This window comes from Mytilus californianus, unplaced genomic scaffold (genome assembly GCF_021869535.1).
Source record: "Mytilus californianus isolate M0D057914Y unplaced genomic scaffold, xbMytCali1.0.p SCAF_3, whole genome shotgun sequence".
Lineage (NCBI taxonomy): Eukaryota > Metazoa > Mollusca > Bivalvia > Mytilida > Mytilidae > Mytilus > Mytilus californianus.
The window spans coordinates 16,730,254-16,802,342 of record NW_026262679.1 but is presented as its reverse complement, the minus strand read 5'-3'; the positions used below and the strand labels follow the sequence as shown (position 1 = coordinate 16,802,342).

The 72,089-nt window shown below is 32.2% G+C and overlaps 1 protein-coding gene and 1 long non-coding RNA gene across 5 annotated transcripts; one reads left to right on the top strand and one right to left on the bottom strand.

Annotated features, from left to right (window-relative positions):
* Window positions 1–41,861: 41,861 nt before the first annotated feature.
* Window positions 41,862–68,996, bottom strand: LOC127734016 (uncharacterized). 3 transcript variants are annotated; one of them, XM_052243556.1, is made up of 7 exons: window positions 68,793–68,994; window positions 50,854–50,959; window positions 48,817–48,876; window positions 48,032–48,301; window positions 46,362–46,454; window positions 45,576–45,602; window positions 41,862–42,484 (listed from the first exon to the last, which is right to left on the bottom strand). In XM_052243556.1, exons 3-7 carry the CDS (start codon window positions 48,847–48,849, stop codon window positions 42,125–42,127), a joined length of 783 nt encoding a protein of 260 aa, XP_052099516.1. In that variant the 5' UTR covers window positions 48,850–48,876; window positions 50,854–50,959; window positions 68,793–68,994; the 3' UTR covers window positions 41,862–42,124. The 3 variants fall into 3 exon arrangements, with proteins under 3 accessions (XP_052099516.1, XP_052099514.1, XP_052099515.1); XM_052243554.1 differs by lacking the exon at window positions 50,854–50,959 and having other exon boundaries at window positions 68,793–68,995; XM_052243555.1 differs by lacking the exons at window positions 48,817–48,876; window positions 50,854–50,959 and having other exon boundaries at window positions 68,793–68,996.
* On the top strand, window positions 58,554–64,827 carry LOC127734017 (uncharacterized). Of its 2 annotated transcripts, XR_007997355.1 has the most exons (3): window positions 58,554–59,280; window positions 59,611–59,893; window positions 62,884–64,827. It is a non-coding gene; the product is annotated as an uncharacterized LOC127734017 (long non-coding RNA). The 2 variants fall into 2 exon arrangements; XR_007997354.1 differs by having other exon boundaries at window positions 59,611–63,941.
* Window positions 68,997–72,089: the final 3,093 nt, after the last annotated feature.

Sequence of the window (72,089 nt, the reverse complement as noted above, 5' to 3'; positions counted from 1 at the left end):
GGATCTGTCCTCACAATAAAAATAGACACACTCGCCTAAATTATATGATTTTGCTCAAAACGTTCTATCGAATTGATTTGCATTTAAGAAGCTTTTTTTATCAAATTAAAAAAAAATCTCTACAGTTCAATACAATTAATGGGCAATTAAAAAGCAGATGCCAAAAGAATGGCTTATATATCAAAACAATGACCAGAAAAAAAAGAAGGAAAATAAACAAATTAAATAACAGTCCACGAAATTTTCCAAAAAACTTTTCTTACACAGATTCAAAAACTATAATAGTAAGTCGCACCTAAAAGAACAGAAAGGGAACATGTTTCGACTTCTGGCTAACTCAAAATTCCTTAAAAACTTTAAAATATTAAACAATGAAAACTGTAGAGTAAAACCCCAAATGCATTAAATGTTTTAACATTGCAAACTGTATATAGTTTGCATTATGATCAAGGTAAATAATGACCTAACAAAGGTAATTATTTTATGCCTTCAAGCACATTTAAATTAAACTTGATAGCTGTATCATATGGACAGTTGCTTCAGAAGAAAGACCTATCGTTTTAGAGGAAATAAGTACTCTATTTTAAATTTGAGAGACAATGTGCTACGTTCCGGTCCATTTTGGTGTTAATTTATACGTTGCTGTATGCATTTTTCAAAACAAAATACATGTTCTGTTTGTGCATCAATGACTACGTCAGGTGTACACAATGCGCCCTTCTATAAAATATAAAAAAAAATCCTATTAAATCAGATGCACATAATCTAAGATAACATATGACGGAAGTAATACGACATTGTAGATCAAACAATAGTTTGTCAGATGTATGACATTAACAATTCAATCGGTTTTTTGTCAATGTTACGTCGTGTAATAACATCCGAATAGTGTTCACAAGTTGGTTCTAGCAGGCAGCAAGTCCCACAGCTCCACAAACATGTTAAACAATTCTTCAGTTGGGAGGCATCAACTCATACTTTTCGATATACCTTTAACAATCCTTCCTCTGGTGAGCAGCAAGTTCTACTACAGACTTCACAGTTATTCAGGGTATTCAACAGTTCCAACGCTTTCACTATCGCTTCTTCCGATGTTACATTTGTAAGCCTTATGTCTAACTGCTCTACAGACATATAGCAGTTCCTTCTTCTGTATCATCACTACTCAAGTAAACAGAAACAGTTTTCATCTGACTAAGAACTGTTTAGCTGAAAGTCTAACTATTTTATTAACCTGTAACAGTATTGCTGATATGACAGCATTCATCTGTTGTAGTTTCTATGCACGAACAAGTTAAATATGTGGTCAACATTTTTAAATAAATGTCTCCAAATCAAATTTTTTCATGAGAAAAGATTTGAATCAAGAACTACTTACCCTTCGAGTCACCCGAGTCCGCCCATAATTTTTCTTGAGTCAATGTAGAACCATCTTTTGTTGTTTAAGATTGTTGGTTGTTATTTTGTTGATGAGGTCTTTTCACCTCTCTTGTGGAAAATGTTTTGTAATTTGTTCTTACTATCATTATTTCTTTACTCTTCTGTTATTGTGTTTGCAAGATATTTGGTAAATGACTTCTTACAGTAAGTAAGCTGTTACCATGGACTATAACCTAACATTTTTCTTTGTAAAATTGATCTTTGCTAACAATGTTTTTCCTGGCGAGTGCATGTGCTCGGAAACTAAAATAAATCGACATAAAATGTTTCTTCAAATTTTTTGTTGCATCCAAAGTCAACTTTGGTCAATTAAATCAGAAGCGATCCGATGAAATGGTGCATACTAAAATCAGTTGGGTCCAGAACCAATCAAAATATCTTGTTTTAAAACTTCGTAATTAATTCCATGGTCAATGTGCATGTATATTACATTGGTTTACCCAATGTACACTAATATTTATTCAGGTTATGGAATACATTTTTCCAGCATTTATTTCTGTACTTTAACCGATTTTCATTCAAATAGTTCTTGCCATTTGAATTACAAGCCTTCGAAAAAAACGAAATGAAAGGTAAATGCAAAAAGCGTTGTAAATAAAAACTGACAAAACCAAATTATCGACTATATCCCAACCTAGCTGCAAAGTTTAAAGTTATTTTGAGTGAATTCTTTGATTTAAATATGTCCGGAATAGTCATTTCAATAAGATGTTACCATTGCATTTCCACCTTACATTTCCAGTTCTGGCACGTCTCAACTTACTTTTTGATAAATCTTTAGTCGATATCTACTATGGTTTATGAGGAGTACAAAAAATAAAACGCAAAAGTTATCTTTTAAAACCATACTTTGACTTTTCACCTTGACCTTAATTACCCAGGTTTGGTCCATAGATCACAATCATCTACAGAGCCTTGATCTGTATTGCCAATGGTTTAAGAGTTACTGCGAGGAAAAATAACTTCAAAAAGATGTCACTTGTTCGCTTCAATCAAAATCAACTTAAGCATTAGAAAAATTTAACGAACAATTAAGAAAAGAATTTTGTCGATTTATTTTTATTACACATGTGATGCAGTAACAAGAAAAGCAATGGTATGTCAGATAACTCTTACAAGGAAAAGTGTTCGTTTTAACAGGACAAGTTTCAAAAGCGCATTACCTGTGTGCGATATCATAATCCAAAAAAGATACCGATATCTTGCGAAACAGAAAGTGAGGAAAGACCAATCAAAATCCAAAGATCTTTGCACATAAAATTAAAAAGACCTAATCATCAGAACTAAATCCAAAGGTCTTTAAACTGAATAAATATAACAGCTTTAAAATATTGATGTGTGGTATGTTTAAGTCAGATACATATAACTTACCTTTTTCTTACTGGAATCTGTACTGATTTGTTTTATAACCAACCAGAGTACCAAACAAATGATGAGAATTATGATACATGTAACTATCATAGTGAACATAGTGAATGTCATATATGTACTACGTTTGTCGTTTTTGCTTTAAAACTTCCAATACAATTTGTGATGCAATCAAATTACATGACTTAGATAAAATATCAAAAAATCCTAATAAAGCAAATGCACATAATCTAAGATAACATATGACGGAAGTTATACAAAAATGTAGATAACACAATAGTTTGTCAGATGTATGACATTAACAATCCAATCGTTTTTTTTTTTTTTTGTTAACGTTACGTTGTGTAATAAAATCCGAATAGTGTTCACAAGTTGGTTCTAGCAGGCAGCAAGTCCCACAGCTCCACAAACATATTAAACAATTCTTCAGTTGGGAGGTATAAAATCATACTTTTCGATATACCTTTAACAATCCTTCCTCTGGTGAGCAGCAAGTTCTACTACAGACTTTACAGTTATTCAGGGTATTCAACAGTTCCAACGCTTTCAATGTCGCTTCTTCTGCTATTATATTTGTGAGCCGTAAGTCTAACTACTCTACAAACATATAGCAGTTCTTTCATCTGTAGAATCACTACTCAAGTAAACAGAAACAGTTTTCATCTGACTAAGAACTGTTTAGCTGAAAGTCTAACTATTTTATTAACCTGTAACAGTTTTGCTTGTCTGACAGTATTAATCTGTTACAGTTTCTATGCACGAACAAGTTTAATATGTTGTCAACATTTTTAGGTAAATGGTTTTTTATGAGAAAAGATTTGAATCGAGAACTACTTACCATTCGAGTCACCTGAGTCCGCCCATAATTTTGGTTGAGTCTATGTAGACCCATCTTTTGTTGTTTAAGATTGTTGGTTGTTAATTCGTTTATGAGGTCTTTTTACCTCTCTTGTGGAAAAATCTTTGTAATTTGTTCTTACTATTATTATTTTTTTATTCTTCTGTTATTGTTTTTGCAAGATATTTGGTAAATGACATCTTACAGTTAGTAAAAAATTGAAAACAACACGTTTAATAAGTTCATGCGTCCGAAGCGCTTTTCTGGATTTACCTTCATCAGGAACGCTCAATGCCAAACACTTGAAATCCGATGGATGTATAAGTACCGAAACAGTTGAAGAGCTATATGACAATAATACCTAAAACAAATAGACAAATTCATCTAAGGTCAACTTTGCCTGAGGGATTTGAAACCTTAGTTTCTTTATAATTTCAAAATTTATAAACGGACAATTTTAGAAAAGTTTGTTAGTAAGCTGTTACCATTGACTATAACCTTACACTTTTCAATGTAAAATTAATCTTTTTTAACAATGTTTTTCCTGGCGAGAGAAGGTGCTCGGAAAATAAAATAATATCGACATAATATGTTTTTTTCTTCAAATTCTTTGTTGCATCCAAAGTCAATTAAATCAGAAGCGATCCGATGAAATTTTACATACTAAGATCAGTTGGGTCCAGAATCAATCAAAATATTTTGTTTCAAAGCTTCGTGATTAATTTCATGGTCTATTTGCATGTATCTTACATTGGTTTACCCAATGTACACTAATATCTATTCAGGTTATGGAATACATTTTTTTTTCAGCATTTAGTTCTGTACTTTAACCGATTGTCATTCAAATAGTTCTTGCTATTTGAATTACAAGTCTTCAAAAATATAAAAAGGGTGGTACAAAAAAACTGACCAAACCAAATTCACGACTATATCAACCAATGTAACAGCTGGAAAACAACTGTCATATATCTGACTTGTCCATGCCTTTACCGCATAAAATGATGGTTAAACTTGGTTTACTAGGTATTAAAAGCTCCAACTTGTATGACAGTTGCATACCATTCCATTTTATTGACATAATTGGCTAACATGGCAATGATTTGGTGAAGAAGTCACAATTGTGTAAAAATACATTTAAATATATAACATAACTAAATTAAATAATCTAAACAAACATACATTTAACCAAATAACGACGACAACAAAACTTGTTTTGCAGTTTATAGTAAATAAAATTAATTACAGAATATTAAAATATGATGACTTGTACACACTCCCACGTAAATTAACGTGAATACTAGGGTACACAAGATGACAATAATACTTCGAAACCTCCGAAGCACATCTTGACCTACCTGCATCAAGGAAATGCAAAACCAGAACTTTAAAAGCAAAACGTTTTAATATCAAGCCACGTCAAAGATTATTCGAACAAAAGGGACATATTAGTAACAAGACAAATAAAGAGGACTTTGCAACAGTAAATAAACTTATACACAACTATAGAATCTATAACTCAAATCCATCATGTTTTATTTGTGTATCTATTAGCTCTCCACTAGTAGCACAATCATGTTAATCTTACGTCCAATTTAGTTGGAACCAAGTTGAACCTTTCCTGTCAACACTCCACTCGCAAGTAACGATCTGACGTAGAATTAATTGTTGATCTGATACCCTTTCTTTCAAATTTACCAGGAAAAAATGTAAACCAAGTTTTTAAGCATTCAATAGAATGCATATTATAATCAAAGCAGTTCATGCAGTTAAATAATAATACGTACATTCTTTTTATTCTTCTAGGAAAGTCCTTCAATGATGTAAGCCTTTGCGAAGGAACAACCCGTGACCTTCAAACTAGTCAGACTATCACATCATTGAAGTGTAAAACGATAGCTGCCGCAGATTTATTTGTCGTTTTTATTTTTTTTTTTTATTTTTTTATCTTTTTATTAAACCGTAGATATTAGCACTTCAAATTCATCTTTTAACTATCAAGTTGTTCTTATTATATACAACAAAACGTTTTTGAATACTACATGATTTTCTGTTGAAACTCGAAAGTTCGTTCATATTTACAATGAATTCATTTTTAACCTTAAACGTTGTAATAATTGCATTTCTCTCATTCAGAGGTACGTTAAATTAAATGTGCTGGTCTATTTACAGTTAAAAATATAACAATGCACTTTTATATGCGATATTAATACAATGATTAACCTTTTTGTTTCTCTCCCTTTTTTTCTTTAAAGAATTTGAAATTTGTTTGCCTTAATATGTGTAATTATATAAACTGTCGATCAAAAAGTAGAGTTTTAAATAAACACTTCCTTTTGGTTGCCTACTGTCCTGGTGCTGTACACACTCAATATATTATAGATTTATCTAATTAGTCATTCCTTAAAATGGTGTCAATGAAAAAAAAGAGAGGCAAAAGATACCAAAGGGATATTCAAACTCATAAATCAAAACAAACTGACAATACTATTGCCACATTTTATATGTTATAGTCCTAAGTCACGAGTCTGTTAGTTTAAATTAATTAACAATACCCGTATATCATTGTCGTTTATCATTATGATTAACCATTGCGATGAATGAAGAGTGGTCTGTTTTCTCAAACATTTTGCAAAAAAAGTCTTAATGTGATATAGTCGGTTACTATCTGTCATATTTTGTTTTTCGTTTTTTCAATTCTGTAAAATACAGGCCGTAGTTTTTTTCTTTTTAATTGTTTCACCATAATTGCATATCACAACATTGGATACATTTGCGCCTCAGTGACAATTACAAAGATAAATATTGTACAGTATGAATAGAGATTGAATTTCAGTCTAAAATATTTTTGATATGTTTGCACCTTTCTAAAAAAATATTCCATCCATATTATAAACAAGGATCTATGTCTCCAACTCAATATTCCACTTAGTTACTAATCAAAGTAATACTTTATATCTCAGACGTTTTTACGAAATGTTCGAGAAAACAGACCACTCCTCATTCATCGCAATGGTTAATCATAATGATAAATGACAATGATATACGGTTATTGTTAATTAATTTAAAAACACAATCAGTGATTTAATTATACACGTATTCACAAGTATACATATATTTATTTTCATGATGGATTATATGTCACTAAATCACTAGATGTAACTAGTTCTTATATAAATAATGACACGTTCATGTCGATGCAGCGTTTGCTATCCCTTAATGCTTTGAGCTGCTTAGATTACACAAGGGTGAATGATGCTGGCCTGAAATTAATTGTGATTCATGTGATAGAATATATTCTGCTTCACAACCGACATCTAGTTAGTAGGGACCGCCTTAATGGATTTAATTTTGTAAGGTTGAAAATCGGTAAACGATGTGATGCACTTTGAGAATGATATTAACTGTCATCATTTGGCTTCCGATCGCTAAATAACAACCAACCAACCAAACAATATTTTGACAAGCAGATACAGGAAAGCACTTAAACATGTGATGTAACGCAGCATATGCATGCTCATTCTTTACAAACAGTATATTAAACTACAAACACCCAATAAAATAAACATAATAATAGAAAAATGCACCATCTTTCAACAGTTTTACCTCCTTTTGCTTTTTTGGTTACAATATTGTATCCTTCTTTTTGATATTGTATTACTTATTAATATATGTAGTTGTAAAATTATCAAATGGATCATTTGCACGTGGAACAGAACCTATGCTCATGTGTGAAATATCGGTAATGTTTAGTTCAAACCCGTTGGTGAATCTGCATACATATATTAATACACATCTTCGCTAGCCAAGGGTTACTATCTAGTCCCATCCTCTTCATTCTTGGCGGATTATGATAAAATTTCGTATCTACGAGGTACTGATTTCCATTGGTCGCAACTGTAATTGGCTATATCTTATCAAAAAGCGTCTTTAAGATGATCATATTTCAATTTAGAAAATGTAAACAAACAATTGCCACGTGCTGATTGTGCAACAAGTCTTTACCCCCAAAACATAAGACGATATTTAGTGACAATTTTAAAGTTCTTATTCAACCAATTGGAGTTCCTGTGTATGTTTCACGCGCAAATGTTGGAATGTTGTTTTTACACCTCCACAATATAGAAAGTTAAAGTGCTGCCATTTGTCAAGAATGATTTAGTCGAAATGGGCGTGAATTTTCTCATCCGGTAAATGGGGCGTTATTGTAATCACAAGTGTTGGCTTAATCTGCAAAAGGAAGGGACAGGATCGTAACCAGTGGCTAGCAAAAATGATCGATACAGTAAGGTCGACTTCAAATGTTGAACTACATACAAATTGACAGTCAGGGTAGCAGAGGTTTAAAAGTAAACTTTACGACAAAATAAATTACTTCAATTTCTCATAGTGAAAACTTATATTTCTGTGTAAAACATTTCAGTAGCACCTACATATAGATAAAATTGAGAATGGAAATGAGGAATATGTCAAAGAGACAACCACCCGACCAAAGACCAGACAACAGCCGAAGGCCACCAATGGGTCTTCAACGCAGCGAGAATATGCATGTTTATATCCGGATCATTCATGTTCTGTTATAATTTCTTGGATAGAGACATGCTTCTTACAAAATAGTCTTGTAACCAAGGGTTTTATAGCTAAGTTGAATTAATCACATTATAAATTGGTTGACTGTACAACTCATGTCACAGATGACATTTTGTTCGACTTGCCATAACCATCATCCCGTATTTACTTCATTATTGATGACATCACCAAATTCGGCTTATATATTATGTTATAATCGGATTTTACTGGTCATTAGCATTACGAATAGTGAACGAAGCAACTCAGTCAACGCAGTTTTTAGGTTTGACCTATTTTGTTGAAATTTACATTTTCTGTCTATATTATTTTTTACTATTGGTGAGTTATTCGTCGCTTTACTTTTGGTCGTGGTCTTTCTTTCTCTTTTTTACTTATATGGTTTTGGGTTGCCTTTTGGTATCTTTCTTCCTTTTTCAAACATTTTAAAACATGTGTATAGTAGACAGAAGTGCTGTAGGGAAGTGTGTTGCAACTTATGTCATTGGGTATCATTGATATAAAATCCATTCAGATCATATAAAAGCAAAGACAAATAATTTAAATTACTATATAATCCATTTTGTGTAAATAATAAATAAGTGACTACGCACTTATATTTGTTCAAACTTAAAACTAGATGAGGAACAAAAGTAAAGATATTTCGTCTTCCTTCTTCCTTAATTTTAACGATAATAAAAACAAACAATAGAAACTAAAAGATATTTATAGTACTGAAAGAATACAATCACCAACAGGAAAAATGTTCCGAACTGTTAACGATTCTATATAAACATTTACATACAAGAGTGTTCATATCACCTTAAAAAAAAAGTTAATGATTCATAGTTATCAGATGTAGTGTGCAATGTATTCATACATTTTTTCGATTTTGTAAAGACTGTAGTAAGTTTGCCGTGTTTAAAGTGTCGAGGGCATCCCTGTGAATAGGTTTTGTATGGTATGGTATACATACTACCATTAATCTGCTATCCACTGTAAATGGTTTTTGACTTGGTTGTAGGTTGATAGACAAATACATAAACATCATAGTTTAAACATAAAATCCTAATCATTTGAATTATGCAATATCTAAAATTTACATTTATATTGTACCACTTTTGATAACACAAGGACGCACGTGTTTCATTCAGAATCGCACATCAAAGAATGAAGTTTGATCGTCTATGAACATTTATGAAATATAAAAAGTCATGCTACTTACATATAACCTACAATAAGCTTATTGGCACTTGGATCAAGTTTAAAGTACCTATAATCAGACGGCTCCGATGATTCAAGAAATGCTGTAATACAAGAATAAAGAATTCTCCGTTTTACCGAACTTAACTTGTCTATTATAAAATGCATATGATAATTAAAAAAATACTGCTAGCTAACACTTTTGACAACGAACAATGGTAGTAATTATAAAAATACTGCTATCTTGCACTTTTGACAACGAACACTGGTTTGGTCAGAAATCCAAACCTGTGAACGTAACCCGGGGTCTTTAAAACTTTCAAGTATCAGAATGACCAAGATTTTTCAATTATTTTCCTGAAGCTCTAAAATATTGTTTTCCAAACTTAAATAACAAAAAATAATTTAAAGCAATGTGTAACTGTATATCTAGAGTAGGTACACTAAAAAAATAGAAATTAACATATATTGTATCTTTATGCCCAGGTATACAACCACTCTTTTATAGAAAGTTGACCATAAATGGTTTTAGCTATCTTATTTAGGTCCCTTTTGGTTATGTAACTCCTTACATATTCAAATACTTATGAATCCATGGATTTCACATTTTTTGGCTTTTGAGCGTTGCCGATAAAGGTGAAGCCAGAAAAACGCCTCAGACGCATACAATTTATAAAATGTTATTTTCATTTTCAAATCAATGATTTAATCTAAGTCGATGAAATCCCCTGCAGATGAATTGGACTATTATACATGTATATATTGAAAAAATGTATACATTTATATGGTAATAAGTTATGTTAAAAGAAACAGGTGAACTCTTTTCGATAATTTCAATTACTTTATACTGTGAAGCAGTTAGCATGGACTCACTTTGATAAATGACTGACGTCGCTTGTTGGTTATCGTTTCGAAATTTTACTATAAATATTATGTAATACTCAAAATTGATGTTTGTAAGAGAAGTGACTTCAATTGTTGTGAAGTACAACATATTTTCCACGAAAGAAGTGGTGGATTGCTGCTTTGACTCACACCTTTAAAGTACTTTGATAAATAAATAAGTATAATTACCAGGTAATAATAAGGTAAATATTTGTGTTTTTGTCGTTTGATGGCTCGTAATTGAACAGCTGTATTCTCCTTCATCACTGTATTGCAAATGAACAATTTTCAAATTAAACTTGCCAATACTACTGTTTCTTATGATGAATAAACGAATATACAAGTCACTAGAAAAATAAGTATTCCGATGATTTGAATGCGAATAAACAGTCTGTCCTTATATGGTCCTTGCCACTCAACTGCAATCTTCTGGAACATGCGGACATTTAAAAGTAACTGTAGAACCAATGAACTCGTATACTGTTGTTTGGACGTTATCTGAAAAGAGAGAACTCGCTGTTATCTATGACAAGTTTATTTACTGAAAAATATTTATTCAATTTCCAGAATTAACTTATAAATAAACCCTGCTTTTCCCAATTTTTACATTTTTATTCAAAAGATTGAGAAAAAGTTTTACAAATGTGCAGAAGTTATTGCCATAAAACTTATTATCTTAACAAATTAACGTTTTACCCTTATATCTTGAAAACAATAATGAATATGCGTATACAATAACTGTGAACAGCTAACATGATCAGTAACACACAATGTTCAATTAAATCAATAAGAATGGAATGGTCAAACGACTCATCGCAGAAGTTCGGATGAATCTTTATTGCAAAAGCATAGACATGATATGGCAAAAATAACAACATATATTACACGTGAAACATGGATAGACAACAGAGTACCATAATATAATGATATGACAAATGTAAAGTTATGAGACTAAATGAGATCTTATATCCCATGCAGATTTTAAATAATTACATAATTACATAATTTGATAGTAAGAGACTTACTAGACGCTTGTACTATATACAAAAGTTTGCGATTATTAGGACTAGAACAATACTACTTTGGTAAAAATTGTGTTCGTATAGATCTATAAGCTGGACAAACAAGAACAAAATGGTATTCATCTTCAATAAAACACATTTTACAGCATTCACATAAACGATTTTGAACTTTAATGCTCCACTACGTAACTTTAAAAAAGAAGATGTGGTATGATTGCCAATGGACAACTCTCCACAAGAGACAAAATGACACAGAAATTAACAACTACAGGTCACCGTTCGGCCTTCAACAATGAGCAAAGCCCATAACGCACAGTCAGCTATAAAAGGCCCCGAAATGACAATGTAAAACAATTCAAACGAGAAAACTAACGGCCTAATTTATGTACAAAAAATGAACGAAAAACAAATATGTAACACATAAACAAACGACAACCACTGAATTACAGGCTCCTGACTTGGGACAGGCACATTTGTTAACAGACAAACATTATTGTTATAAGTATGATATTGTGCAATACAAAAAGTTAATTTCAATTTATTATAAAAAAGAAAGTTTTATTGCATTCTTCAACAGTTGTTGACCAATTTTACAGATATTGATCTTTAATGCGAGTTTTAATATCATCTATACAGATTGTGCTAGCATTTTGATATAACCATAATAATTTAACCCAAGATCATATAAGATATCACGTATATTCGAAGCCTAGTTAACATAACCATTGTTAGCAACGTCATACAAGAGTTTATACACATCGTATACGACTTTTGGTTTATTTGTAATAACATGTAACCAATATTTCAATATTTTCTGTTTTCTTACAAATAAAAAGGGGTAAATGGCCAAGTTCGCCATTTGAAATACATGTTGGTACATTTCTACCCAATTTTAACACAAATCTACAAAACGGTTATGGATAAATTCGATATCTTAAGCATGAAGGAAACCCCATATTGCTGATGTAAAGCCTAAGACGGATCCAACCATACTGTCGAGTTCTTCTGGAGTAACGATCAATTGTTTGAGAGGGTTCATTAGAGATGACATGGCTCTATATCCTAGTTGTGATAAACATTTTTGAGTATGTATAAACTTTCCGTTGTAGTGTAATAATATACCAAGGAACACATATGCACTTGCAGTTCATTGTTATCACAGAAAAACGATTGTTTACTGGTCTAAATCCAATCCTAAATACCACTTCTATGGTTTTATCAGTATTTACTTCGATATTTCATTATTGCAGTAAAGTAAAAGTTTGATTTTATCAAATAAGTGTTGCAGAATAGTCGGTTTTAAATAAAACGGTATCGTCAGCAAAAAGATGTAAATAAATAGGAATTCCATTCACATTCAAAGATACGATATCCTCGTCTACATCAGTGGAGATATCTTGAATAATGTCATTTGTAAAAAATAAGAAAAGTAAGGGAAATAAGGGTTCGCCTTGTTTTACACCAAGATGGTTATCAAAAGCCTCTGATAGTACTCCACAAGACCGCACACGTAATCGCACAGATGATTAAATTTACCAGTGACACAAATTTACTGTTATCTCCAGATTCGAGAAATATGTATATCAAAATTCTGCTGTCAACGTTATCAAACGCCCTTCGGAAGTCTACGAAACCAAAGTATAATTTTAATTGATGACGAAGAGTATGTGAAATACTTCCATGCAAAGTAAATATAGCGTCAATCGTCGAAAGCCCTGGCTGGAATTCAAATTTGTTGTCTATTATATGATTTTCGTTCTGAGACCACGATAACAAACGGTCAGTTAGGATACTAGTGAACAACTTCGGAAGGATGCTTACTAATATTATAGGTCTAACATCTCACCTACAATTTCATCGTTATCTGCACTTTTCCCGGATTTTAGTCTCTGAAGTGCTTTAATAATTTCGTCTTCCGAAATGTCTGCACCTAGTAAGTCTATATCTACACCATCAAAATAAGTGTTATTTGAAAGATCTAACACTGCATCAGATAGCTCGGCTGGGTTCATACTAAGAACATTTTTAAAAAAATTAAACGTTTCGTCGTTGTCAACTACACACTTTGTTTAATGTTTCGGCTTTAAGGTTGACAAAAAATTTTTTGGATTTGTTTTTGCAATACTCCAAAGCTCCAGACATTTTTTCCTCTTAAAATTATACTAGACTTTTCGATTTACTTTATTGTAAGAATTTCTAGCAGTCACGTATTCACTTCTGTTTGCATCCGTTTGCTGACGTATAAAATAGTTTCCGTGGCATGAAATCTTGTTCGGGCGTTTTCCAATTGTCATCGAACCATTCATTATTCGGACGATTTTGGCGATTTATGTTTTTATGAATAGAGACTGATTGTCCAAACACGTTGAAAGCGCTATCGTAAATAGCACGAGTTATCTCCCTTACAGCATTATGTATATCGACATCTGAAGTAATTTCATTCACAACTGTCAATAGTCTTTCTCTATGAGCTTGTAACATTTGTGCATACATCATTTTTATGAGTTTCCAATTTGATGATACTGTGTGTTGTAGTATTTGTTCTCTTTGTATGAAGGGCCGTTCAGGTCATAATTCATTTTGCTACACGTACGCTTAGGTACGCGTACATGTAACAGTTCGTTCACGTACCATAGAGGCACACGTAATACTTTGTTCACGTACACTAGAGGTACACGTAACACTTTGTCCAAGTACCCTAGAGGTACACGTAACAGTTTGTTCACGTTCCTAGAGGTACACGTAACAGTTTGTTCACGTTCCTAGAGGTACGTGTAACTGTTTGTTCACGTACATTGGAGGTACGCGTAACTGTTTGTTCATGTACATTGGAGGTACGCGTAACTGTTTGTTTGTTTGTGCAGCTAACCGCAACAGAAAACCTGTCATCCCTTTCCTTGAATAATGGATTATCAATGTCAACATCAATTGTTTAGACACTTTATCACAACATCCAAAACACAATACTTGACCTCGATAGTAAACAGTAAACAGTAAGCTGACATTTGATCTACACTACATAAAATTATTCTTTAAATAATGTGTCACAAGATAAATGAATAATGATCAAATTTGATAAGATTTACTTGTTACAAAGTACAAAGAAAAGAATTAAATAAATTGTGTACAGGAAATTGCAAGCAGGGTCTATTTTTCTTGTAAAATCAGTGTCTTAACATAGACATATATACATGTCTCTGGTCTTAATCATCTGGGGCCTTGTTTTCGAAAGTATCATGAGATATGTCATAAGATTTATCTTAGAATAAAATTACCATCTTATGACTATCGTATGATATATGTCATAGAATGTAAATCAAAGCTATCCTATGATAGTCATACCTATGATGCTCTTATGATTGTCATAAGTGAACATATTTTTTTTATTTTAAATAATGATTAAAAAATGATAGAAATAACTATAAAAATAATAAGTATGAAAAAAAATGATTATAATCACTCTTATTATTTAGAAATATTTATTTCTTTTCATTATAATGAACCTGAAATTAGATGATAGTTTGTATATATATAATAAAATTCTAGAAATTCGTGTTCATGTACTATCATATATGAAGTGTTATTTAATTGTGAATACTTTTAAGATTTGGTACATCGATTACCCGCTTAATAAAATACACGTGCAAATACGTTGATAAACTACTATATAAGGACAGAAATAATATATACTGTATGTATTTATTATTCATAATCCACAGTAAGGAAAGGAGTCCAAATTCACGGGTGTCATTCGGTATATCGAGAGAAATTATCGTGAAAGAATAACTAACAGTGGTCAAGTATTGCGATCGGATCGTGAAAGATCTGGTATCGGATCGTGAGTGTAATTAAATGTAATTCTACTTCTAAATCTGTGAAAAATCCGCTGAATTTTCAAAACGCGGAACAAATCCGAAAAAAAAATATGTCTGTCAAAATGATTCAACTTTCTCAACAATACAATATGATATAGAAAATATGCAGTACTTTATGAGAACATCCAAAAGGTGCAACACAAGTCTATGGAATTCATTAAAAAAAAACACACACGTTTTGTACTTATAATGGTCACATTCCAATATATCATGATATATTTGAAACTTAATCTTTGGTGTGTCAGATAGTACAGTAAAATAAAAGTTTATTTTTCCTTGAAACCGTTTATTTTGTTAATGAAAACATTTAATTTTGTTGATTTTTCATCAAACTTGATAGTGAAAGATCAGGCAACGCATTATCTTGATCGTGACTGACAAGGCGTGACCAGACTTAATAATCAGAAAACAATATTTTTTTAACCAATTGATATACTTGCAACTTGTTGAAGCATGTAATTATTTTGATAAGAACGAACATTAATGCTTTCATTTTTTTTTTTCATTTTTTTTAATTCAACAATTTTCCTCGAAAGTTTAAATTTTTTTTGTAAGGGTTGTTACTTTCAGTTGTACATGTTATATGGAGTGTCGTTCGTGCGTACATAGTATGAAAATATTGGCTAATGTATTGTTTATTTTGTGGCTGTGCTGAAATCAACTAAAACGGTACAAAGATAATGTTATTTCTAATTGATTGTTTGATCAGTCTTTTTCACAATAGCTATACGTCATTGTACCCAACTTAGTGGAGAAATTTTCATTCAACATACTTCGACTGTGATGCCCAGCTTGAAAAATGATTTAGCAGATTAAGTCCTATTCTAAATCGTTACAACTTTTACTGAATGTGGATTGGCATGCCTGGCGATGCATGCATATCGCATGCCACTTACCTTGATGATATATTCGGCCCAGATAAATTTATAGATAATTAGTTTACATGGGATTTTTTTTTTTCTCTTAGTTTGTATCATCAACATGTTTTTTAGTTAAAACCTAAACGGATAGTCAATTTCTTTACGCAAAGCACGAATCCCTAAATATAACAGCAACTCCTGTCTTACTCAGAGTAAACATCGCACGGATACAGTGATATGTCTGCTTCATACCTTTTTCAGTTTGCGTGTGAAAAATTCAGCTCTGAGAATCGGTCTAGTACAATTCAGGCAGGCCGATCTTCTTATGGTATCATTCAATGTTTTCACTGCCACTATTTAGTCAATAATAGGGATATGCAACGTTTAAACACAGAGAATTAACCACCTACTTTATCTTATAGCGAAAACAACATCTTTCGTTTACAATTTAAGGTTGAACGATAACCAACCTTTTGTGTTAGAGTACTTTCTTAGGTTCTAAGTGTCTTTATATACAACTAAGCAGATGTGAAATTATTGCCAATGAGATAACTGTATAGTACAGACATAAGAATACCAGAGCGCAAATGCTGGAATGTCTGGTCTGCTTTGCGTATGATTGCATTTGTGTTGAACGTCTGTAATATTAAGGGTTTTACTAGAAGTCTCACATACACTTAAGATTATCAATTATCCATAAAAAAAGGTAAAGATTGGATAAACCATGCCAGACAGACATATACAAACATCCCGTACACCAAACATAGTGGTCCTGATGCTTAAAGTACCTTAGAAATAGACAAAACTAAAAGTTATGTTTGGCCGATTATTCCTTAACATTAGACCAAAAGTATATGAACCCTGACCGACACACAGACATGTACATCTTGCTATCATTTCATACACTAATACAATGACTAATGCTTATAGTATCTGATAAACTGACAAAACCATGAAAACTTAACAAAGACCAATGAACCATGAAAATGAGGTCAATGTCAAATATGAAACATGCAGACATACATGTACACCTTACAATCAAACCATACACAAAAAATAGTCACTGTGGCCCTATTGCGTATAGTTTATGAGCAAAAGACCAAACAACATAAAATAAACATTATCCAGTGATGCATGACAATGAGGTCAATGTTAGTTGAAACCTTTCCAGGCGGACATGTACACCTTACATTCATTACAAACATCAAATACAGTTACCCTTTAGCTTAAAGTATCCATGATACGGACTTGACCACGAAAACTAAACATTGATTCATGAAATGAGGTACAGTCGAGGTCAGGTGAATCCTTTCTGACGGACATGTAGATTTTGCAAGGATCCCATATACCAATTATAGTTATCCTATTACTCTTGATAAGTGAGTATTACACATGACAATAAAAATCTATACTTTTTCGAGTCACCCGTGTGCATAAACTTCGTAGAATATCCAGCATTTTATTTGGGTATTTTTGTTTTTGTATTATTTCATTTGCACATTAAATTCAGGTGAACCAACTTGTCAATAAACTAATATAATATAATGTAATAGGAATATAGTACCTACTGTGTCTGTGTCTGCAGAACAAAAATGTACGGGTTCTTAATTTTTTTGGCGACTGCACTATGTCCTACAGTGATATCGGAAGCTGCGTGGCACCAAATCATACAAACAGGTAAGGTAGATTTTGATAATGTTTTCAATTAAACATAGACAAGTCAGACAATTGTGCTGCTCTTTAGATTTATAATAAACTATTGTATGGAATCTTGCTAGCCATAAAAAATATTCACCATTTGATTTGTCTTCCGCGCTTCATTCTTAAACAATCGCTGTAAGCAATATGGTAGTAGAAGAAAATGTTAAAAAAAATAAACGATCAAAATTGCAGGTCCAAATAATGAAAAATAGCCATAATTTTTATTTTCAGCATGTTCTTTTTTGACCAATGCGGCAAAACTTTCAGTAATTAAAGTAATTTAACACGACACTTGGAGTAACACCGAAGGGATACGTATGACTGTGAATGCGGCGCTCAATTCAACTCCAAACAAACATTACTGGAACGCAAGAAAAACACAAAGACGATAAGCCATACAGTTGCACTAAAAATGGCTGTACAAAGACATTTTCCTCAGTCAGTGGACTGTTGAGCCATCAATACAAACTCACACTTAATAACCATACAAACAAGGTTATAGATAATTTTGCTCGTGTAGTGTTTTGGAACATAGCCATGACTTTGCCGTCTCTCTTCGATTGATCAGTCTATTGTCTCCCTTTAAATTTCTTTGTTATATTCCACCTCTTCTCTATAATCTTTGTTTTATTCCACCTCTTCTCTATATTCTTTGTTTTATTCCACCTCTTCTCTATAATCTTTGTTTAAAAAAATCCACTCTACAAAACTTGTAAAGCTGGATCTTAAGCATTTGCAGTGTGACGTATGTGACAAAGTATTTGGTCAAAAGGGGCACCTGCAAGACCATATGCTAACTCATGTTGAGGGAAACAAATATTATGATAAAACTATAACAGTTTTCGAAACCTTCATTATTCTTTATCATCAACCTCAGACAAAAAGTGTACTAGAGGATTATTACAAATCGATGATAATACTATAAGGAGATGTATGAAAAGAAAAGAAATCAGGAAGTATCTAAACATTACAATATACTTTAATACATATACAATTGCATAATGCTATATCATTTGAAAAAGAATACACTGACTGAAATATGATTTGTTCATGTACAACAGCTGATACATACAAGTGTTCTGTTTGTCCTAATGCAACATTCAAGCAAACAAGTACTTGGAGGAGCACAAAAAGGCAAAATACTCCAAAGAAACTTCTCTCCAATGCCACAAATTTGGCGCAATATTTAGATGGAGATCGAGCCTGTCAAGACAAGACACCTCTTAAAAGGTCGATGTCCTGAAAATGTCAGCGTTTGAATAAGTTGAGCACAAAACTGAATGTCTTGTTAGTTTGTTTATTGTTACATAGCCTATTATTTTTTTAAAACATCATTTATTATATCAATAATTATGTAATGTTATGTTTGATATCATTGCTGTTCTTATTAAATTGTTTACATATATGCATTAAAATACTTCTCAGTAATATTTATCTGTTTTTAGTTTGAAATGTAATTGAATACAATTTGAATATGATGGCGAATGTCGGACATATCAGATAAATCTTTCCAAAGATGCTTTGAATGCAGAACTTTGGATTCGTCTACTTTGTAAAATTTTCTTACAAGCTACGTCCCTCTGGCAGGTTCATCTGGATTGGATAATCCTCCAATGTTTTTGTTAAATGCTGATTTGTTATTACATTCTTCATTATCAAAGTTGTGATTCTCTAAACAGTACAAAAATTATCGTATTTATAAATAAGATACATCTGAGTATGACAAGAACAATTAAAAGTAAACAAATAAACACTAAAATGTACACTGTCCGTCAAAATTGAACTATATTGATATAAACATGTTTACGCCTGTCCAAAGGCAGGAACCTCTGGCCTTTGATAGTCTTGTATGTTTTTGTTTTTAATTTTTCTTCATTTATATATTTCGGTGTTTAGGATGACGTCCATTTTCTCCGAACTAGTACACATTTTTGCTTAAGGGCCATCTGAAGCCTGCCTCCGGGTGCAGGATTTTCTCGCTGTGTTGAAGACCCATTGGTGGCCTTGGGCTGTTTGGTCGGTTTGTTGTCTCTTTGACACATTCCCCGTTTCCATTCTCAATTTTAAGCTTTTGCGTCATTTGGTCTTTCGTGTAATTTTATCTCATCTGAAATCATACCGCATCTTCTTGTTTTTTTATTTCCATAAAAATTGATTAAAAAGTTCAATAGGCATATGAGAAGTTCTGTATGAGTGATATATATCACTTAATTCCAGATATACAACAACATCACGATATGCCCCCTTTTTTAATTTCTGTTGTTTTGCCATTTCTTTAAATGTTTTAACAGTGCTGATGACATAAACGTTTAGACATATGATATGTTATAATTTTTTTGCATGTTAAGTTATTTACCTGGGTTCAATGTCCATTATATAATTGATGTCCTCAGTTTGAACTTGTTTCTGTAGCTTATCACCTTCCCTGTCCGATGCTTTAATAGAATAAACAGGAGCAGCAGCTGTAATTCTCATATGAAAGTTCCTAAAATATAAGAACATATTTTTAGATGAAGAAAAAACTACATTCATTTCATTATAACTCATATAAATCAATTGCAATAGCCTTTTTCTCTGATTTTTATCAATTGGTATTCTGCTAACAAGACAAGAGTTCCAACACTGCGACGTACCTTATCCCACTTATTGGTATATTTATTCACTTAAGGCATGAAACATATCAATAAAGGATATTTATAAATAATTTATCGTTTGTTCAGCATAATATTTGGGTAAACCATATTGATTAACAACCTTAATCGTGTTCGTGTTGCTCAGTCTCTAGTTTTCTATGTTGTGTTTTTTGTACTGTTGTTTATTTTTAGATGTTTTCTTTTGTGCCATGCCTTTTCATAAACCTTTGCACTATTGAAATTGTTTTGTTGTTGTTTTTTTTTAATTCGAAATGTTTTACTCCTTTTCATATATCTAGAATTGTTTTGTTCGAGTTAAAAAGTATTACCTGTTTGTGTCATGCTGAATGACGTGTAGAGCACACACAGTTTAATATGCATTTATTCTCCATGGGCTGTCATTACTCCATTCCTAGCCCAGTTATCCATGTAATCGATGTCACTCATAAAGGTATCGGCTACAAAACTTGTGACTGCTCTCCAGTTATACGTTTAAGCTTATGCAAGATTGTACAAATATAGATGGACATCTATGTTGCTTACTATTGCCTCAAATGTAACAATTGAAATGCCTTTTATATATTTCGCTGCAGGAGGAAATTTGTCAAATTTAACATCTTTCAAAAGCCCCTCTTTTAATCTTTCAATGCTAAACTGTGTTTTATTCTCTTACAGGTATATGATCCAGGCTCATCTTCAGCTAGAAACATGTTATTGATTAGTTTGCAGAACTCTGGTTCATGTTTTTCAACCAAATTTTCATTTTCATCAATAAACGTTTTTATTATTTTCAGGACAAAACAAGAGCGGAGCACATTCCTCTTTCTGCTGATCTAAGACTTTTCCGTATGATTGCTATTCCAACAAAGATAGTTTAAGCGGCGACTTTTTCACTTTAGCAACTTGAACCCATGCTTCTTTTCTGATACCTTCAATATTATTCTTACAAAGAGCTGAACGAATGTTGTTTCTGACGTGTGTTTCATCTATCACTTTAACCTCAAATTGATTTCTACTCCTACTGTACTCTGGGTGGTAATATGCTGAAACAGACTGAAGACCTTTTACTGATACTACTTCAGCTACCCTGGCTCTTTTGGGTATTCTTTGTTAATGTGTCTTTTACAACATAGCTCTTTCAATGTTAGTGTGGAGCTTAGCTTTCCTTTAGTTTTTCTCTTTGAAACTCTTCCATTCAGAAAACCATCCAACTGTGAAATCTTATATGCTTTTGATGCACTAACTCGTAAATTTTCTGCTTTTGGCAACGCTTTTAAAACGTCACAATAGTTTTCAGCTCATAATCCCTCAGTTGTCCTAGCTCAACAGTATTTTTAAATAAATTTCTTAGGTAGCATGTCTCTTTGTCGCACCAAAACGAGGATCGCTTTGTTTATTTCAAAGCCAAGAGTATATCATTGACATGTGTTTCTGTTATTCCTTGTTTTGCTTCAGATTCTGTTTCAGTTTCATCTGCATTATCAGCTGTTTTCGTATTATTTTCTGATAAACATTCATTTATACAGTCTTGGTCTACCAACTTTGATTCTAAATCACTAACTACTGTTATTTCATTGTTTTCAATCCTGTTTTCTGAAAATTCATCATCAGTAATTTGCTCGAGTACTGAAACCAAAAGTTCACATTTTCAGCCTTTTCCTTAGTTTGATGTAAAAGCAGATTAATGATGATTGACGGTATATATTTATTGGTGCTTGGTTAAACCGATAAGATTTTGAATGCTAATACATTTGTTGCGACGAAGACTATCTGGCTATGCCATTTGGTATTTAATGTCTTGAGATGTTTCACTATTTCCTGTTTACTCAATTTTTTAGCCTCTTTCCAGAAATCTTTTTGGAGTTGTAGCTTTGTAAGCGGGTTTCCATTGAAATCTCTTGTGACAAGATTTATCATCTACCCGTCAAAAATGTGTACAGGAACGTGTATTCCATGCTGATGGCAAACTTGCACGAAGTCATCAGCAATGTGTCTCATTGTTTCGGTATTAAGACGATAACCTCTGAGGAAATAACCAATTTCCCCGTTATAAACATCCATGGTTTCATACACGATCAATGCAATAAGTCTTTGCTTTATGCGAACTCTAAACACAGTGCTGCTTTCTTCAGACCAACACACAAAAAGGCACTCATTACAACCCAATGCTCTCATTTCCAACATAACTTGGCAAATATACCTTTCTGGAATCTTATAATAAACAGGAGTGTTGTATTTGTATACTGACATCGGGCATTTAACTTCTACGCAAATGTGATATTTTCTAAAATTGTTAAATGTTTCTGTGATGCTCGTAAACTTCCGTCGGGGGACACCCAAATGATGCCATGACTTCCATTTTTCACAATTCTTATACCTTCTTCGTAAATGTTTAGATTAAGAAAATATGATGGCAAAACTTTTGAATGAATGGTAGCTAGCGCATTTATTTCATTTTCAGTTCCATGTTTCATTGCCTTTTTCTGAATATCATTTGGTTCTGGTTGTCTTTACTGACCTATTGCTTCCTGAAAAAAAGGTTTTCTGTTTTTTTTAATCCGTCAAGGCCAAGTGCTTGGTGTGCTTTGCTGTCTGTCACTTTGAATAATCCTCTGACCTCTTCCCATCTCTTGGTTCTTTGCTTTATTAGGTGTGTAGGGGTCACTTTGTCTTCACATATAATGTCTTTCAACGAATTTTGATCTTTTAAAGTGACAAAAAATGGCGATAAAGACAAATCAACTTTATTGCATATGCCCATAGTATTCATTAAACTGTGAAATATCATTTAGTATTTCATACAATTGTGTGCTTTAGGTGCATCTGAAATTACAGTCTTTGAACTGTATTTTCAGTTGTATTTCTCCGTATCCAAGTAAATCGACGTCACCAGAATCAGTTGGCAAACCGGGTGCCAATTTCTTGCCATCAAATGTTAGTGCAAAAGAATTGGGTGGATTTGTTGAAACAACTTTTTTTTTTACCGTGAAATCAAATTTACCGGGTCCTTTTATATCGGGAAGATTCAGATCTGTGTTGAAAGTCTCGAAATAAATATGGCTGGGAACGGCAAAATTTATGAGTGCGTTTTCAGGATCATAATATCCTTTGGTTTTATGACATAATTGCCCATTGCTTTTGTATCCTTCATAAATCTTTGGATACATCCAGGGCAAAGAATTTTGACAATATACCAGAACTGTTTGGTTTCTTTGAACGGATATAGCATTACTATTGTTGTGGGAGTATTACAAAACAATACAAAGCAAATATTTGTAAAGTCAAACTTCTTATTTGCTATAAGAACATCACAAGATACTGAATGAATCCAAACCTTGCTATTTCTTTCATTACAATGGGCAATAACTTCAGTATCTAACGCATCATCTTCACAATATTCATTTATTGTTTCTGTAGTGTTATTTGCATCTTCAAACTGCATCATTTGTTCATCTTCATTGAATTGCTTTTTTTCTTCGTTTGGTTGACCATTGTTTTTTCTTATTACCGTAGTTATAATTTCTTATTCTTTTCGTTTTCTGAAAATATTAATACTTTGAAATGCTTACATTTATTGAGGATCTTCGTTTAATAGATATATATGTGCATAAAAATAAAAAATGAAAATTATTAATACAAGATAAAACAATCTTAAATTTGTACAGTAAATAAAACTTGAAGGACGGACAAATAGACTGCATTTTTGCGCCTGTCCCAAGTCAGGAGCCTCTGGCCTTTGTTAGTCTAGTATGTTTTTTTAATTTTATTTCATTTATATATTTTGGTGTTTAGTGTGACGTCCATTTTCACTGAACTAGCACACAATTTTATATAGTGGCCAGCTGAGACACCTCCGGATGCGGAATTTTCTCGCTGCATTGAAGACCCATTGGTGGCCTTCGGCTGTTGTCTGCTCTTTGGTCGAGTTGTTATCTCTTTGACATATTCCCCATTTCCATTCTCAATTTTATTTTATGATATTGCTATAAAACTCCTTGTTGGTGTGGTATTTTAAAATAATCAGATCCAATGACATTGAACGATGATAGCCCTATTCACCAACAAAAGAGAACCGGAGTGAGTCATGCAAATCTAGTATACCAATAACACATATAAATTATCATATATATATATATATATATATAAGTCTAGAGATTTGCACAACGATACTAATATAAGATGGTATTATACGAAGATGTTGTTAATAAATCGTGTTGACAAATATTTCGGCTTAACAAATAGCCTTCTTCGGTGTCAATTATTTAACCGGAAATATGCGTAAAATGTATGTAATATAATTTTTGTAAACAAACAATGAATAATGTAAGTAATTCTTCTTTAAGTTTCTAGCGATGCGATCCTTCGTTTATTGAAGATATATTTTACATCGTGTTCAAATGATCCCAGCACAAGAATGATTCACGACCATAAAATCATTTAAAAGTTATTTTTTTAACGGAAATGGAAAAAAAAAGCAAAAAACACGGACAAACATTATTAAATGTGTATTATAAATTATATAAAATTGAGAATGGAAACGGGGAAAATTATATGTCAGGACAACAATCCGACCAAATAGCAGAAGATGACCCGTGGCCACTATGGGTATAATGGGTCTTCAACACAGCGAGAAAATCCAGCCCCTGGAGGCAGGGTCTTGCTAGCCCCTAAACAATAATGTATTGTCCAGGGAAAATGGACGTCACACTTAAAGCCAAAACATATAAATGAACCAAAAAATAAAATACATACAAGACTAAAAAAGACTAGAATTTCACGACTTGGGACAGGGTGAGGCGCAAACAATATTTCAGCGAGATTAAACATGTTTTGTCAGATGTTAACCCTCCACTGTAACCAATGTGGAATAAGCAAAAACACAGCAATAATACCCACACTAAAATGAGTGATGCTCATTGTACAATGTACTTGTGGTAAATGTTATGACACATTATTTACAGACCACTTAGGGTCCAGGAGTCGTTTTCACATTAACATGGTTAATCTTACAACTAAGATCGATAGTACAATGCAATTCATAAACAATTCATATACGATCAATGTTAGTTGTGAGTTTTTGGAAAACCGACTCCTGGTGTGTTGACTAAATCACCATTTTTTTGCAACTTGGCAGTTGTGTTATATATAAAAAAAAGAAGATGTGGTATGACTGCCAATGAGACAACTCTCCACAAGACCAAATGACACAGAAATTAACAACTATAGGTCACTGTACGACCTTCAACAATGAGCAAAGCCCATACCGCAAATATAAAGTCAGCTATAAAAGGCCCCAAAATGACAAATGTAAAACAATTCAAACAAGAAAACTAACGGCCTAATTTATGTACAAAAAATGAACCAATAACAAAAATGTGACACATCAACAAACGACAACCACTGAATTACAGGCTCCTGACTTGGGACAGGCACATACATACAGAATGTTTGTCTACATAGACACCATAAGTAAATTAATACTAATTACTATTTGATTTTTCGGGGGAAAAGGCAGGAGTTTCTTTTGCAAACAGAATTTTCATTTACTCTGTTGTTAGTTTAGATTATTAGTCCCCTACCAACGAAGTCGAATGGGACTTTTGGTTTGCACTCTGTCAGTCTGTTTGTCTGTCCATCCATCAGTAAACCCACCACCCTCTTTTTCAAAAATTCTGGATCCATCCTGTGGATTATTCATGTAAAACTTGGCACATATCATACTGTGTTGATTATTTAATGATAACATGGATAAGGTGAGGTGCATATTGAACTATATATTTCAAACAATTTACTGTTGTATTAAAATTTTGTTCTCTTTGTTAAATTTTATGTCAAATGTCTTAATTAATAAAGGTATATCAGTATTGGTTTTGCTAGAACATAACACTTTTCATGGACAGAATTAAAAAGTTAGATTAATTCAAATCAGGCTATGCTTATAAATTAGTTGGAATTGAAAAAGGGGGGTACATGTAATAGTTCTTATAATTATTTTCACAGTGGCAAAATGTAAAAGGTTATTCATGTTATTTCATTGATTCGTTACTTTTATAATTTCTTTATTACATACAAATGAATGTACATTTTTTGTATTTTTCAACATATGGGAAGTGAACGTCCATATTTTGAGTTAAAGCTGGTAGATATTCTATGATTTTAATATATATTTTTGTCTAAAAGTAGAACATTACATAAAAAAAAAGATGTGGTATGATATCCAATAAAACAAAAGAACAAATGACACAGAAATTAACAACAATAGGTCACTGTACCGCATTCGACAATGAGCAAAGCCCATACCACATAGTCAGCTTTAAAAGGCCTGTAAAAATTTAATTGAGAAAGTGCAAGTCTAGTGTGTCTATTTTTATATTTTCATTTACCAGGTATTGTCTGAAAGAAATGCAGGTAACAAAATGTTACAAATATGTTTCCAGGATTTCGAAAAAAGGGGCAAAAGGCTTCACTAACTAGGCAACGGTTGAAGTGGGACATGTAAAAAGGCTATGAATTAACCATATATGTACCTCCCCTAAATCCACCTCTTTAAAATAATGAAATAATTTTATTTTCAAACTGAATAGACATTTTTTATAGACTTTGCATGACCTTAGACATGTTAGATTAGGGAATTATAAAAGAGTTGACAAAGTAAATATACAATCTTTATTAAAGACAATACTGATATTATATATCCATTTTAATCATGTAGCTTAGGTATTTTAGTTTTTACATTTATTTATTTAACAATGTTAAATGCCCTAATATATTATGTAGCATGTATGTAAAGCAATTCAATGAAGAATCATTCAGTGTATCAAGGATTCAAAATTTATTACAATTATTCAAAATTTAAATTAATGTGTGCCTGAAAAATACAAGATTTTCAAAAGAAGGTGGCTTTACATGCATGATGCATGACATAAAAATGTTTTTTTTCTACCAATTTAAAATTTTTAAGGTTTTTTAATTCTTCCACATGAGTATAAAACGTGCTTGGCTATGTATAATTGAATAGAAAAAAAACGACAGTGCAAGGGCTGTATAGCCAGTCAAGGTCGTTAAAAACTCCCATCATCATCATGATTGAAAAAGTTGTTTGGTCAATTTAGGCAATAACGTATATTTACACATAAAAATTAATACAGAAGCTATAGGAAATAGATTGTTTTTGCATATGTTAAGAAGTACAATGTATGCTGATGCAATATATTTTTCAATTTTTAGTGGAAAACTTGCGTGTAATTTTAGTCCCAATTGTCATACACATGTTCATTGTATTTGGTGAACTTACTATCCTACCAAAGAAAATAAAGGTAGTATATGAAATGAAACAGGTACACTTATCAAAATAATTTACTGTTGAGAACTTATAAATCTCAAAAACACTGTTTTAGCATAAAAAACATGTGTGCACTTAAATTAATTGTAAGAGGGAGGAAAGGGGGGGACAAGTATTTGCATAACTGATTATACAGAACAGGATTTTTAAAAATTGGCACACTGTGAAAAGAAAATCATAAGGTTATATGAATAGAATAAACCTGTGAATGTGGCCTGCTACAACACTTTTAAATTAGTTAATTTTTTGGGGAATTTATTGAATCTAAATAAGTAATTTATGGGAACTGAAATTTGATCATAAATGAGTACTTTTGTCACAATACTGCATGTTATTATTTATATTTATTTGGAAAAGTTACCAAGATTGGATTTTATTATGCCCTGCCACAAATGTTGATGGATTATATAGATTGATACTAGTATACCTTTGTCAGTCCATAAGTATGTACATCCCTTTCCAATAAAGTTTTGCATTTATCTCTATTTCTCAGAAACTAATGGTAATATATCAGTGATATTTTTTCTCCACAGACATCTTGTATACTAGTAGTACTATACATTACTTGAGTCACTTTGACCTACATTTATTGCTTTTGTGTCTTTGGTTAAGTCTTGTGTTTAGGTTTATTTCACAGAAACCTATTGTGATATATCATCACTACAGTATTCTTTTATGATACCACACAGGTCATCCACAATTTGATTACTGTGAACTATATTTAATGGCAGGACATCCTGTGTCTTATAGACACATTTTCTATTTAATACAAATCTAATAACACACTATTTAACCTGAAATCTTTTATGTATGTAATTTCAAAAGCATAAAACGGATAAATTGACAGATATAAAAAAGGATTAAATGGCGGGTGTATCAGGTTCAACTATCTCATGTATTAATTTTTATACATAAACAAGTACTAGGAAATGAAAGAAGAATTTGTCCATGTCTAACTTAGATATGCTCCTGTAATAATTCCATTATACAACGAACATAGAAGCTGTCCTGTGAGCTATATTTGTCAGCATTGTGTTTAAAATTTCAAATATATATAAAAAGGTGGGATATACGGGGCATGACTGCCACTGAGAAAACTTGCCACCAGAGACCAAAAGAGATAGAAGTTAAGAGCTATATGTCCCCCTATGGCCTTCAACAATGAGCCAACTCCATACCGTTTGTCAAGCTATAAAACTAAATGACAAATGTAAGGCAATTCAAACATGTCAAAACAGCCTGATTTATGTACAAAACACCAATAAAATAAAAATACCTTGCAAAGTTTCATCAAAATTGGAATACTAATGTTAGAGGTCCCTGAGGTGGGATATTTATTGCAGATGAGGGATTGTCTTGTAAACTGAAAAATCAGTTTAAGTCAGGTGTCTGAGTGAGTCTCTAGGTTTCATAAAAAAGGCAAGTTTTATTACAATCAAGCAAGAGATACTAAAATTATCAACTGAAACCAGTGTTATTAAACAAGTGAACGGGCAGACAAACTAAGAACTATTTGCCTCAGGGATTCCACAGTCCATATAAATATGCAGGTTCTAAAATCAAAAACATCCCTATTGTAATAGATACTGCCTGTTCATTTTTCAAATTGTTTGGTATTGAATTTGAACTGAAAATTTTAAAAAATCTCAAAAATTAGTGATTTTCCATTTTGACTGCCGGTTTGCCATGGCAACCAATATGCAAATCAACTGTTTGGAAATGTTATATATATTATATATGGTCTGACATGTATAGAAGGTATAACAACTTTTTATAACCAGGTCTTTCTATATCTGGTCTCAAAATTAGAAAAATGTGTAAAAGACAGAGTTATCTCCCTTTTTTGAAAAAATGCTCATTATTTTCAATGATGTACATTTTTTGTCTGAACTAGACGGTGACTTGTTGATTTTATTTTTTATTATTTAAAAAGACTATTTCAGCAACTGAAAAAACACAAACATTAAAACATCCTATATTAGGTTTTATGAGAAATTCTTCAAAAAAGATGGCTATGCATTCATTTCCCTATCATTTCTATAGTAATCTTGAATGAGAACCAATAAACTTGAACCCTTCAAAAAAATTTAACTAGACGGTGAACCCATTTTTTTATTTTTATTTTCCACTTAATATATGATAAAATTCATTCATAAAAAGTATTAGCCAAATCCTATATTAGATATTTATACCACCCAGCCACCTTAAAGTTATTTTCCATTTATTATCAGATGTAAAGATTAAAAAAATCCCTTTATAAGTTGTATTTTAGAAAGTGTGCTCGATTAAAGATTGTTCTATATTGTTTTTATTTAACAGGAATACTATACGGGCCCAAATAAAAAAGGACATTTCCTCGCAAAACATTTTATACTCCTTGAAAGACATAAAGTGATAGTATTTTATCAAATTTTTTTTACAATTTATAGGGGTCATCATTTTTTTTTACAACATAACTCATTGAAGTGAATGTGTTAGGTAAGAAAGTTTTATTTTTTGAAAAAAAGGGGAACCCAAAACTAGACAATGTTAGGAGTGGAACATGTAAAATTTCTCTGTTCAACAATATATTCAGATCCATAAAGGGCCCCCTAAATTCCCCTTTGGACAGCTCTATGCAGTCAAAACAGCACACTTTTTTTTTCCTTTTCAATGTTTTATTTTCAATGCAGTACAGAAGATCACAATGTTACGCAATGCTGTAATAACAGTACCAACAATTAATATAAGTGTCCATTGCATATGATGTTTGAATATTCATATTCAGGACGACAATATGAATATGAACTTGACTTTGCACTAGATTGACACGCAGATCAAAATTTGTTAACGTGCTATTTCACAAGGTTTGCAGTAAGACATGTCACCCTATCCGGACACATTATTCTGGCTCGGGACCGACTAATCTATGCTCTTACTTTCAAATATGACGTGCCTACTAGAGAGGCAGCTAAAAACCTCGCGCACTCGACCAGGCCAGCATGCTACAACAAGACCAAAGAGGTGGGTATGGATATGGAAGATACACATAAATATGTGGCATTAAGTCACCATACCCCCTCACATCATCAAATGTCCATGTTCTGTGAACTACTGAATTTGGGTTTAATTTGGTGTATATTTTAAAAGTTTTATATTCGGAACTTAACGGACGAACGGATGGACGCACGGAATAGAAAATATTAATATACGTTGATGGTATAACTAAAATGATCATCCTACTTATCAAAACTGCAATCAAATAGTCCATACACGTCCGTTTTTCATACGCATTTGTATAAGTTAACGCTAAACATTTCATAAGAAAAAACATTTGTTAGCAATGAAGTAAAATTGCACAAACATTTGTAGACTCTTCCTAAAAACCATGCATCATTATAATTAAAGTAAAAAGATAACTGATTTAGTAAAGAGTAATCATATTTCTTGAAGATGCATATGCACATAATCTCCAACTGATAAATTCTACGGAAAAATGACAAAGTAATATTAGATACATGCATCAATGATCAGAATTTCTATCTCTGACAAAAGTGTTTCGAAATAAATTAAAGAAGCGTGTTAAAAAAAAAGAAGTAAGTCGTGTACACCTTTTACATTCCGGCCTGTTTGAAACTCCTGTTTTAACCTCATAAATATTTCCTATCATGATTTCCTTGAAAGATGGTTGCTGCTCACAAGGAAGCTATTAAAGCAAGAGTTCCAAGTGGTGAAGTTAAACTCATCCCCTTGTAAACTTTACGGACGCCTTCACTAGTTGGTTGAGCGTATGGAATGTCCGTTTCTCAGATGACAGCGGGTATGTTCCAATTGTCGTAACTACAATCCCGTCCCCCATTTTCCCCCGAATGTGACCTACTAAATTTGACTTAATACCGGGTTTGTTCTAACATGAGAAATACGACATGAGACACATGAGGAGCAGGATCTGCTTACCCTTCCGGAGTGCCTGATATCAACCCCAGTTTTTGTTTTTGGAAGGGTTCGTATTTTCCTCTCTTTAAAAATATAAAATCAGAATATCATCTCGCTTCATATTTCATTATTTTTATTTTATCAAACTTAATTTTGTTATAGCAGTTTAAACCTTTGCGAAATAGATATATAGATCAAGTGAAATGACGAAGTATTGATCGGGGCACTTGATTACCGCTAACTGAGTAAATTATTCCCTTAAAAGGGTATTGTCAATAAAATCCTCCAAATTTAATAACAAAATATGAAAAGAATCAAAATAGAAGCTTTGGTTAAATATTGAAATAGCATCTATTCCAACAAAGTATGTGTATTCTATGCTCACCTCCGTATTGTTTCAATGCAATAAGCCGAGATGCTTTCAGATAGGTTGGTTATGTCGAGTATAGTCATTTTATTTGTTATCTCGATCGTAACTTGGAACACCTTCGGAAAACATTTCTCACGACTATGGCATGTCATAAGACCCTCGTAATATACTTTCGAAAACCAGGCCTCTTATATTTGTCAATAATTTAAGTTAGTTTAAACAATAATTATTAGAATTTGTACATATAGATTATAATACAAATGTATTTATCCTCAACGAGGAATGAACACAAATTTGAACAAAAATTAATTACTTAATATCTTGTTATTATTGTTGAAAAAGTGCATTTTTAAAGCCTCTGTCTGGTAATTGCATGTGTTTGTTCAAACTGCAATAGAAAATATACTTCAATTTCCATTGAAGATTTGAAAGATTTGTATAAGACTCTTGAATTTTTAAAATGTCGAAATAGGATGAACGGATCATATAAACCCGAAGGAAAATATAATACAAGCCCAAACGAAAAAGTATAAACAAGTCTAAATTGAAAACAACGTTCAAACCTATGATTGCGTTGGATAAAAACCGCATTTTTTATACGTGTGCATATAAAACAAATTTCTTGATAGAGGGGTCTAAATACAGTACAAACAACATTTTCCAAAAGACCAAAAAAAGTATATTTAAACAAAACTCATTTGACTAACAGGTCGAACAACAAATGTTCTTAAACCCTGCTGACTGCCATCGGCGATTGCCAAATAAACGGATCACAATGTTTTTATATCAATAAAGACAGCAAACATGATCAGCAAAAAAAAGTTTTACAAAAAAGTCAAACAAATCAGCCATCACGTGATCAGTCTCCTTATGGTTATTATGGCCCTTTAATGGCAATGTGTGACCAATTTTATCGTGTTTGCCTAACGTAACAGAATATAAATCAAAACATCATGTCCGATACTTAAGAGCCAGTCTGCCATAAAACCATGCAAAATCCCAAAGTTCGTCCGAATTGTATATATTTCCAGAAACATTGGGTATTCAGGAGTTAAGATAAAAACTTTTTTTTTGTTAATTTGCACTGTTTTCCATTAAACAGCCTTATTTGCATATTAGTGAATTATTTTTAAAAATGGCAAAAAAATACACCATATTTAGGTACTTTTTAAAGGTCTGGATAATTGATATATCTCCTAAATAAAATATTATTTTTATCATATTTTGCAAAGAACTTTATTTAATAACCAAAAAAATAGCTTTTTGAGAATTTTTGACCTTTTGGCAGGTTGCCAGAAAGGTTCGTGCAACAGATGTAATAAACAACTTGCATATACTACATGTACTCAATAGCAGTTTTCTCTCAAGATCAAATTTTTTATTTTTAACTTTTATAATATTTTGAAAGGTGTATATCAGTTCTAAGACAGATAAAAAAATTTAGCTTGGCAAATAATGGAAAGATGATAAAAAATGCTCCCCGAAAGTAACCATAAAATACAATAATTCTAATTGTTTTTGTCCCTTGGTATTTAACTTAAGTTGCTTAAATTAGGTGGGAATTGGGCTAACATTGATTTATTTTATGTTGAAAAAATATTTCTGGCTGAATATCATGTTTTTCTGGTTAATTTGCTAAATTTAACATTAAGTTACCCAAAGGTAGCCTCAATGTTATTTTTGTGGTTGAATTGTCTCCCTTAGTGGAAATCTTTCACTGGCAATATGGCAGCTTCCAGTGATGAAAAGCAGACGTCTCTGTTCGGTGCGGACAATCCAAGCACTATACATCTAATCTTTTAGACAAGGTTTATCTTTGCACAAAGGACGCAACCACCACCTTAAATTATTCCACAGCACTGATGCCTCTTTATCAAACTTTCCAGAAGCCTGAGAAGGACTTTTAAATTAATCTTTATATAGAAGTGACATTTTTTTCTGTTGATCGTGCTGCTATAAAATTGTCAATATCTCCATGCTCATGGCACTGAGACTTTTTTGGAATTTATTGGCGGGAAATTCAACAACATGAACAAAGTGTAGATTCAAAGAACATCCTGCTGACAGTAAGGCAAAAGCTGAAAGAGGAACCACACCAACCCTGTCAAAAGAATACTGGCTTTTGAAATGACAACTAATTCCAATAGGAGCAGGTAAAAGTCAAACATAAATTAGCTAATTATGACGGGTGGATCAAGCCATTTTTAAAAAGGGGGTGGGGGTTCTAAGGCAGGGTAAAAAGGGGGGTTCCAACCATATGTCCCTATTCAAAACCATTGATCATAAAAAAAAGGGAAGGTTCAAACCCCCGGCCCCCTAGTCCAAATAATAATGACGTCTTGAAAGGCTATTTAATTTTTTTGCTTTGACGCCTTACTGCGAAGCAGGCGTGAAAGCAATAATTATTTGGACCACCGGTCCCCCCTGAATCCACCACTGTATGATGAAAAGATTCCTTTTTAAAACTGCCACATATGCTTGACATAGTGGTGAGGTATTATGTGATACAACATAGTACAATGTACATATATATGCAAAAAGGCATTTATTTCTATTAAATACATGTAGATATGTGATATATCATCTTATGCAACACACATAACCACCATCTAATTGCGAGCTCTAAATTACCGGAAATGAGTCTACAAATATATAAATTAACCCTGCACTACATGTACATGTATATATATATATATATATGTCAAGATACAAAAAAAAATGTATCAAATTGTAAATTATAAATTTCTATTGAAGCAAGGACATACTGGTACTACATGTAAAAACCAACCTACAATATATTCCTTACTTCGAAAAGGGCACACTTAAATGTGGTGAGGTTAAACTTATTTTGTTGTATCTAAAATCTCAATTCCCTTTTGATTTGTCTGAAATGAAAGGACAAAATCTAGGTTTTTATCGGGTATGCGTTTCTCACTTGTATTTACATTTTACATGTATAAAAAAAAGAAGATGTGGTATGATTGCCAATGAGACAACTCTAAACAAGAGACCAAATTAAATGACACAGAAATTTACAGCTATAGGTCACCGTACGGCCTTCAACAATGAGCAAAGCCCTTGTAGTCTTGATATTCATTCTGCTCACTGACTTTAATAATGTCTCCATCATGGGACAGACCGTCAACGGTATACCATAATACGTCCCGTAAACGGGCGTATAAGAATTACATATGATCTATCAACTGGTGGAGTACAATCATTTCTATACCACATCATGTGTACCAAACAAAATAGCCTTTCAAGACGTCATAATTATTTGGACTAGGGGACCGGGGGTTGGAACCTTCCCTTTTTTTTATGATCAATGGTTTTGAATAGGGACATATGGTTGGAACCCCCTTTTTACCCTGCCTTAGAACCCACCCCCCCCTTTTTAAAAATGGCTTGATCCACCCGTCATAATTAGCTGATTTATGTTTTACTTTTACCTGCTCCTATTGGAATTAGTTGTCATTTCAAAAGCCAGTATTCTTTTGACAGGGTTGGTGTGGTTCCTCTTTCAGCTTTTGCCTTACTGTCAGCAGGATGTTCTTTGAATCTACACTTTGTTCATGTTGTTGAATTTCCCGCCAATAAATTCCAAAAAAGTCTCAGTGCCATGAGCATGGAGATATTGACAATTTTATAGCAGCACGATCAGCTGCGCTCAGCGAAGCAGTTTAGTTCAGTGGGCCTCGGCCAAATAGATTGCATATTTCAAGGCAATGCATAGTTATCCCATATATCATGGACATTGTATATTTGAGAATTCATTTAACTTTAATTTAATAAGGGATATATAATTTTTTTAAAGTACATTTGTAGATTTATTTCTTATCTTTTTAGATGGAGATGAAAGTCACATTGTAGACTCTCAGATTCTCAGAGGAGTATATTCACAGCATCAACTAATTTTTCATAATCTTTAGCATCAGATTTGGAATGCAGATAACATTTCTGACAGGGAGAAACTCAACAGAGCCTTGCATATCCTTAGTAATGGAAAGTATCCACCATTTAGGAACCAATTGAATCTGGCATGGGATGATGTATCAAAAAGTACAAAGGCTTTTTATACAAAATTATCATCAGAAATTATTGATTTGGTTTTGAATTATAATGTACCTGGACAGGTTGATGAAGTTTTCTCATCTGTAGTATAAAAGAGGAAAACAGACGAAACACAGTCAATGTTACAACTGGATGTTATGACTGAAGCTCTTATTAAAGCATACTTATACCAGAATAGTCATCAGACTCGGCTTCAGATTTTATCACTGTTTGCCCACAATTTCACAAAGCAAAAACTCACGACTTTAATTTCTGGTTTAATGTTCAAAAATTGATGCTGTCAGAAAGCATGAAAATTTGGAAAAACCAGGCCAAATGCTCAACACTCCAAGAATATATAGAATGCGCTTGAGTCAGCCACAACTTATGCATTTTGTTGAGTCTATATCAAGCCCTATGTACTACTAAGCTGTAAGCTATGGATCTAAAACACTACAGCTTTCGTCTGGCTTAGAAATGACAATTCCTAAAGTCATGAGAAATATCATAACATCTAATGTTATACTGCATGCTGCAAGGATCAGGGTTTTGAATCATTCAGTAGATCAATATTATTTAACATCCTGAATTGTTGTGTAGCTTCACTGAAAAAAACATATGCATGCCCGGCTTGACAATATAATAGCTGATGGGATATAGCTTTATAGTCATGACTTTTAATGTGTAAGCACTTTTCAGATTTATCAACCTGTTACTTCCTGTTTTCTGTTATATTCGTGTGTTATGGTATAGATAATTAAACACCCCCTTCATTTATTAGATTTAAGTTTGGTTGAACGAAATTTATACGATATATTTGGTTTACAGTTTGATTCAGAAGTAACACCGACATAGCTAGATAATACAATTAATTATCTAATTACTACCACAATTTGATATTAATAAGTATTGTAGTTTTCATTGTTATTAATAAATGTAATGGCAGTATTACAAATCTATCTTGAATCAATCCTAATCCTATCTTATTTTTGGGAAATATTTTTACAAATTCATATGTGACGTCACTTTGTGTGTTTTTTTAGAATTTCAAATGTGACGTCACTTTGTGCGTTGAGGCTTTAGCTAACCCGGCTGTGTATTTTTATATGTTGGATTAAGTTGTTTTATGTAATGTATCCGTTTTTATTCTGTAGTTAGTCCTCACTTTGGTTTTATCATGTATATCTATTATATAGTCATTTTATAATATTTACTGTTTGCAAAATTAATAATTATTCTACATAATAAGGATGTTCTTGTCCCAGGCAGAAAATCCTGGCCGTGTTAGGCGCAACTTTTTGAAAGTTTTGGTCCTCGGTGCTCTTCAGCTTTGTACTTGTTTTGGCTTTCAAACTTTTTTTATCTGAGCGTCACTGGTTAGTCTTGTGTGGACGAGACGCACGTCTGACGTATTGAATTTTAAGCTTAGTACCTTCTGTTAGCTATTATTCGTGTGTTTCTTTGTCCTATAAGTTATCCCATTTATTTGTATTGTGGTCCTGTCATGTGATGTTGTCGTTTTGGTGTTGTGTTTGACGTTGCCATAAAAGCAGGAGGTTTGGCATGCCACAAAACCAGGTTCAACCCACCATTTTTTTCTTAAAATGTCCTGTACCAAGTCAGGAAAATGGCCATTGTTATATTATAGTTCGTTTCTGTGTGTGTTACATTTTAATGTTGTGTTTTTGTTGTGTCGTTGTTCTCCTCTTATATTTGATGCGTTTCCCTCAGATGTTGTTTGTAACCCGGATTTGTTTTAATCTCTATCGATTTAAGAGTTTCGAACAGCGGTATACTACTGTTCCCTTTATTTATTTGCCAATACCTTCATTCATGACTAAAAACTTGTATTCAGACCGTTTTGCATGTTTCTCTTCATGGCAGACTTCGCTAATATTATATGACAGTAAAATTATAAGCAAACTGCCTGAATAATTATATAACCATTTTAATGACAATGTCTGCACCACAGTTTAACCATTTATCTGTGTATATTTGTTTTTATTCATGTGGGCATAAAATAAATTTTATTGCAATTTGAAATATTTTTGTTTGTCTCTGGTAGTAATAGGCCAACTGCATCTTACATGTCTTATTCACATGCCTCAAGTTGTTGGAGATTTTACGGATACATTCTAGGAGGAAACTTAACATTGTTGTTATTTCGACTGTCCTCCCAGAAGCTACATAGGGATCAATATCTGTCGTTCATGTCAGCGTCACAAAATTTAAGTCACACTTTATTTTCTCAGCAACTACTTGATATTTGACATAAAGCTTATAAAGCTTTATCCCAATATAAAAAAATGGAGCCCTTTTCTAGGTAAGAAGCACCCAGTCTCAATCTTTATATGTATATGTATTATCATCAAATACAACATGTATTCAAATATTAAGACTGAACAAAAGTGTGGCCACATCCATTTTTGACAAAAACCGTCTAAAAATTAGCACAAAAGCTAAAATTGTGAAGATTTCAGAAATTTTACATGAATTAATGATGATAGTACATGATGAATGTGCATAGTATTGTAAAAAAAAACAGCCCATTTTAAAGTGACTAAAGTATTATACTTTCCAATAAGTAGCTAACAGTTTATATTTTAAACAAATTGTAAAAATGCTAAATTTTGGGGCCGAAAAGGGGTCTTACAGGGCCTGATCCTTTAGTATATTTTTTAATTAAAACTAAGTTAAACTGAGTTTATTCAAGCAAGATAAGCAATACATTAGTCATTATTTTTCTTATATTTTGACTATCACATACATTTGTAAAGTTTCTCTTGTAACCAATAAAAAACTCATAAATACGACAAAATTGCCATCATGTCTATCTTTAATTGTTATTTTATCGTAAGAAGGTACCATTTGCCGAGCACCATTTTCTTGCATTTTGTAGATAAATATATAAGCTTCATGCTATATTACTTTTTAATAAAAAACAAAACATGATCTTACAAGATTCAGACCTTTAAAAAAAGAAAAATTTTGCTGAATCGGCACTTTTTCAAAACCATGCAATATCAAACTGCCAATAGGGGTATTGAGAAATGTACAAACTTTTAAGACTATCCTAATGTTCTTTTCTTTAATGTTGTTTGTTAAGGTATGTGTTATTATTAAGCTGTAATTTTTCTATAACACTAAAAAAAAAAACAGGTCAAAATACCCTAAAATAGGCTTAAAATGGCCTTTTGTCAGTACAGAAATGGACAATTATCGAATGTTCTGCACGTACAAATAATGGCGGAATATTTTTTTCAAAATATTTTGCACAAATAGTTATTACATATAAGGTATCTAAAATACAAAATATCAGTCTGATTGGACTATTTTGGATTCGGACCATTTTGCATGGTTTTACCACAGACTGGCTCTTAATAAAAATAAGATGTTGTTTGTACTAATGTTCATATCGTTGTAGCTTTAAGCTAAGAAAGCAGGAACAATACCTAAAGGATTCTTAAAGCAGCCGGTACATTATCACGTTGTGTAGATCTTTTCTTATAACTGACTCAATTTCTGTTTATATAGTTGCTTGATTGGTTGATTGGTGATCACGCCACTTTCAAAAGAGAGTCGAAAGATACCAGAGACATTCAAATTCATAATTAGAAAATAAACTGACAACGCCATGGTTACAAATGGAATAAGACCAACAGACAAACAGACAAACAACAGTACACAAAACACAACATAGAAAACTAAAGACTGAGCAACACGAACCCCACCAAAAACTGGGGATGATCACTGGTGCTCCGAAAAGGTAAGCAAATTCTTCCACATGCGAAACCCGTCGTGTCATTACTAAAATATGTTGATAGGTATTAAAAAAGAGGGGCGAAAGGTACCAGATGGACAGTCAAACTCATAGATCGAAAATAAACTGACAACGCCATGGCTAAAAAATAAAAAGACAAACAGACAAATAATAGTACACAAGACACAACATAGAAAACTAAAGACTAAGAAACACGAACCCCACCAAAAACTAGTGGTGATCTCAGGTGCTCCGGAGAGTAAGCAGATCCTGCTCGACATGTGGCACCCGTCGTGTTGCTCATGTTATGACAAATCCGGTAAATAGTCTAATTTGGTAGGTCACATTCGTGGTGAAAAAGGAAGTGGATTGTAATTACGACATAAGGAACATATCCGATATCATCTGTGAAGCGGTTATTCCAAAACGGTCAACCAACTCGCGTCCGTAAAATTTACGAAGGAATGATTTCAACTTCACCATTTGGAACTCTTGGTTTAATAGCTTCTCGTGAGCAGCAACCCTCTATCAAGGAAATCATGATAGGAAATACAAGCCCGGGAATATCGTATCAATTGGGAGATATATACTCCGTATGCAGGCGCTGCTAGAATGTTGCTCCATAGAAATGGAAAGTTCACAATTGGGAAGCTGAAATCATCTCTTTTGTCGTAAAGTTTTGTTTTCAACCGACCCTCATTGTCAATTTCTAGATGTAAGTCAAGATATTAGGCAGACTTAACTGTATCTGTTGTGTCCTTTATCTCTTGTTCGATAGGATAGATGCGTTCAACATAGTCACCAAATTTTGAATTATTTAGTGAGAGAACATCATCTATATAGCGGAAAGTAAAGTTAAAGGATATTGCTAACTTCTTATCTTTCTTCCTAAGAAGTTCCTGTATGAAGTCAATATGGCATTTCAAAGTAGCGGATTGTTGATTAACTCTTATTTTACCCTAAGACATCACCAAATTAATAAACCATCGGTAAAGTAAATGTTCTAACACTGAAATTTAAACTTGACCTACTGTAAAAATTTGAAATTTGAAATGTTTACCTCATTAATATCTTCAAGTGACTTCAACTTAAAGGATATAATTAACAAACATAAATTTACCTCAGAGATGGAATACCAACCATATGCCTTTGGTACTGACGTTGTTTATCATCTTAATTGCGTGTTATATTGTTTTTTTATTTGTCTTTGTAAATTATTAACCTTTAATGTTTAGTCCATTTTTGGTAATATCCTTTTGGCGTGGATCGGTACTTATACATCCCGCCATTGTGTTATTGTGCTATAGTCAATTTTGTATTCTTGTCATTCATTGTTTGTTTATCTTCTTTATCTATATGCCATTTTGATTTTCTTTGTTGACATATTTGTTTGTTTTTATAGTGATTAAGATTATAACACAATTATGACTGCTGCACCCCTATTTTTGACATTTTTTACTATTATGTCTGTTTGTTTTGTTCACACATTGTTGTCAATATAATGGAATTATATGCCACTGGCACATACACGTGATATGTTTAGCTAGCTATAAAACCAGGTTTTATCAACCATTTTCTACATATGGAAATGCCTGAACCAAGTCAGGAATATGATCGTTGTTTTCCATTCGTTTGATGTGTTTGAGCTTTTGATTTAGCCATTCGATAAGGGACATTCCGTTTTGTACTTTCCTTGGAGTTCGGTATTTTTGTTATTTTACTTGTTATTTACTAAAACAAAATTCAACACAATTGTGCTTTTCGTGACGGTCAGTTTGTAATGATGGAGGAAGCCGGCATGCCCGGAGAGAACCACCAATTTTCGGTAGGAAAAACTGACAATCCTTGTCAAGTAAGATTACAGTCTAGCGGACTTGCCACGTGCAAGAATCGAACTCAACATCAGTGTTGAAAAGCTAGTGATACAGTAGTTTGACTTAGACCATTCAGCCTCAGAGCCCCCATCCCACTCTGTTCATATAAAGTGGGCAGTCAATTGTAAACCGTCAAGATTAAGCGTAAATAATGATTGTCTGTTTATTTCTTGATTTACAGTTTTATTGATATATACTTCACATTACCATTTTTTCGTTGAAAGTAACAGTACAACAAACAGTATCAATTTTATTGCTGCCAATGAACATATTCCTCCTTTTCCTTTTCTTTTATACCTGAAATTATCCTTACAACTTCTCAAAATTAACTTCTTCGTAAGAAATCTTTTTTTGTGTTTTAGAGGTTTGAATTAATATAAAGATGAGTACTGAAACTTTAGAGAACACATCCATTAACCTATAAACTATTCGTTATGTTCCGAACACAGAAAGTTTTGAGGATATTCATGCAAATCTAGACAATTTACATGCGCTGTGTACATACAACATGATAAATCTTCATACTGGTAGGCACAATTTACCCAGGGACCTTTATTGTCATCATTATCATCCTCATAAAATCCACAAATATCACAAAAATACTTATCGGCCTCTGTTTCCATTTCATTTTCCTTCTTATCTTGGAGTCCACCATTTTTAGTTTCCTTTACAGTTTTTGGTATTTTTGGAGGAGACAATTCGTTGCTTTCCGTATCTGAATCATCGTCAGATTCAATTCTTCGTTTACCTATCAAGCGTCTAGATTCATCGGAAGGAGTAACATCCTGTTTTAAAATAAGTGTATAAAAACAAATAAATAAATAAATAAGGTAGATGTAATATATCCTGTGCATAAACAACATATAACACGTAATGTAACAGTATGTTTATTCAGATCCACTTTAGGGGAAATGTATTTATATCTGACTGTTCAATTTTGATATTTTAAAGCTAATAAGATATGAAATAGTTAATTCTTGAAAAGCAAGGAAATAAAAGAATGTGTTCAGCTGGACAAAACTTATTTTAAAATATTGGACAATTAGGTAAGGTAAATTTATCTTATTAAAATTAGATCAATAACTATCTTATATATTTAACCTACGTCGTTTTATCAGAGGTAAATCTTACGATTATTTCATAATATTATCAATTTAGAAAAGAAGTTTGTGATATACGTCAATCTGAAGGTCTCCCAAATATACAAGTTAACATACAGTTTTCGTCAATATTTATTAGAATATATCACGCTCTAAATCGTTGTACTACGGACGATATGCCATGAACACCAAATTCTACACAAGTCCAAACCAATTGAGAATATTTAGTGACCATTGGCTGTATTTAAAGAAAATGTATTTCTATATGTGAATAGTTCTATGCAAAACGTTTGCGGACTGGATCACGCATCAAAATTCAGTCCGCAGTTTGACAATTTGTCTGCATACCCATAGCCGTTCTCTGTTTGACTTATTAATAATGCATGTTAAATGATATTCTAAAGTACGCGTTCAATCTGTCAATCTTCAGCTGAACAGATAACAATTTAACCCTTTTATTATGGATTCCTGGATATACATCTGCATGTTTACTAGAACTGACAATATCGCGCAATACGGAAAACCAATTGTAACTGCATGGCATATTTACACTGGACAAGGGGTTTTCCAACCATCTGCATGCATTAATCGCTTCTAGTAACTTGAATTTTATAGATACGTAGGACTCAAATCTATGGTGGGTTCCAGATCTATGGCAGATTCCAAATTTATGGTAAATATGACGTCATGCCATCCCAAATCTATGGCAGATTTTTTTAAATCCTAATCTATGGCAAGTTTTGTAATTTCCTAATCTATGGCGGATTTTTGTTGTTTCCAAACCTATGGCAGATTTTGTGCAAATGTAGAGCAAGGCAGTACACATACAATCACTGACTTGTCTTAAATAAGTTGAAATGTACGACAACGAGAGCATGTCTATAAACATTTGTGAAATAAAAATTCCATAATGGTCAACCAAATCGTGATGTCAACCATAAAAAAGTGTAGAAGTGATATACCATTATACAGAAATCGGGATTACAATTATCTTCCCCGGAAAAATAAGCATTTCCTAATCGGTGCATGGTACCTGTTTAATCCATTAATTAAAACAACTAGAAAAATGGAAGTCCCTTAACAAACAAGAAAGCAGTTTTTTTATAAAAAAAAACAATTTAAACAGTTTGACTTTTCACATAATATTTATTTCAGCGTTAATCAATCTTTTTTTAACTGGTGACGATCTAAGTCAAGGTGGTATCCTGTAATTTCATTTTCTCACTTTAAATACTTTGCCAGCCGTAGACGCTAAAATATTTACTATAACTCCATTCCTAAAAAATATCCACTACTAAAAACAGCTGTGCCTTTCTTGATCGCGGGATTCGGACGGTAAATTAATGAGTGTCCCTCCTATGGATAAAAGATCACATCTTCATTCAAACCATCGGCAAATTGTTCTAGAGGGAAACGGAAAGTGTTTTCCTGAGTATTTTAAACACAAGACTTCGGGAAAGTTTGGAGAGCCAACAACTTTACTGTCGGCGACCACTTATATGGCGTTATTTTATTGTGACGTTATATGTTACTCTTTTTCCCGGAAAATTACCTAATTCCTAAATCTGCCATAGATTTGGAGAAAACAAAAATCTACCATAGATTTGATTTGTTTGGCGTTTGTAACGTCATATTTGCCATAGATTAGGAATCTGCCATAGATTTGGAACCAGCCATAGATTTGAGTCCTACAGATATACTGAACAAACATACATCTACCTCAGAAATGAACTCCCAACCATATGCCTTAGTTTACTAAAAAAAAGCTTTTAGATAAAAATATATTTTTTAAATAAATACGTTGGTTGCCTCCGTTTTTCACAATGGTAACAACATGCAGAGCTCGTCTATGATAGACATTGGAATGAATTTTAAAAAAAAATCTTAATCCAATTTCTTGATATCAGATGATCAGGCTTTGTGATGGAACCTAAGTTATCCAGAAGACAGTATACGGACGTCAGTTCAGATATTATAAGTCAAGGTATTAACAAATACGGTGTTTTATTCAGTCGAAACGGCATGAACTCAGGACAAAGAGAAACAATATAAAGCACATAAACAAACATCTCCTGCTACATAAAGCATTGATATATTAATGACATTGAATTTATAAATTGTTCAAAACGTTAACTTTACTCAGGTTTACCCAACAAATAGCGATACAAGGAAAATCGGAATATTCGACTTTTCCAGGAGGTCGATTTGATTAGCAATGTTAAGCATTAGACAACAATGCAAATGAATCTTAGAGTCGTTTATCTCAGATTTATATTTGTTGACATACATTTTCTCCTTGATAATATTTATGTACGTTTCGGCAACAAAGTTTATCGACAGGTTGTATGTATTCCTATGGGCACTAATTGCGCCCCTTTAATAGCAGACTTGTTTTTGTACTGTTATGAATCACAGTGTGACGTTTTTGATTTTAACGAACGTAATCTATGAATAACTGATAAATTATTAAGCCAGGGATTTCGTTACTACAAATTACTTAAAACCTTTACTAAATTCTTCCACGGATATAAAGATTTGGTTTTGAAGTTTGGTTGTACCTGTAGAAAACTTATTTCAAATGGGATTGCACATCCTCATTTTTACGGCAATATTGTTTACCGTGCCCAGAAATTTAGAAACGATCCTGGTAAACTTATCGATCCTTTAAATAAACTTATTCTAAAAAGTTACCAATTCAACACTGTAATTAGATCGTTAAATTTTGAGGTCAGAATAAAAGATTCAAATATAAAGTGTGCGAAAAGGTTTAACTTACCATGTCTTCCTGTTTAAGACTGTAATTCTACAAGAGTACATATAATCATACAATTCCACTAAACAAGTTAACAGTAGCATGCATTCATAACACTCATACGGACAACGGAGATGGTACATGCATATAGTTGATAATGAGACACCAGTTCACCAAGGCCATAAATAATATAAAGAACTACTATGTTTCTAAGCGATCAACCCTCCCTATTACTAAGGATTCCGATTAATTAAACACCCTTCCAAATTTTACAGACGCCATCACTAGTTGGTTGACCGTCATTGAAAATCTGTATAACAGACGAACACGGATATGTTCCAATTGTCTTCATCACACACCCGTCATCTTATCTGCGATTGTGATATAACCATTGAGACTAAGCACAGCTTTTGTAATTAACATGAAAAACACGACGAGTGCCACAGGTGGAGCAGAATCTTCTAACCCTTACAGATCACCAGGGATCACCCCAAGTATTTGGTTGGGTTCATGTTGCATGTGAAGTGTTTAATTTTATCTTTTTGTTGTCTGTTTTCTTTTACCACGGTGCTATCAGTTTCTCTTTGAAGTATGTGAAATGAATGTCTCCTTTGTATCTTTCCTAAGTGTTGACACTTTTTTAATACAAAATAAACCACACTAGTGTTAGAAATTCCAAGAACGCGGTAAGTTGTGATATTGTGAATATTAATAATGAATGAAAGTTATATCATGATTTAATTGTCATTTAAAATGTCCTTCTCAAACATGTTTTGTATTTACAATAATTTCCTACATGTGACAATTTACCTTCAAAGTCTTTGATGTGTATGTGTATGGTTTCTCTTCGTATCTTATTTCTAAGTATATATCGCATTTAGTTGCTGTGTCTATTTCCTCCGCCTGTTAAAGAACAATACAATTTTTAGTATCATTGTTCATTGCAAATTGTAACATTTAACTATTCATTGTATATTTTACAGTGTTTTTATTATTTTTTTTTTTCTGAAAAAGGACATTTCATTTTATCGAGTTTCTCCACTAATTTATTAAATTTCATAGATGCATTAATTTCTTTATGGAATTTAGGTGTAAAAACAAGTTTTTATTAATATATAGCTATCATATGTACCAAAAATATTCACAAAAATACATTAATTGAAAGTATATCCGACTTTTTAAGCATAATTTTGTGAAAAATCGCGGATAATTTTGTCAACATTTCCATTGCAGTAAATATTGAGTCTTTCGTATTTCTAAAAACAGTTCTATATAGTCAAACATCCAATTGATCACAATCATCCTAAAAGTTTGTTTAGTCTGAGAAATACCTTACAACATCCATCTTTTATGTGTAAAACAAATCTGTTATAATAACAGTATCATCAACACAATTGTGACAACGGTAAGAAATGAATGTTCGTGTTTTGTTGTTGTGCGAATGGTATTCACTAAACAATTTGTAATGCATTTTCTGTTATTCAATGTTTACTTATTTTGTGTTATATCTCATCTTACTATTTTTAATATGTACCACCTTTGATAATTATTTAGTATGACGATAAATTTTAACTTCTGTACTCGTGCTGAAAAACAAATTTATTTTGTTCTGTACTCCTAACAACAAAATTATATTTAAATATACCTGTGTACGTTACTTTATTTAATGCCATTTTGTCCTAGGTTAAAGTTGTCTTTTTGACATTGATAAATCTTTTTTATTTATATTGTGTCATTGATCAAACTTATTCGTTTAGTGTATATTTACTTGTTTTTGTGTATGTCTTTTTGATCGAGTTAAGCCATTTCAATTGATATTTTATTGTGTGTCTTTTTATGTTGTAATGTTACACCACCTTTTCAGGTTAGGGTGAAGGTTGTCCTGTTGTTCAGTGGCTGTCGGTTGTTGGAGTGGTTCAAAACTGTTTCTCGTTTCTCGTTTTTTATATAGATTAAACCCTTGGTTTTCCTGTTTTACACTAGTCATTTTGGGGCCCTTTATAGCTTGCTGTTCGGTGTGAGCCAATTCTCCGTGTTGAAGGCCGTACTTTGACCTATAATTGTTTACTTTTTACACATTGTGACTTGGACGGATAGTTGTCTCATAGACACTCATACCACATCTTCTTATTTATACGTACAATTCAATGAATGTTTGACGGATTGATTTTTTTTTTATATATTATGTCACATTCTCCCGTTAAAGGGGGGAAATAAAAGACTTAAATAAGGCAACTTAATGTGTTGTTTTCTCTTTGGCACTCACATTAAATGAGAGCGTACTTTAATAACTTTTATTTATATGGCTCTGTAGAACCTGGCCAAAACAAAAGTAAAAGATAAAGTGTTACTTTCATTTAAGGTCATTCAACGTTTAAATGTACATGTATATACACGCGAATGTGTAACGAAATAAATTGATTAACTTATTTTTTGCCGGAATAAAAAATCCTCTTTAAATGTCTTGAATAATATCTCACCTTTTTAAGAAGTGTATCTTTTCTAGAAACAAAACATCGAAGTCGTTCAGTATCATACATAACATACTTTGTAGTTCGTGGTTTACGGATAATTGCTGTATTGTTCTTTGTGTCGTCTGTCCTGGATGCATTTACGTATAAGTTGTTGTTGACAACACGGTGGTCTAAATAATTGTGTTGATGTAAATGAGTTACTCTGTTCGTATGCTGTAATAAATTTTCGTCGTTGTTCCCAATTTGTGGTCTCGGATTCGTGTCACCTTTATTATCCTATAAAATGTTTAGTAATCTTTACTACCATTATCAATTAGGATCGTTAATTTTAAAAAAGAGAAACATTTAAAAAAAAAAAAAAAAAAAAACAAATTTATAAATTATAGTATTCTCTTTCAGTACCCTGTGGAAAATTGATATAAGGATTTCACCATGCTGTATATGTATTTGTTTGAGGAATCAATAGTACATATTGCATTGCATCAATTAATAAGATGTTATATTGTTCCATAGAAAATATTAGGGCTGCAATCATTGACTTTTATTTATTTAAATAATGCAAATTTTCTTTGTTGACTAAAGAAATTTAAAATTATAGCGAACATCAATATCATTTGAAACTACATAATCATATATTTAATAAAAAAAATTAAATTTGCAAGAATGAATTTGGGGTGTTATATATCATTTTGAGAATCAATTGTACATACAATGAGCCTGATTTCCGTATGGCAATATTTCATACACATACGGTTTAACTAATGTAAACTTTTATATTTTTATTTTCTTACTCTATTCTGTCTTTCATGTGCATGTGTGTGCATTGAACCATCATCCTCAATAGACGTTACCTAGAAAAACAAATGATAAGGTACACAGAAAATAGATCCAAATGTTAAGACAGTTAGTTTGGGTAATACATGTCTTATCATGAGAGTAATACTATCGATGTTAACTTTATCTTTTATGAGTTTTCATGTACCAAAAGTCAAAATATTACTTTTCTTTAAAACACTATAAATATACTAGAAATATAGTGTTCTATATGCACACTACTGGACGAAAAAACAACTGTCCATACCAGTAACAGCCGTTCTACGACTGATTATATTTGTTAAAGTTGTAACAGTTGTTAAATTTCACTGCTGCAGTATTTTTGTAACTGTTCCAACTTTTAAAGTATTGTCTCTAACATAAATCGATTGCAACAACGCTAGAAATAGCTGTAAAAAATCATTAAAGGACTGTTTTAACTATTTCAAAGTTGAGACAGTTGATTTACAACTGTCCCAACTCGAAAAACGTTTCAACAGTCATAAATAAACTGTTTAAACGCCGAAAAGGTTGTTACAGTAAAAATATGATTGCTACAACCATTATATAGCCATAGCTAATGTATAAGTGTCGCAACTTCCAAACATTGATATTCAATTGACTTAAAAGTCACGGAGACAAAATTTCTGATAGTCCGGGAAAGGTTAACTTATTTGTAAAACAATTTCACCGTGTGCAATATAAGTAGGTTGTTACAAAAAAGACACAACTGTCACACCCATTTTATACATTAATTTAAATAGAAACTGATTGTAAAAAAAAAGTATATTGAAATATTTGCCGCTGAACATTTTGGTATTCCCCGCTTATTAGGTAAATGTGTTTAATTTATTAATTTAACTTATTGAACACTCCATTTCATCTCATCTCTTCGAAAAAATTCTGAACCAGCACTAGATACCTTCAATTTCACACGGGACTGTTTTATACGCATCTAATACTACATACATTTGTACACCTGTCAGATAAATCGAAAAATGTTTCCTAATATATTTGTAACCAAATGTATCTTTAACTGTAACAGTTGACACTTTTCAAAACTATCAAGATGACAAATTTTAAATTTTTATAAGTTAGTTGTGAAATCATTCATGCATGCAATGTTATCTCCAATACCCGTAGTTTTACGAATCACATTACTTCATAATAACAGTCAATATACTGTAAACCCAGCGGGAATATACACACTTGTCAAACTTAAAACTGCTTATTCCCGAGGGCTTATTTCATAAGGCATGGACACTTATAGAAATCATTTGATTGTTTTTAAGCTTGTATTTGGGACCACATTTTTGTTCCTACAAAATTATAAATATTGTCGTATTAACCATTTTGATTTATGTATAGAAAAGTCAAAGCTATGATGAACATTTAACGCATCTTTTGCAGCTATGGAAAAACAAAAATATTCTTAAATCTATTTAAATTCAATTTATTTTATTTTACCGTATTTTCTTTTTGAATACTTTAGTTAAGTTTAATATTGACTCGACTTTGTACTGTTTACTGTACCGAGTGGTCTATTTGAAGTTTAAGTGTCTTAATAAATAACACTTCACATGGCATTATTGAGGCAAAAATATTATCACTCGAGTTAATTTATATTTTCATCGGATTTTCTCAACCAATTTATCATACATATTTTGTAAAAATGTATTTATAAATGGATGGACGTACTGTATAAGACCGACACAATAACTAGCGTCAGTGAAAGTAAAACTTTTCAAAACAAGAAGACTCGCATTCGTTCAGAAAAGGAAATCAAATCTTCTTTTATTTATTCACACCACGGTTTAGAGTTTATTGTATTAATTCTTTAGACTCTGGTCTTGTTGAAATCTACAGACTGACCTCAGATGTCTTTTTGTGATTTTGTAGTTTCAGTTGATGTCATACTGACGTTTACCCAAAACATTTATTTAATCATATAAATGCTTGTCTTATCTTGATATAAACTATCTTTCTACCTGTAGATAGAAAACTAACAATTTTACCTTGTAATGGAAATTTTAAAATGGTCACATAAATCAGGCAAATGGGTCTATTATTCTGATTATATTCATCTTCAACCAGTGATGGAAACAGTATTACCAGGTGCGCCTTAGAAAAAAAAAAATTATTTATGAAATCGTACAAACATTTTTGACTCACTACGCATTTTGGATAATAACATTCATCTTCGCTTGGACCCTGGACCGGATCCACCCTTGACAGTATAAATGGTATTTCCATATTAATAGAATTTTAGTTTTAGTCTTCATTTTGACTGATCTATTTGTTTGAAGTTGTATGTGTATCCCACAAAAGTTAATTTACGTTAACATGTTTAGGGGTGAAAGGTTGATTCTGAGGTGAAAGAGGGGGAGGAGAGTAGTTTTTGTGTTATATAAGGATGGACTAAAAATAAGTATTCTGGCCCTGGTCTGAGTGAAAATATATAATATGGCTGACTATATGTTGGAAATAAATATTCTGACCTCATCAAATTTGCCAGTTCAGTTGCTAACTTCTATGTCATTGGGTCTCGGGTGAAAAATTGTCTAGTTTGCAAACAAGTACCACATTATTTTATTTATTATGATCTTATAAAAAAAAATCACAGGTTAAAATTTTCATGACTCTTTTTGTTTTTTGTTTGCAGATTGAACATTTTTGTGCTGATATTCAGAGTAATTATGAATATAATATGTGTTTTCAGCCGTGTAACACCTTCACTGGTGATCCAATGGATGAATCTGTCGTAGAGTTGTCACTTGTTTAGACATACTTATACATATATATATATATGTTAACCTCTAAATTATGATTTGTTGTTGTTGTTGGATTGATGTCTCATCATAGAAGCCAGTTTACTCAAGTTCACCATTTTATTATCATGTTTTAGTTTATTTGTAGTTCATAAGATTTTCGCCATGCTATATGTATAATGTACAAACATAGTTGTAACATTGTGTATTTACCATGAATAAGCAAGATAGTTTAATTCTAATTGTTCAGCCACAAAAAGAAAATTCCAATTCTCATCCTCCCTCCTGAAACCACTTTTTTATCATTTTTTTTTTTTTTTTTTTTATTTCTGGTTATTATTTTTCTTTTGCTAGAAGTTTTCAGAAAAAAGCAAATTGAAACCCCAAAAGTATGCTTCCACCCATCAATATTAAAATTAAATTAAAACAAATAGCTCACTAATAGTACATAATACATGTACGCCCTTGTCATGCTAATTGTGTATATTGAAATTGTTGCAAAAATATATTGGGATATATAGAAGGCATGTATTCAAAAGCAAAAAAAAATGGATCTGTAGAAAAACAGGCATGAGGGCAGAAGCATGAAAATATTTGATCACATATAACGAACTTTGGTAAACCATAATACATTTGTCACCAATGGGCCTATAAAAATGATAAAAATGGGAGACATCATGCTTAACTGACCTAACTTTTATTAAATTTTGTCTCCAACTGGCGACCTCTTAAAATGTTGGTAGTCATATATGGTTCTTTAGTTCTCAATATTTTTTTTTGTATCAATCAGTTTTCTATGAATATTTTTCTTTTATGCTAATATGGTGGGTTGGACCACCCTGACACAGGCTTATTTTTCATTGTTTGTAATGGCTTTTGTTTGTTGCTGTTTATCATATAGTCTATAGTTACTACCAATTACATCACTTGGTCTACGGTTGATGATTGTCTCATCGAAAATCATACCACATTTCCTTATTCTGGTTATTTTACATTATACAAGACTACAATATTATCAAATGAATGTTAACACTTGTTAATAATTGTCTGACTTTTGTTAACAAAAAGCAGCTATAATCAACATGATCAATGGTGATGAAAACAATGGTGCACACGCTGAAATGTCACGGCTGCTTTACCTACATGTATAATTGAATTTATGTTGAATGTAATATGAAGGTTTTACTACAAGTATCACATAAACTTTACATTATCAATAATCCATGAAAATGAAGTTACGGTAAAATTAACCATGCCAAACAGATGATGTACATCTTACAATCTGACATTTCATACCCGAATTTTAGTGGTTTATAGTATCTGAGAAATAGACCATGAAGACCAAACATCCAAACCATGAAAACTAAACATTGTCCAATGAACCATGAAAATGAGGGCATGGTCAGAAGAAACCTGCCGATCAAACTTGTACACCTTACGATTATTCAGTATGCCAAAAATAGTGATCCTATAGCTTATAGCATCTGAGAAACATTGGGAAATAGACCAATCCACAAAAACTACACATTGTTCAATGAACCATGACATTGAGGTCAAAGTCTGATGAAACCTGTCAGTCAGACATATACACCTTACAATCATTTCATAGACCAAATGTAGTTGACCTACCATTCCTACTGCTTATAGTATCTGAGAAACGGACTTGACAATGTAACTAAAATAACCTTAATCACTGATCCGTGAAATGAAGTCAAGGTCAGGTGAACTCTACCTGACAGTCATGTAAACCTTGCAAGATACCCATATACCAAATAAATTTATCCAATTACTTATTATAAGAGAGTATTTCACTGTTCAAACAACGGTAATTTTTTTCAAGCAATCATTGATCCATGAAAATAAGGTCAAGTGCAATGGACAAAGACCAACGGAAACTATAGAACATATTCAGCTATCTGAATACACGATAAGAAGTATCCAGGTCAGACCAAATCAGCTTCTATTTTAGCTTCTTAAATGTAAAGCTTTATACAAATAGTTTACACAGTTGCCGCTGCCAGATTAAAATACCTATTTCTTGCATACTTCCAACTTTTATTGCAGGCGGGACAATAAAATGATAGTTTAAAGTACATGTATTGTTTAATATGCTTGACCATTATAAAATGCCAGTAATTTAGACTATTATTAATATACATGTACATTCAGACTTTAAGTACAGCAAGCTGTCATTTAACACTAAACATTAGTGACGGACCGCGAGAGACCCTCATGGGTAGTCAGGGTCTTTTAACACCCCCTGTAGGTAGTTAAAAATTGCAATGCTAGCATTAACTTCAGATGTGATGCACTGTAAATTTCACTGAAACTAGAAATTCTCATTATCCAAATTGTTATATATTTTAAATGACTGATTATCCATTTGGTATTCATGAATTGTCGAATTATACTGATTGATCTTTTTCAAGCAGTAAATTAAATTTCATGTAGTTTTTGAGGTAAAATAACCAAAATGGGTATTCATCTTATCAAAAGAGAAATGGGGTACACCTTTTTACGTTCAAGCGTGTTTGAGTTGACTGTTTTGTCCTGAATACGTATAAATCAAAAATATTGATGCATCAGTCTCGCTTCAGATCCATTATTTTTTTTTTATATATTTAGGCTACATTTTGATATAATAACATTACACATTCACAGTACCAAAACAGAAAATATATGGGTTAAGTGAAATACCTTTCTAACAGAGTAAGTGTGTTTGAATAAAATAAGAAAAACTTCGTGCTATTTCAAATGTTTAAACTGGAAGTGTATTTCTTAGTTGTATTTTGTTTTACTTTCTTTCACTCATTTTTTAGTGAAAAATTTAGGCATATTAATTATTTTATTTATGAAATGTATAAAAAAAGTGGGACAAATGTTGTTCACAACTCCTCCTTGGATTCATACAAACAGTCCATGACTTTATAAGTGGATCTTAAAAATGCATAACTGAAAAAAAAAACAATCAAGGTTATATTAATTATTCTTCAACCTCTGCAAATGTTTAGTCTTAAATAGATTTGTTTTAATGTTTTTATTAACTTTCAAAATTTCCCCCTGACAACCAACCAGACAATAGTTTTTAGTTGACAAAAGGCCTAAAAGTACACGAGATGCTTTATAGCTAGTAAATACATTTGTTTTTTAAAACACAACTGTCATGTAAGGATCGTAATTATGCCAAGTGGATACATTTATCGGTTTGCAAGAGCTAAGTTGACAGCGCGGGTCATCCCTACAATGGCTTCCATTTTCACGATTGAAAAAATTAATCGGCGTTATTGAGAGATGATTTTGACGAAGTAGAATCCTGATTTTTTGTGGAAAGTTCTACTAATTTACACAAAGCCAAGCCCCCTTTTTTTTTTAAATTATATGAAGATCGGTCAATTCTCAGCTTCTAAGCAGAGCCAATAAATCAACAAATCATTGAAAATATTTTTTTATACAGTATTTAAAGTGTAAATCATATATATATATATATTTATAAATGCCTGTGCTCACTGTACACCTTGAGATGACCCCACCTAAAAAGGTTACCAGTTGTCCTAGGCATAGGTGTAAGCGTCACTGTCAATAAGTTTTCGAGAATGTCTATTATCTTACCTCCTATAAATTTCTAGGAATATGATTGGTTAAAAGCGTCCGCGTGGAGACCGTGTATATTCCATATTAGGTTAGTAGGGAGGCGGGGCTTATTTCAATACACGGTTAGTAGTGAAGTTACGACTTTTGCACTATTTAATTATTTAAATGCATTGAAAGTTCTGTTTAATATTGTTATATCAAGGTTGTTGATATTAAATTGTTATTGTTGACATTAGTTTTTTTTGGTCCAGACCAATGGAAGTAGGTTCTTAAATTTGAACACTTGAACACTTTAATTTAAAAATAAGAAGATGTGGTATGATTGCAAATGAGAAAACTCTAGTCTAAATTCAACAAATAAAGATTCACTGAAACTATGAATTCTCATTATTCATGTTATTCCAAATTCATTAATGATATTTCAAATGAATATTTATCCAAGGTATTCACAGTCATCCAGTAATGTGGTCCTCCTTACAAATTGTAAGTTTGCTATTTGTTCAATTCACAATTTTCTTCTTGTCCAATTTATTCCGAACATCACATCATCATGATGGCATAATGCTGTAAGCACTATTCCACAAAATTATGAATTATTCCACTGTTTCACAATTTGCAGCTATTAGAGTGACTCAGTGACATCTATATTCCTATGCATCAAAGTGCATACATGTATGAAGCAGGCTTCATATTCTAAAAACTGGGAATCATGCTCAAACCAATATGAATTCTACAAAAAAAAATATATACATTGAGAATAAAGTACTGTAATATTGTAACTGATCTAATACTATATACGGTACCTAGAAGAAATTTCAATTACAATAACTGTATTTACCTAGAAGAAAACTAGCAATTCTTATTTGATTGGCAACACATTTCTAGGACTTGTACAATTGAATTTATAAGTCCCATATAACACGAAGAATCAAACCTTTTATGGGTGTCTAAATTCTAAAAGATATTGTCTTTTTTTTCTATATTCATGATTTCTTACTGTGTACTTTCATTGAAGGGTTACTGTCTAATTGAGGCTAACACCATACTTGTTTTCATCAATTCTTTAAAGTCAGACATAGTTATTTCTCTCTAAAACACAACAGGTGATTGCTTTTGATCATGTTAATATGAAATAAATTACAACAGAGAAAAGTTTAAGGGATGAAAAAAAAAAACAGAAATAAATGCACTGTTACTATGCTATATAGACGTTCCCTTTGTCAAGTGCATATAATGAATAAACTTTTTTGAGATAAACGTAGAATCTTTGTCCTAATGTTAACCAGGAACATATATATACTGTTCCCAAGCTTAAGTCTCCTGTTAATGTTTTAAGCAAACTAAAATAGCTAACATTTCCTTCTTAAATTTAGTAGTAAACCTTGAGTTTAAATTGACATCTTTTGTGTTACCCGTATACTTTTTACCTATTACAGCTTGTATTAAATAATGCTTTGCAGCCCAGACAACACTTTCTTTGTTTTATTTTAGTTATTTACCCAATTTTATGTTGATAAATCAATACTCAGATAACTTTTAAAATCTGCATTTTTTATATCCACAATACCAGAATAAAATTATATCCTGTTGTTTCATATTTTTCTTAAATTTTAATTTATTTTGAATATTTATCCACAAACACTGGACACTTTTAATTTGCAAAACACTCATTTGCAAATCCGCCGCCGCCTCTCCTTAGACCTACAGTGTCATGTATATAACCAAAATGTGCGGAATTACATGGGATTCAATAATTTCATTGCTTTTCTGCTGTTATTATTATATATATTTTGTAATTTGATTTAGAAAAACATGGGATTTTTGAAGAGGACAATTAAAATTTGTGAACATCATTATAAAATCATCTTCAATACCCATGACAGTTTTAAATTCACCCCCAAGGCAATTAACTATTGTGTCTTAATCTGTTTATTACGTATATTATGTATATTATTACCTATCCAGACTGAGTGTTAACATCTTGATTATTACCTATTCTAATGTCACAATTGCATGGTAATGAATTCTATTTTGAATTTGAATAATAGGTATTTTTAAACAAAACTCTGAGACATACAATGCAGTTAACTAAGTAAATTTTGTAACAAATAACTTGTTAATTAATACTTTATATATAAAAAATATTTTGAACTTCATGAAATCTTAGTTTATCTTATGTTTACATAAAAAAATATGCTTACAGATAGATTTTTTTGTTTGTTTTTCACATAGTCAATAATAAACATAAAATAATTATAGATAAACAGTAACCATGTAAAAAGGCAAACAATATGCAATTAAATGTGAATGACCATGAAGGAAATGTGGGATATATATCAATGATACATCAACCCAACAAAAAAGTAACCAAAACACATGTAGACAAATATATGACTCATGAACAGAAAGTCCTTTAATGATGGAATAAATAAAAAGACACTCAAATGTTATAACTAGATGACATTATACATGTTACATATTTGTTGATGTGGATGACCATCCATGCCAATATCCAAAACATGAGTAAAAGGAGATGTTTGTTATATGCCAAAGAGACAGCAGCCCAAAAACCCAAACAAGTAAAAAGGCATAAATGGATTTTGACTAACCATGCTAACAGGGCACAACCTATATAAAACTGACAGAGTTCTCATAAAAATATATATACATTTTGGTTTCTATACATGAATTCTAGCATGTGTATTTAGTACAAACATTTTTAGGACAAGTAAGCATATATTGTTCAGGTTTAAAGTATTTAGTGATTTTATATTCCATGCTAGGTCAAAAAGAAAACAGCTATGATGCTAACTTTAAAATTATGTTTTGTATTTCTTTTTAACTGAAAACCACCTTGCAATTAACATGATAAAATATTTTATTCATTGTATTATTCATTTTGAGAAAAGATGCAACCTCCACAACCTTTTGTTCAATATGAATCCATAAGTACATGATGAAACAATTAAATTGTGTTTCATGTTTTAGATTTACCTAACATGAGTGACGTTATATTCTGTGACGTAATTTAGTCCTTTACAGAATTTCATCGCAGCACGCAAGCTGTTTAAATTTCGTAAGCGGTAAAATTGAAAAAATGAAAAGTAGTATCTTGTAAATGATAAAGTAGTGTTTGTATTGTATGGTTATAACCTGCCTCATGCTTCCAATGTTTATTAGAAGTAATCTTAGAAAGAATTCATTTTATCGATCGTCATTTTTTTTTACCATATTCCATCAGGAATTTCATCGCCACGTGGAGAGCACATGCAAAGACTGAAAGAGATTGGTCCCATTATTCGTTTTCATTTTTATAAATTATTTAATTTTTACAAATATGAGTAATAAGATGCATTATTGTCCTAAGATTTGCAGATTATAATAATGATTTCGTCATTGTATTTCTACATCAAATTAGATGCATGTATATAGTCTGCCTGATACTGATATTAAGGTACTCATAGATATATATATATGACGACTACTGTGATAGTCGAGTTTGGCATATTTTTACACCGTTATTGCTAGGATTTCAAACTCCTGTGGCCTAACAATTGTATTTGCGCTGTAACAGATCATGCAGGTTAGTAACGTGTCTTTAATGTTTATGTGTTGTGGGGTAGGCGTTATCTGATGAACTCCCGAATTATAATTAAATTTTCCTTAAAAGGGTATACATCGGTAATTGTGTATCTAGATCTTTCATAGCACATATACAGCAAATATTCCATGAAAGGATATGAACGTACAAAGGTGTAAAAGGGACGTACCCTTTGGGGCGAAAGGACCCAGGTTCGTAACCGGAAGTTCAACTTTCGATACAAATAAACAAAAATCTTGGAAATCTTGCACATAGACCATGCCCGGAGTTAAGAAGCAGTAGCCAAAAATCGTCATGTCTAAATGTTAGCTTGCTGGTGGATTTAAGCAAACATATATCATTATCTGTATATATCCTGCTATAAATTTTGCGTGTACCTACACACTTGTTACTAAAAACTGTCAGTGTCGAGTCTATCACATCAGTCATCACAGTGACATGTATAGTTGCTACTACTCTCTAGCCTAGACTAGGTCGATATGGTATGAATAGTTCAGATAAATCACAAATTTAGTCATAATGTCATCAACAGGCCACAGCTTAAATTATTGTTGTAATAACTTAATTATATACAAATATTACACTATGTCACTATCAACTGACTATGGATTTAAGAATTAATAAATATATATATCATGTATATATACTAATTTTAAATTAATTTTTTTTTTAAATTATTGTAACTATCTTCGACACAACTAGGAGTATACTTGATATTTTTATTGTTATTGTTTCTTTGTACAGTCATTTGATTTTGTTATGTCAATGCTGTAGCATGGTGGAACTAATATTTACTTTTTGTTGAGTTGTAGCACAATGTTGGGAAGATCAGTTAGAAAGCGAAAAGTGCGACCTTGCTCTGCCACAGAACACCACCAGGGTTGTAACAGTTGGACCAGAGACATAGACAACATTGACACACCAGTTTTTACAAATGGGTCACTAGACTGAACTGGATTCACGACTCATCACGCCACTAACTCAACTCCTTTAGGTCACATACATTTGTACATTGGATCATCATCAGACGTCATTTATGCAAACCCCCAGAGCTCTGCATTAGTATGTTCCAGTTCACAGTTGATAATTTACCAGGTAATCATCAGATTTACAAAAGCAGTATATTACTTTTAAGTTAAACCCCTTCATGTACATTTTGTACATGTGATTCTAACAATAACAAACATATGTATAAAGATTAAGGCAACTTTTTTTTTTTTTCCAATCTTATGGTTTAGATTTAAAAGATTTGTGTAATGATTATATCTCAGTTTCTAAACTTAAATCCACAAACTATTGCTGAATGTGTTATTTCTACAATTTATAGGGGATGCCACATCATGCGTTAGAAATAAAAAACAATTCTTAAATATAAGGTTACAATTATATATTATTATAAATATATTACATGTGAAACTTTTAAATGTTGTTTTGTATATTATCATATGATTTGTGACATATGATTTGTAATGGAGAACACTATTGACTAATATAATATTATTTATCTTGATACATAATCTGAATATTACAAATCGATATGCATGTACTGCATGAATACAGATGTTGCAATAAAGTACCACAATTATAAAGGACAAAATTCATAGAAGTGTATATTTATTGATCACTATTTTAGGACAGACTGCAAATATTTCTGTTTGCCCAAACCCTACCAACCAGTCTCAGGTGTGTGGGAAATTTTCATTATTTTTAATTTTTTTTTTTTTTATATATTTAAGGGAAAATAGGGGCCAAAATGGTTTTATCTTGTAAACATTTTTAAAATGAGACTATTACAGAGTTTTGTGTAAATTGTCAGACGCAGATAAGCGAGGATATATACATGTATGTACATGTAATATTAGCACAAACTAGTACAATTTAAGTAATTATTTACAGCTTGTCTTGCAGTCTGCTCCAAACCAGTTAAAAATCTTTAGTATTTAGGTGTCGACAACAGCTTTAATTTATATATATACTAGAATTTATTGTAATCTTCATCCTGGAAGATTCTAGGAGTTGCTCAAATAGATGAGTATCTTACGCTGTACATTGTGGTGCCAAGCTTTGTTAATTTTAGGCTGGAAGCATTATGACAACAATTTCATTTGCATAAAACCATTGGCCCTACTGGTTGCTTGGCTACTGTTGATTCCAAATTATGGATGATATTTATTAATGAAAATTATAGTACAGGTTGAATTTCAGTTAGCATGAACACTGGGACTAATTTGAAATGTTATGCTTTTAATTATGAGGGTACCTAGATGTTGTTAAGCAGCTTGTTTGTGTTTTTTTTTTTGTGTAACACAGGTCATCCTTTATAACTTGTTGGTTGTCCTAACAGGAGACATTTACCATGTTTACCTTGCATAATCTAGGCCTTCTTATGATAATCCAAGTTTCAGGTCACCTAGACCTCAAATGGAAATAAGTTTTCATTTGGGCAACCTGGTTCAAACCCAAGACGAGACAGAGAGTGGTTGCTGCTGTTATACTAAATGTTTGTTTCTTCTTACATGGATTTAGACTCTAATATACAGGTCCTCATATTCATTCTTTGAAATTTGCATTTGCCTGAGTTGATCCAGTTCTTCTTGCCTTGTATTTATGGGCAGTTTTATTACATTATAAGAAATTCACTTCTACATAGACATCTTACACATTCAGGTATTTCCCATCCAATCTTTTATGGTAATATACTTTACAAAGTACAAAATGTCAGTTTACCTCAAAAGCTAACTAAACATTAAAGCAAAATTATAAAGAAGGAATACTGTTGCCTGCATAAAAAATGGCATATTTTGGCTTCAATATTGATTCACTTGCACAGTCTTTGCATCGGACAAAAACTCATTTATTCTTAAACCAGTTGCTGGTTGATATGGGTTTTGTTCCTCTAATATATGTTATGATGATATGATACTAAACCCCCATTGGAGGGATGGTGCTAGATATTTCATATAATGAAGACATAATCTTTCGAACAGTTAAATTGAGGTCTGGAGCTGGCATGTCAGTAATGTTAGTAGTCCATTGTTGATTTAAGTAATGTCGTCATTTTTCAATTTTTGTTTTGTTTGTTTTCTTTCCTATTCTGATATTGGACTCGGACTTCTTTAAACTGTGTGATTTTTATCGTGCGTATTGCTGTGTGTTTGTTTGTTCTGCATTTGGTTGAGATTTTAAATAACTTGTTTAACCCCTCCGCAATTTAGTACCTGTTCCAAGTCTGGAGCCTCTGGCCTATGTTAGCCTTGTATGAATTTTTATTTTAGTTCATATATTTGGGAGTTTAGTATGACATTCATTATCACTGTTCTGGTACAAATTTTTCATTATGGCTGAAGCCATTTCTGGTTTTTAGGTGGATCGCTTCAGATGCTTGGTCCCAACTGCAGATGTTTATCCTGCTATAACCCCACGGGTTTTATTACTGTTATTTCAGACCTTTAGTAACCGTTTAATTGTAAGTTCCACAGCACCCAGTACATACAGATGTATCAGAGAGGACAGTCTTTCTTTTTTCATGAGTTCAGATCTCTAATTGTTTTAATGTTTAAAAGATACATTTCCTATCTCTCTCTACGAATTGTTAAGGTATTGCTTACTTGTACATTTTGTATCTCTCTCAACAAAAATTGTGACATTACTTTTACTAGTTTTGGATATTTTTTTAGGAAAATTTAACAGATGTGTCAAAAAAAATTTGAGGTTTGTCAGTTTTTAAGAAGGTATTAAACACTCCAGGCCTTTACATTTACCTTAACCAGAGTCATGCTGAAGTCTAGCAAATATTTCCTTATCTTGTTGTTGGCTAAACTTGGTATGAATTCAGTGTGTTTGAAGCTGTCTTTTCAATTGTTTTTGAGGACTATTAAAGGGTCGGAGATCCAATGCTGACAACTTAAGACAGGGGTTACAGAAGAATTATTATTTTTCTCGATTAATTATGCTTTAAATTGTATTGGTATAACATATGTAACATATACTTCCATGTAGCTATTTGCTGTACAAGAATTGTAGGAGATCCTATTAGCTTTAATGTTTGGATAGTAGAATCCTCAATAGTAAGTATGATTTTGTAGCAGACCGACATCCTCCAGATGGGGTTGACTTAGGTCTAGGCACGGAAATGAATCTTTGTGGTGGCATGATTGTCAAGCATGTTAAAAGTTAACTCAGATCATGAAACTATGAGGATCCACCATATTTCTTAATAAAACATGTAGCAGGTAATGACACAGGTAGTTCTAGAGAGGGATTTTTGCACAATGAAATGAAGAACATGATCAGATGGATTATGCGGTTTATCAGTTCTTAAGTAAGTATGGTCTCAAATTTGACCAGGTTATTGCAAAGCATGGACTTGTGTTGCTATAGAATATACAACTATTTTATTGCCTTTATAATTAGCTGTCAGGGTTGCTACATAAAATATTATGATTTCCGATCAGACCAGAAATTTTTCAACTGGATGTTTTTCACTTGTCACCCTTAACATGCTTATGAAATGAATTGATAAACATCTTGAATATATATTTGATGATATACTATAATATACTATATTTTATGGTATACAAATACAATCAACTATCTTATGGTTTGGTGTAGTTTTGGTTAGTATTTTTATCTGTGTAGGTAAATATGTTTTTGAACAGTTGTTCACAAAACATCATATAGATTATTTAACATATATATGTACCAAGTTGTACTTTGAATAGAAATAGCTATCTATCTATCTGTAGTTATCTCATATCTGGTTCACAGCTTTGCAGCGAACCGCCCTTTTTATGGCGGTTGACAGAGTCTCTGTTTTCCTCCGTCAATGTGGCAGAATTCGCTGCATAGAATCTTAATGTTAACTATGAAATTTTAGGTTTTTGGATAATACAGACTACACTTGTGTATTCCACGGTGTTTTCTAAATTTAAAGCACCAGTGTATCCCACGGTGCATCTTTACATTTTCATATATATCTATCTATCTATCTGCATTTTGCAGCAAGGTTGCCATATTATCTTCGGGTAACCAACCATATATCTATCTACATATACATATACATCTATCTATCTATATATATATATATATCATATGAATCTATATTATGAATAAAAGCTGTGGCCAGATATCGCCAAACCATAAATGTATTTTGTTTTAATGGCACCATCTGAGATAATGGAATTTAAGTAAATAGACTTAAATTCAGTTATCGCTGGGGCCACTGACGGATTGTGTTTCATGTTTTAGATTTACCTAACATGAGTGACGTTATATTCTGTGACGTAATTTAGTCCTTTACAGAATTTCATCGCAGCAAGCAAGCTGTTTAAATTTCGTAAGCGGTAAAATTGAAAACCCGCCCTCCCACTCCTTTTTTTTTTGTACGAGATACTGCTCTTTTGTATTTTTTTTTCAGGTTTTTGTCGGTGACAGTGGTAATACAGATTTGACTGATGATGTTAATTTGTTTGCGGTTGAGAAAAGTGACTTTTATTTGAACTTTGAGCATCATAAATAGATTCCCAGTAATGGTAGAATTCGCTGCATAGAATCTTAATGTTAACTATAAAATTTTAGGCTTTTGGGTAATACAGACTACACTTGTGTATCTCACGGTGTTTTCTAAATTTAAAGCACCAGTGTATCCCACGGTGCATCTTTACATTTTCATATATATCTATCTATCTATCTGCATTTTGCAGCAAGGTTGCCATATTATCTTCGGGTAACCAACCATATATCTATCTACATATACATATACATCTATCTATCTATATATATATATATATCATATGAATCTATATTATGAATAAAAGCTGTGGCCAGATATCGCCAAACCATATATGTTTTTTGTTTCAATGGCACCATCTGAGATAACACATTTTGTTTAATCAACCTTCTTAAAGGGCAACTGTTATGACACTGTGCATTGTTTCAGGAAAGTTGATTTAATAATTATATAATATTGTTTCATTTTGTCGATTAATATTATTGTGAACCATCGTATTAATACATACATGTGAAGATTGGTTGATTGTTGGTTATTAAAAATCCAGTGACAAATATTTCATGCAAATTTAGTCCGAGACAGTTAACAATACATTAACATACAATATGTATAGGTCCTATAATAGGCCATCCCGCACAACCAAACCAATCGAATGCCCCACATGAAAAGTGTTTAACAGTAAAACGATGAAGATCAAGAATGACTTTTTTTCTAATCCCTTGTCACCATTTGGGTGATGTATGTGAAATGGATAAGGGATTAAAAAGAAGTAAAACAATTATGGAGTAGTAGGGTACCACACTTAAGTCACAAGGTCAAGTTCAAAAATTGCCTGAGGTCACTAGCCATAGGTGACTTTTAACAATCTTTTTTGTTCTAAACTGATCTGATTTTTGGTTTCATATGAACATTTTCATAGGTCACAGGTCCTTTAGCAAATGAGATTTCATGTTTTGTCACACACCAACACCCTCCCAAAGATCACAGGTAAGAATTTGCCATGTTAGATCCACACATACATGTATATATAGTCATGATAGTCTGGTGTGCATGTACATGATATAGGGACTGTTAATATTCTATTTCTATTATACTGTATCTGTACTTGCGCCATGAACTGTTGATGATTTTCCTATTTTCATTTTCATCTAATCATGCTAAAATGAGTTTTTTGAAGGGCAAACTAAAAAAAAAGGAATCTGCATAAGTTATGGTTCATGTGGTCCTTTTGGCTAAAATGGCTGCATTTCCACCTCAAAATTTACTCTGAGTACAGACAAAGCTGTGTATCTGCAAAAGTGTTAAGGCATAGCATGCCCCAGATAATTAAAATTCAAATATATTTTATAATTTAGAAAATGAAAAACTTAGCAGGATTATGCAGTGCACTTTTTTTCATTCCTTCAGAAGGTGCAAAATAAACTAACTTGTGAAAGAGGTTTGCGAACTTCCCCACAGGTAATAATTGAAGTGAACTGTATTGATTGACATGGACAATAGATGGACAATAAATACCTGACAATAATTGGAGATTTAAACTGTGTATCTGAGTGGACCATATGAAGTGAAACTCAACAGTTTGTTAATTCTATCATCTTCTGCAGGGACGAAAAAAGTGCACTGCAAAGTCCAGTTAAGTTTTAAATTTTCTAAAATCTACAATGCATATGAATTTTATTTATCTAGGGCATGCTATGCCATAAAACTTTTCCAGATGTACAGGTTTGTCTGTACTCAGAGTAAATTTTGAGGTGAAATCGCAGCAATTTTAGTTAAAGGGTCCACATGAACTTTAAAAAGGGGGTGGGGAAAGGGGGTCATACATGCATTTCAATGATGCATTAACTTTTCACAAGCCCAAATCCTAACTTTGCCTTGGAACATGATGATGCAGGAGTGCGGCGATATAGAACGTCGATTCATACCTGTGATGTGAAAATCCATGGATGGTACTAGCGGGATTCGAACCCTCAATCTCGGGATCTAAAGGCAGCGCTCTAACCAATTGAGCCAAAGAAGATCTTCCCTAACTCAACTAGTTAGACTACCTTTATATCTCCAGGTCTACAACACTCTTCCCCCTTTTCGGGCTGCGTACCATCCATCCGAGCAACTCGCAGGTACAACCCCGAGACATCTACTCGGAAATCCTCTGGCCAGTTCCACCTAGATATGTCACGGTCATCCACACATGACCATATCAAACTGCCAGGCACCTATATATTCTTGTTTGTACAAGTAGTACTTGCTCGCAGCGCCAATGATGTGAAAATCCATGGGTGGTACTAGCGGGATTCGAACCCTCAATCTCGGGATCTAAAAGCAGCGCTCTAACCAATTGAGCAAAAGAAGATCTTCCCTAACTCAACTACTTAGACTACCTTTATATCTCCAGGTCTACAACACTTGTAAAGAAAATGTGCACATTTTTCCTTCAAAATCTTGGATCCATGATCATGATACACATGCTTTAAGATATTGTTCATTTATACTTACCGAATGCAATTTCCAGCTCAGCTTATGTTGTGGTCTAACATCTGTAGCTTTTCTTCTACGATATATATTGTGTAAAATGTAGTTTGCCGGCCGGCCGTTCTGCCGACAGGAAAACAACCAAAAATAAAGTAAATCGTTTACGGTGAAGAATATTTTTCCGTTTTTGATACAACTTGACAGATTTGATTAATGCTCATCGAAAAATGTCCCTGATGGATAGCAATTCAAATAAAACAAGTTAGTATGCTGTACTGTATAGGTAGTCATATTCATTAAATATATTTTAATTACAGCGACGCAACATTTTCACTTCCGCATAATTTATCAAAACTATTTTAAATGTAAATTTTTATGAATGCATTACTAATAGCATCTTCTGCAATAATTTTAAACCTCTTTTTTAAACGGAGGCTTCTAATATGATGAAGCTAGTTATGAAAGACTCTGAATAGGCAGAATAAAAGATAAGATACCTAAAGGATCGTCAAACTCACAATACAAGTAGATATGAACAAACAATGCCATCGCAATAAACGGAAAACCGTCGACAAAAAGACAAACAAAGATCGCAAAAATAAATAAATAAATAAAAAACAAAACAAACCCACAATAGATGATAACAACAATATAAACGATGGGTCATTTCACAACTATTCCAAACCTTTAAACGGTGAGACGTGAAATGTTTTTTTAACGGCTGCAACCGTGACGCTAAAATATTTGTATTAAACATTTACCGACTGTAACAACCTATTAAATGTTAACTTTAAACATTTAACGACTGTGGCAACCTTTAAAACGTTGTAATAAACATTTAGTGACTGTTACAACCTTTAAAAAGTTGTAACACACATTTTACAACTATCTAAACTCTAAATACGTTGTAGCAAACATTTTTTGACTGCATCAACGTCTGAAAAGTTGATAAAAACAAATTTCGACTGTCCCAACTATTAAAAGGTTGGGACAAACATTATACAACTGCCACAACTTTTGGAAAGACTGTAACAAATAGTTTTTGACTGTGACAACGCCGTAAATCACTGCAACAGTCCACAAATTACTGTGGATAGCAATTTTTGTTTTTCACAATCCCTAAAAGTGTTTGGACAGACATAAATTAACTGTTACATTTCTTATCATGAGAGTAATACTATCGATGTTAACTTTATCTTTAATGAGTTTTAATGTACCAAAAGTCCAAATATTACTTTTCTTTATAACACTATATCTTACTAGACATATTGTGTTCTATATGCATATGATGGGGTTGACTGGATACTCACAATCTTACATATACTAAGCCAAATTTCCTTTTCAAGCCAATTTAATAAGAGATAAAATTGAGAATGGAAATGGGGAATATGTCAGAGAGACAACAACCCGACCAAAGAGCAGATAACAGCCGAAGGCCACCAATGGGTCTTCAACGCAGCGAGAAAATCCCGCACCCGGAGGTGATTTAGGATTTAGGATAGAATGCCTGGATTGATTGCAGCTTTCCTATTGGGAACATTCCGTTTCTATTTAGCAAAATGTCAACAGCGCCTGCATATATAGCATATATCTTTAAGTTGGTACAATATTCCAAAGCTTTCGTTTTATTTCATGTTTTCTTTGGTAGAGCGTTGTTGCTCATAAGAAAGTCATCGAGCCAAGGGTTTTTAATATCAAAGTTAAAAGTATAAATCTGAACGTTTAACGGACGCCACATTGATTTGGTTGACCTTTGGTTGCGAAAAATATGTGTCACCGGTAGATGACCACGGATCGATATGTTCAAATTATAGTTGCCACAATTCTGTTCTATTTCCATGATTGTGACATCTTTGAATACGCTACTTATATTTTTCAGTCAGATATAAATGATAAATTTTTAATATCATTATGATTTGACCAATATTTTTTTATATTTATATATTATATTTTAACACTACAATCAGTCAGACGAGGACACAAATATATTAAATTCAGATAACTGAAACTTACCTTTATTTCACTGGAATTGTCATCGTTTTGACTCCGAAGCCACCCTATAACACACAGTGCTATAATAATGAATATAATGATTTCTATCATAATAAATATCCAATTTGTTTACTCAGTTTTTCGTTTTTGTGTCAGAAGCTATAGAAATAAAATATTTAATCATCTCATTTAATCTGATCTACCCAATCTTGGATAAAAATATCATTTGTCAGGTGTATGACATTGACATTTAAATCATAAACTAATGTTATGTAATATCATAACCCTCAACAGGTTATCTTTTGTTAAATGATTTCAAATTGTAATAAAGGAAGTATTTTCAATGTCACAATTTTGACAATATTTCCTTTAAGTTATCTGTTTCACAGTAGAGAAAATTATACGTTTACTTTTCCTGTTTGTATTTTCGCTAGGTACAAGTCAATATGCATGTATTAAATATGTATGTACTGAAATCTGTGATACAAATATAGGTAGTTTTGCATATGACATATCAACAAAATCGTCCAAGGAATATTCTGACCGGAGCGCAAGAGTTTTTGCATGGGAACAAAAGTTGCTTCTACATATGCAAAAGTTTTTCAAAAATATAATTTTACACAGGTTTTCATACTGTTGCAGTTTAAATGCTATATACAAAATCATTGAAACTAAAGTTAAATGGTACGCTATCGGAGAGGATATAAATATGTGGTATCACACAAACTACAATATAAAAAACCCTTATCTAAGGAATGTGAAAAAAGATTCACTGCTAAAGGAGAAATGGTTCTTACTAAAATGAAAAACAGACTAGGTTTGCTTAATTATGATATTGCGGAAAGATTAAATCTTTCTGAGTCTTTAATTTCAAAGATTTTTACAAAATGGTTAAGAGTGCTTTCTTTTTCATAATGAGCGTGGTTTTAATCCTCTAAAGAAATTGAAATAGAAAAACTACCTTCTTCCTTAGAAATTACTCCATATACATCTTTGGACATATAATGATTGCACAGGATTTTTTTATAGAGACCCCAAAATCTGGAGGTACAATCATTGACCATTGGTGATTATAAACATCACAATACAGCTAAATTTCTTATCAGCATAGATCCTTCAGGCATAATTAATTTTGCTATTCAAAATGATTGGGTGGAAGAAATCACTAATATTTAACAAGTCAACCAGGTTTTTATGACCTCGTGGAGCCTTAAGATAGTTATTGCTGATCGAGGACTTCACATGCAAGAGGAATTTACACTGCTTCAGCTAGTGTGTCCTATAGACGGTTTTTTGTAACCCCTGTCCTTTTATGTTAACTTTTTGGCCCCATGGTTATTTTCTGTTGCCGTAATTTACGATCGGATTTACGATTCGTCTTTTAACAAAACCAATCTTAGTTATTTCCCTTTGAACAAAATAAAAATTGTAATGGCCGACATTTTTTTGATTTTGTATTTATGTTTGAAAAAGTTTGAAGCGAAGCAAGCATAAATATGGTTCATGATTTAATCGAATAAGGGCAACACCAACTTTATACCTCTACGAATCTTAAATTGTAGACAATTTAAAGGGAAACCAGGTTATAATTTTACGATGCATGATATGAACATAACGTATACATCAGCTGTTTGTTTATATTTTCTTCTAGTGTTATTCGGTCGATCGAGACGGCGGATTTGGTTTTATATTACGACGGCTTTCTTACTGTTGTTTCTTTTAAATAAAATTAAAATAAAGATAATAGCTCATACAGTTTTGAATGCAAGTACAACGAATTAATAGCTTTCCGATCAGTATTCTCTGACCAATTGATTAGTAAGGGTGTCAATAGAACAACTTTCATGAAAGATGGTTGGTCGATTTCAGGTGTTTAGTTCCAAAACTGAATACCATTCCAATCAAACAGAAAAAGAAAAAGAATATTAACTTGAAAAAATAATGATGTTCAGACTATCCAGTAGTTCTTATTTACCTGTAAACGTCAACAACACCTACTGAATTGAACTGAATTGAAAGCAAGCGAATTATCTGAACAGTACTAAATTTGCCGCTGTTTATAAGTCTGAAGATTGATTGAAAGACTGAACATGATTTTTTTACTGATATATTGTTCAGACTTATCAGGTTATGTTAATACCGTTTTAGACTTAAATTCATTTTCTAGTGTTGGATTTGGCAATAATTGTACGTCCTTGGTTGTCATATAGCTCTTCAACTGTTTCGGCTTTTATACATTCTTGGCTTTCGAATATTCGACTTTGAGCGTTCTTGAAGAAGGCAAATCAGGAAAAATGTTTGAAAAACCTGAAATTTATAGTCTTATTTTCATTATTTACAGTACTGAGTCTATTTCGCTGCTAGTGGACTATCAGTCCCCAACGGTAGCGCCAGTTCAGTAGTCAATACTGCGCATGCGGTACTGATATGATTTATAACAAATCGTTTTTAAATTGACTGTTTATAAAATTATAAATTATTAAGAACATAAGTTTTGAACGCCTTCAGGCAAAGTTGACAACAGATGAATTTGGAAAAAGAATGTATTAAAAAAAAGTTTGAAACATTTACACACATGTGTAATGAGTGCCACATGGGAGCCAATTTGCACTATTCAGTAAAATACATTGTATAAGGTGCGTTCTGTTCTAGCCAGATATTAACGTTAATGCTGTAAAAACATAAAGGGGAAGATGTGTTTATTACCTGTCTGCCATCTAATTGATTTAAATTGCTTCCCTGTGGTCGACCTGGTTCTGATGGTATATAAGTATATGAGTACATGTGGTGCCTCTAGTCTATGGAAATCCTGACATTTTTATTTTACATTTAAAATCTTTAATGGCACCACAAAGATGAAATTGAAAAAGTAATATTTTGATTTTATAGATACACATTCTGAATTTTAACTTATTAGCTATTTTTGATTTGTCTGAATTCAAAATAAGAAAAACCCAACAAGAGTCATATATAAGGATATATGTTTATACAATTATTTGTACATGTAGGAACATATCAGATGTATATGTAATACATGTAACTTTAGTAGCAGAAAGGAAAACTAGGTCGACTGAGCATGTTTTGTAGTGAGTACGAGCATATTTTATATTTTCCTGCAATGTACAAATTATAAATTATCCTAAAGTTTAACTTTTAGGGTTTAACGTTTAGTTTTTTTTTTAATTTTCCAACCGATCAATATGATTTATAATGTCATCGACATACATTTAGGCCGTGAGTACCCCACCATGAACATAAACAGTACGATTTATTTATTAATTTAGAACGTTTTCATGTTTAAAATATTCTTGATAATTC

Bases quoted from the DNA above. Each gene is read 5' to 3' on its own strand.
- LOC127734016 (XM_052243554.1), bottom strand. From the start codon at position 68,882: ATGATAGAAATCATTATATTCATTATTATAGCACTGTGTGTTATAGGG. The intron at 48,302-48,816 runs GTAAGAAAATAA...AACATTTTATAG, and splicing joins CACATGAAAGACAGAATAGA to GATAATAAAGGTGACACGAA. The intron at 45,603-46,361 runs GTAAATTGTCAC...GTACTCTTGTAG, and splicing joins ACACATCAAAGACTTTGAAG to AATTACAGTCTTAAACAGGA.